The sequence below is a fragment of the Miscanthus floridulus genome, chromosome 9, assembly GCF_019320115.1.
Source record: "Miscanthus floridulus cultivar M001 chromosome 9, ASM1932011v1, whole genome shotgun sequence".
NCBI classification, from domain to species: domain Eukaryota; kingdom Viridiplantae; phylum Streptophyta; class Magnoliopsida; order Poales; family Poaceae; genus Miscanthus; species Miscanthus floridulus.
The window spans coordinates 19,965,315-20,037,403 of record NC_089588.1 but is presented as its reverse complement, the minus strand read 5'-3'; the positions used below and the strand labels follow the sequence as shown (position 1 = coordinate 20,037,403).

Here is a 72,089-nt window from a genome sequence, read left to right as displayed (position 1 = left end):
TGAGGAGACGAAGGCGTGGGACCCATTGTTTAGTCCCTCAAGGTAGCAACCTCTCTATCGTTGACGTGCAGCGAATGCAATGGGAAGAATGGACCTGGAAGAGGGCACAATGTCATCTCTAGGCTCTGAAGACCAGCCCCAAGCTTCGACAGACGGTGTCAGAGACGGTTCTAGCACCGTTGGCCACGCACCTGGAGAAGACGACATCAGAGTCTTCACTGTGACACCGAGCTGTGACACCTGGAGACGAAACGACCACTAGTGAGCTTCGGTGTCTTCGCTTTGACACCGAGCTCCAAGCAGCACCTACTGTTCCTAAACTCCGATGGTGGCACTCTAGAGTACACCAGAAGTAAAAGTGGCACCTGTTTTCTTTAGCCCTTTTTTAGGATGTTTGTGCACTCCGGTGCTCTCCAGTGCTTTAAAACATTCTTGTCTTTTCTTTTGGGCTTATTCTATCTTGTGTCATGGACTTCTAGCATCACTTGTAGATCTTCAACAAGTCTTCTAATGTCTTGCTTGAGGTTTTGATCATTCGGATCACCACTTTGGATAAGTCCAAGTCCACTTTGCATCCATTTGAACTGTACCTTGTATACTAGCAAAACGTCGTTAGTCCAAATGGGCATATCGTTCATCAAACACCAAAATCAAACATAATGGACCATTGGGTCCATTTTTCTTATACCAGGAAAGGACAACACAGTCCATGCGAGCCCAATCAGCACTAATACAGACTTGATGGTTGGCCGCTGTGCTATTTTCGACGTGATATGTGCATGACATTTTCACAAATTGAAGCACTTTTCGCAAAACTTATGGCCACATGGTATCTGCACAATAAAAAACTATTTATTAGTTAAAAATATGATATGAAACAAATGTTTAATGGATAATGATAAATATAGGTACATGCATACTATGGTTATCCAAAGTAAAATACACAAAAATGAATATGAGGCATGCATGTGTTGTACACAGTCTTGTGTTACAAGACAATATGCACAACACACACATATACATGCCATAGAAAGAACATACAAATAAACAAAATGTAGAACATAGCTTCCTATATGGATAAAAATATGCCTACAAAGAACAACACAGTTAATTCATCCAGAAATTATACTCCTTGTACGATACAAATGAATCCCGAGCCAACTGCTTAAATAGAAAAAAGACATCCAGATGTTTAGGACACATGCTAAGAAATCAAAATGATAAGAATAAGCTACCTTCTCAGGATCACATTAGGATGATAAGTGCATCCTTCTAATTTTTCTAGATCTAGTTTATCCTGCCAAATGCAGCTGTCAAAAAAGAAGAATCGGATCTTGTGTTACACATCTTGTGTTACAAGGAAATGTGTACAACACACATATAACAGTCTAATACAAAGAACACTACAAATAAATGAACAAAAGGTACATACACGTAAATGAACAAAAGGTAAAGTACAGAGGCCTATTTGGATAAAATTTTTGAAACAACTTCAGAACACATGTTGTTTCATCAAAAGAGTGTAGCAAAAGGTACTGTCCAACTAAAAATATTACAAAAGAAAAGAAACATGCCACACAACTTGGACATGGTAACCCTTCAAGCAACCAAGTCACAAAGCCTCACTTATTCTTCTCAAATATCTCATCAAAGCCTTGCTTCTTGTTTCTTCCATTATTTCATCCAAGATGTTCCTTCCGCTACATTAGTATATCATTATTTTACACACATTTCAAAAAGGTGAAACATATCTAATATCCCAAAGGATATAACAATAGAAGAGTAGTAATTGGTTGAGGTCAAAATGATTGGGCCAAAATGATCTTGTGGAACTATCACGAAGATATGGCCATTTGAAGCATTTGCCTTTCCAACTCGCATAAATCTTTTAATTATATATACCTCGTCGAGCCTATCATCATTCCACATAATGTATGGGATTTATGAGTTAGCTAAATTAGTTTTCTTTGAGATCTTCGCCATACGAATAGCTTCAACTACTATCTACACTATAAAGTAGGACCGAATTGAAATTATACTAGGTCCACCCACAATTTTGGTCCTCCATAGTCATGGATTTCCCTCCGTACACCCCAAAATATGCACCCAAAAATACAACAGCATTGAAATCAATGGTTGTTAGGCCTTCCCCGGAGGCTTCAACGTGATCTGAAGGTCAGGACTCTTATTTATCATCCCTCCTCCTGCGTTGAAGCCCTCCGTCCACTTCCAACACCCCACGCCCGCACCCCATTGGCCATAGCTCAAATTCTTGGTTGTCTTTTTCCCCCAAAAAATGAAACATAATCCTCTCCTCTCGCCTCCCCATCCCATGACTCACGACTCTTTTGGTCCCATGGCTAGGGTTCCCTGTCACCGCCTCACTAGATCTTTCCTGCCAGTGCCGCTTGCCGCCCATCTACAGGTCGCGCGGCGACCCTCACCAAGCTGCTCAGAGTCATGCTCGCTGCCTTGGCCTAGGCCACATGAACCTCATGGGGGCCGCATGGGCACCACCTATGCGAGCGCCTATCGAGGCAGCACGCACCATGGCCTCTGCTTGTGGCTTCCTAGGCAGCATAGGCTGCCCCCGCTGCTTTCAACCCTTGAGCAGGCGAGCGACAGTGTGAGGGCGCCATCAAGGGTGTGTGGTGCGGGGAGGTGATGGCCCTGGAGGTCGAGGGTGTGGGCCTTGAGGATGAGCGAGGGAGGGCATCGCGGGGATCGAGGGCAATGCTGCACTCAGCCTCGGTGATGGCCACGCGGGCGAGCCAGCATGGCTGGCTACGGTGTACGCATGGGCAAGGAGCTAGGCGCCCTGCGTGAAGTGCCGACACGACTAGCCTAAGGAGGAGCCACCGACTTCGTCGGAGCGGTGCAGCCGTAGGGTGGCATGTTGGGGAAGGGAGTGGAGCGTGACGAGCATGCCAGTGGTGAGGAGGAAGAGGTGGCACTACGCCAACAACCATGGCAGAGGCACGGCGGAATTTGACCAAATGACTTAGTGATGACTACAGGACCATATACATTAGCCGCTGGGAAGGGATGGTGTGGTAGATATACTCTGGAGGACGCCAGATGCTAGCGAGAAGATGTAGTCACATGTCCTCCGGATGAAGAAGGAGCTTGAATGACAAAGGGTTAGGCAGAGGAGGGTGAGGAAAATGTCGACTTCGCGTAATAGCTTCGGATTTGCTTTCGTGTTTTCCTTTTTTCTGTTTTGGGTTCAGTTGGTGTCACGCCTATACAGACATTGTCTTGTGTTACAAGACAATATGCACAACACACACATATACATGCCATAGAAAGAACATGCATTTAAAGGAACAAAATGTAGAACATAGCTTCCTATATGGATAAAAATATGCCTACAAAGAACAACACAATTAATGTTCATCCAAAAATAACATAAAGTCCATTATTAACCAATAGACTACAACAATTATACTCCTTGTACGATAAAGATGAATCCCAGGCCACCTACACAAATAGAAAAAAAGACATCCAAATGTTTAGTACACATGCTATGAAATCAAAATGATAAGAATAAGCTACCTTCTCAGGCGCACTTTAGGATGATAAGTGCATCCTTCTAATTTTTCTAGATCTGGTTTATCCCACCAAATACAGCTGTCAAAAAAAGAAGAATCGGATCTTTTGAGCTTTGCGCATGTTTGGGTAAAATCTCTCTCAAACAGTGATGCCATAACCTCTATACAAGCTTCTTTGAGCTTATGGTCACTATGGCATTGAGCTATGTCCACAATTTCATCAACATTATTGATACAAAGCCACATTCATCTTCTCAAATCTCTTACCAAAGCCTTGCTACTTGTTTGTTGGCATGTTTCCGCTGAGATCTCTCCCACCACTGCATTAGTATATTATTATTTTACACACATTCAAATGTTTGTAAAATGCACAAAGAAAATATTAGACAGTATGTGTTGTACACATCTTGTGTTACAAGAAAATGTGTACAACACACTTATAAATAAAAGTCTAATAGAAAGAACACTACAAATAAATGAACAAATGGTACATACACATAAATGAACAAAAGGTAAAGTGCAGAGGCCTATTTGGATAAAAATGTTGAAACAATTTCAGAACACATGTTGTTACATCAAAAGAGTGTAGCAAAAGGTACTGCTTAGGGGGCGTTGGGGCTGCGTGCGCGCGTTGGTGAGGAGTTGGGCACCTTGCGTGAAGTGTCGGCGCGACTGGCCTACGGAGGAACCACCGAAGGCATCAGAGCGGCGCAACCGCATGGCGGCACGGTGGGGAAGGGAGTGGAGCACGACGAGCATGCTAGTGGCAAGGAGGAACAGGAGGCACTACGCCGATAGCGACCATGGCCGAGGCACAACGGAATTTGAGCAAATGACTGATCGACAATTATGGAACCATATATATTAGCCGCTGGGAAGGGATGGTGAGGCAGGATATACTTTGGAGGATGTCGGATGCTGGCGAGAAGATGCAGTTACATGTCCTCCAGATGAAGGAGCTTGAGCGACGGAGGGCCAGGCAGAGGAAGGTGAGGAAAATGTGGACTTTGTGTAATAGCTTCGGGTTTGCTTCATTGTTTTTCCCTTGTTTTGGGTTCAGTTGATATCAGTCCTACGGACAGTTGAGTCGGTGATTTGTCTGAATCATGTGTAAGGATGTCACAAGGATTTCACAAATGTTGGGGTTTAGTGTAAGATTATGGATAAATGTTGGTTTATTTTTCATTGCTTTCAGTGAGCTATTGAAATTACATCTGCAATTAGAATCGTCCTAGGAGGAATGAGGTGTCTTTTCCATCGACAAGAAATAGACATCCAAATAGGAGTTGGAGACGTCTACATTTTACTCAGCAAATGGGCTAGGTCCTGTTTTCTTTAGCCCTTTTTTATGTTGTTTGTGCACTCATGTGCTCTCAAGTGCTTTAAAATAGCCAACACTTGAGTTTATTTCTTCGCGTCATTTCTTCCAGGTTTCTTTGCTATCTTTGAACCTGTGTCTCATTACATTCTCTTGATGGGTCCCATAAAGAAATCTCTGGGTAGGATGTCTAATAGACACATATGTGTGTTGTACACCTTGTGATACAATATAATATGTACAACACACACATACATGTCTAATAAAAAGAACATACACATAAAGGAACAAAAGTAAACTTAACTGCCTATTTCTGTTTAGACCTTCAACTGGCTCAGTAGACTCATATCATTGTATACAGAATGTTGATAAGCCTAACCGGGCATATACATTTGAAGGGCCAAGCGAGCTAGAAAAGAAAATGCTTCGAGTGGCCAGATTTTTGTGACAACTCCACCAGATTATTTTGGACCAATCCTTCCCCAACATGACCCCAGGAGGAAAACTAGTGTGCGAGTTGGAGAAACATTTGACAATAGAGTCGAATGTAGACAATGGGGTGCTCATTTGCCTCATATAGCTAGAATTGCTGGCCAGAGAAGATTTGGTGCTCAGTCTGTCACCTTATTCGGAGTCTATGGAGATGGTGAAGACCACGAATATTGGTTTCTTTTGTATCAGAAGATTTTATAATTTGAATAAAAATCACTCCTCTACTGTTTTCTTCAGTCTAGTCACAGATATGTTTCATAATATTAAAATGTGCATAAAATAACAATTTATACTAATGCAGTGGAAGGAGGGATTTAAGTGGAAACAAATGAACAAATAAGGAGCAAGGGTTTGACCAAACATTTGTTAAGATGAATGAGGCTTTCCGACAAAGCTGCTTGAGGGTTTACCCTATTCGGGTTGTGCAATGCGTATGTTTATTTTCTTTAAGCATGCATATGTGTATGCTTGAAACTACAATAATGTTCATCAAGTAGGTGATACTGTGGTCTACCGATGTTGTATTTGTTTGAATATTATTGATTTTGCTAGTGTAGACATTTGATTGTTCGACCATTTCTTGGTGTTATGAACTGGTTTATATTTTGTGTAAAAAAATAAACTGTTTAATATTGTGATAATTTTCTATTCTTTGCTATCTTTGAACTAGTGTCTCGTTACATTCCTTTGACAAGTCCCATAAAGACACCCCTAGGTGTCATGTTGTATTAGACACATATATGTGTTGTACACACCTTGTGATACAAGACAATATGTACAACACACACATACATGTCTAATAGAAAGAGCATACACATAAAAGGAACAAAAGTAAACTTAACTTCCTATTTCTGCTTAGAAATTCAACTGGTAGAGTCCCATCATTATATACAGAATGTTGATAAGCCCGATAGGGCATATACAACTGAAAGGGCCAAGCGAGCTGGAAAAGCAAATGCTTCGAGCGGCTAGATTTTTGTGACAACTGCAATGAATTATTTTGCACCAATCCTTCCCAAACATGACCCCAGAAGGAAAGCTGGTGTGCGAGTTGGAGAAACATGGGATGATAGACTTAAATGTAGGCAATGGGGTGCTCATTTGCCTCATATAGCTAGAATTGTTGGCCAGAGTAGATTTGGTGCTCAGTAAGTTGCCCTATCCTGAGGTTATGAAGATGACGAAGACCACGATGACTGGTTTCTTTATACCGAAAGGTTTGATAATTTGACTACAAATCACTCCTCTATTGTTTTCTTCTGTCTAGTCACAGATATGTTTCACTATATTAAAATGTTCATAAAGTAACAATTTATACTAATGTAGTGGCGGGAGGGATCTAAGTGCAAACAAACGAACAAATATGGAGCAATGGTTTGACCAAACATTTGTTAAGATGAATGAGGATCGTCGACAAAGCTGCTTGAGGGGTTACCCTGTTCGGGTTGTGCGATATGTATGTTTATTTTCTTTGGGCATGCATATGTGTATGCTTGAAACTACAATAATGTTCATCAAGTTGGTGATAATGTGGTCTACCGATGCTGTATTTGTTTGAATATTATTGATTTTGCCAGTGTAGACATTTGATTGTAGGGCCATTTCTTGGTGTTATGAACTGATTAATATTTTGTATAAAAAATAAAGTGTTTAATATTGGGATAATTTGTTATTCTTTGCTATATCTTGAACTTGTGTCTCATTACATTTTTTGACAAGTCCCATAAAGAAACCTCTGGGTGTCATGTCGTTTTAGACACATATATGTGTTGTACACACCTTGTGATACAAGACAATATGTACAACACACACACATACATGTCTAATAGAAAGAGCATACACATAAAGGAACAAAGGTAAACTTAACTGCCTATTTCTGCTTAGACCTTCAACTAGCTCATTAGACTCACATCATTATAGAAAGAATGTTGATAAGCCCGACAGGGCATATACAACTGAAAGGGCCAAGCGAGCTAGAAAAGCAAATGCTTTGAGCGGCCAGATTTTTGTGACAACTACACCAGATTATTTTGGACCAATCCTTCCTGAACATAACCCTAGGAGGAAATCTGGTGTGCGAGTTGGAGAAACATGGGACCTTAGATTTGAATGTAGACGATGGGGTGCACATTTGCCACATATAGCTAGAATTATTGGCTAGAGTAGATTTGGTGTTCAGTTAGTCGCCCTATCCGGAGGCTATGAAGATGATGAAGACCACTGGGATTGGTTTCTTTATACCGGAAGGTTTGATAATTTGACTACAAATCACTCCTCTATTGTTTTCCTCTACCTAGTCACAGACATGTTTCACTATATTAAAATGTGCATAAAATAACAATTTGTACTAATGTAGTGGCGGGAGGGATCTAAGTGGCAACAAACGAACAAATAAGGAGCAAGGTTTTGACCAAACATTTGGGATGATGAATGAGGCTCTAATATAAAGCTGCTTGAGGGGTTACCCTGTTCAGGTTGTGCGATACATATGTTTATTTTCTTTGCGCATGCATATGTGTATGTTTGAAACTACAATAATGTTCATCAAGTAGGTGATACTATGGTCTACCGATGCTGTATTTGTTTGAATATTATTGATTTTGCTATTGTAGACATTTTATTGTTCGACCATTTCTTGGTGTTATGATCTGATTAATATTTTGTGTAAAAAATAAACTGTTTAATATTGTGATAATTTGCTATTCTTTGCTATCTTTGAACTTGTGTCTCATTACATTCTCTTAACAAGTCCCATAAAGAAACCTCTAGGTGTCATGTTGTTTTAGACACATATATGTGTTGTACACACCTTGTGGTACAAGACAATATGTACAACACACACACATACATGTCTAATAGAAAGAGCATACACAAAAAAGGAACAAAAGTAAACTTAACTGCCTATTTCTGCTTAGACCTTCAACTAGCTCAGTAGACTCACATCATTATATATAGAATGTTGATAAGCCCGACAGGGCATATACAACTGAAAGGGCCAAGCGAGCTTGAAAAGCAAATGCTTCGAGCAGCCAGATTTTTGTGACAACTGCACCAGATTATTTTTGGACCAATCCTTCCTGAACATGACCCCAGGAGGAAATCTAGAGTGCGCGTTGGAGAAACATGGGACATTAGACTTGAATGTAGACGATGGGGTGCTCATTTGCCTCATATAGCTGGAATTGTTGGCCAGAGTAGATTTGGTGCTCAGTCAGTCGCCCTATCCGGAGGCTATGAAGATGATGAAGACCACGGGGATTGGTTTCTTTATACCGAAAGGTTTGATTATTTGACTACAAATCACTCCTCTACATATATGTGTTGTACACACCTTGTGATACAAGACAATATGTACAGCACACACATACATGTCTAATAGAAAGAGCATACACATAAAGGAATAAGAGTAAACTTAACTGCCTATTTCTACTTAGACTTTCAACCGGCTCAAAAGACTCACATCATTATATACAGAATGTTGATAACCCGAAGGCAAATCTGTTTGGGTCAGATTCGATCGATAATCTTAGTCAAAGTCTAGCTTGAAACTGATAGAGGATTTGCTCAACATGGACAGAAACAAATCTACTATTTTATGCTTTTACATTTTTTAAAGGACGACAAAAGCTTTACCACAAATATTATTAGAGAACAAAAACAAAAAAAAATCTACTCTAGTTTTTTAAGAAAAAAATCAGCCCTAAAAAACCTTTCAACTAAGTGGTGCATAAGTGCATTTACCACTAACCACTTCGGTACAGGAACAAACCTAACTTACCATTCATCACACTGCTAGCTTGGCCAAGCTAAAAAACAACTATAAACCTCTGACATACCAAAACTACTCACATGGTCTTGCCCAAGGTACCACTAGTAGAGAAATGGGTTGTAGTCCCGGTTGGGAACTGGCTTTAGTCCCAGTTTCCCAACCGGGACTACGAATCCGGGACTAAAGGTCCTGGCCTTTAGTCCCGGGTCACATAACCGGGACTAAAGGTCCATTCTCAAGAGAAAAATAAACAAAATTGTAGGGAGACCTCTCTTACGATGTGTGAGATTCGAACCTAGGACCTCTTTTCTCACGCATAAACTCCTTACCAATTCAGTTGTACACCACATGTGACAGGGTCCTGGACACTCTCCTTTTGAATTAACCTATGGGGTACCTTTAGTCCCATCCGGGTTGGTGACACCAACCGGGACTAAAAGGTCACCCTTTAGTCCTGGTTGGTGTTACCAGTCGGGACTAAAGGTTGAAGGACCTTTAGTCCGGGTTGGTAACACCAACCGGGACTAAAGGTCGACCTTTAGTCCGGGTTGGTAACACCAACCGGGACTAAAGGTGGCCTGCTGCGAAAGCGTGCCAGGACAGGGGCCTTTAGTGCCTTTAGTCCCTGTTGGTAGCTCCAACCGAGACTAATTCTTCCTTTACTCCTGGACGCAAAAAATACCGAGTCTAAAGCTCAAAATTAAAGCGGATGAAAGGTCATTTCTCTACTAGTGTACTCATAACTCACCAATGGACAAAACACACCAACAGGCAATGGCTACCATAACTCACCTAGGGAGGAAAACATCGGGGATAACAAACAATGGGAGATCAACAAACGCCACAAACTTTAACTCACAGAACCTCAGGGACATGGACTACTTAGCTATGGAAGAAACATCCCATCAAGCTACTATATTTATTCTTGAATACATCTGGCTGCCACTTTTCTATTGCCCATTTCAACTAGCACTTTGAGAGCGTCCATTTTTACTTGTGAGTGGATGGTCAAAATGTGCAAAAAATTCAAATTGATCGGTGCCTGCCTGTCCCGTTGGTGGTGGTATCCCCAAACTTTTTGGCTACTAAGGGTTTGTTTGGTGGGGCTTGTGCCAAGTGCTTCTTCTTTCGAAAAGTCAAAAGTCAAACAGAGAGATGAAACCTAAAGTTATTTTTTTAGAAGCAACTGCTATTCCGTAATACAGTTTAGGAAGCACCTTAGACCCTGCTTTTGGCTTTTTGTAAAAAAAATCCCCTCATCTATCCCATGCCAAAGCTCAGGTCTAAGGTCCGGTCCAGTCTCACGTAAGTTGCGGTGCCACTGTGTATGGGTGGGATAGGGGTTCGAAAGTTTTCTCGATCTGCGTGAGAAAGTCATCTTCTTAAGTGAAATACTCGGGGGACCATCCGCCCCGTGTGGATTGAGTTTTTTTATAGTTGTTTCAAGGAAGATAGAGAGAGGAGGTAAGTTTTATACTTATTTTAACCAAACAACTTACATTTTTTCATGCCACATAGCTCACAACAACTTTTCTATACCTCACAGTTCAAAGAAGCTTTTTCACAGCTCATAGCTCAACCAAACATACCCAAAATCTTTTCGAACCAGGATAGCTACTTTCCCTTGTTTGTGGTTGGCTTTGTTTGCCAGTCTACTGCTTTTGCACCGAGGGGTACTAGTTGGGGCTCTTGGTTCGCTACTACAAAATCAATTAGGTGACAAGCTATTTTATTTATAGAGGCAGTCAAGTGTGCTTATCTCCCAAAATGCATAGTGATTGTTGGAGGCGGACAGACCATTTTTGGAAACACCTAGTAAAGGATTATTGAGTGTCAAGTATATGGGGAGATTAAACCCACGGATTAGCGTAATGATAGCTTGATTAACCCCCTAATAGATTTTCTTAATTAGCCTAGGGCTACACACGTCATGTACGCTTGCATGTACACACTGGGCCATTAGGGAATAGCTTTGTGGGCCTCAGAGGGCCCACTCTAGGAAAAGACCATGATGCCTAGGGAACAAGCCGAGAGGCTAATTCCCCGATTTGAATCGCCCACGCCGAGGATGACTGCCGAGCAAACGCCGCCACACGCGACTCAGCCTTAGATTCAGAGAGACTCCAGCCCTGACCAACGTCAAGAATATACCCCGAAATCTATCAAGCGTCCATAGGCTAACTGGAGGGCATAGCAGCTGGGCATTAGACCCTTCTGGGGGCCTAGTTTCTCCGTTCCTGCGAGGCCATGTCAGCCATTCCTAGCGTAGGGTCACACCCGGGGCATCACGCATCACAACGAGGACTTCTATGTGCTAGCGGTGTGGACGACTCTAGGCTCGCATGGCAGCCTCCCTCTGCATGCGTGTTGGATCATGGAGTATGAAGGAAGCCATGAGAAGGCGACCTCGGGATGGCACTACGGTAACAGACAGCACCTGACGGTTAGCACCTTGCAGTAGCAACATATGTCAGGGATAGTTAGGGTGTTGTTGGCCCCCTCACTACAAGACGAAGGATGGGACACAGCGCTGCTAGGGTAATCGAAGCTTATGACTCAAAACTCTAGGGAAACCTCCGCTACCATGTAACTTGTACCCATATCCCCCTCCTGTATGTAAGGAAGGGCATAAGCTCCTGTAAAAGGAATGGAAAAAACAATCCCCAATAGATCAAACCATAGTCTAGTGAATCAAGACATTCAGTCTTCGGTCGGCTCCTCGCCCAAGCAACGAAAACCCTAGAACAGTAGCATAGCGCTCCCCTACACCTCTCTCTCTCTCTGTTGAAAGAACTCGATTGAGCATTCTAATACAAAGAACACGTCTATTGGAGGTAGGGCTCAGATGCTCGAACCAAGATTAATCCCTTGTGTTTTGAGTACTTAAGCCATCAGAGACTCATGCATAAACACACGTCACACAACTCGATTACTGCCGTAGAATTGAACCCACGTCAAGCACCATCTTTGTAAATCAATTAACAAAGATGGGCGTCTTAATGGGTCCACCTCTGAAAATGGAGGCCATTTTTAGAGGCGGGCCTCTTAAAAGGCCCGCCTTTGTTAATCGAAATCTAGCCCAACAACCCATTCATGCTCCTCGGATATGTAAAGAAGGGAGGTAACCCTAGCCCGAAAGTCCATATCTCCGTTAGGCCATGTCTCTCTCTCTCTCTCTCCCTCCTGCGGGCGCGCCTCCCTCACTCCTCTTCACCACAGCCGCTCTCCACCCCTCTTTTCTCTACTTCCGACGATGAGGTGTGTGCCCGGCGCGACAGTGCAATTCGAGAGCTATCGAGGCGTGAGGTGGTGGTGTGCGGCTAGCGCACGAGGCGTCGGTGCACGATGGCAGGGTTCTACCTCCCTCTCTACCACTCCTCCCCGCATCGCCTACTTCACCTCCATGCTTGCCACATTCAGATCCAAGGTTTAGGACATGAGATACAGTGGCCACGGCCAGATCCGTCAAGGATGATGTGGGATCTAGTGGCCACGACCAAATCGTCGACTCCGTGGCGGGCGTAGGTGAATCCCTAATCTCTTTCTCCCTCTTCATTCGATCTCTATGTCAGGATCCTCATCTCTCTCTTCCTCAATAGTGTGCGGCTAGTTTACACGCAAAATAGCAAATCATAGCTACTATGAACCTAGATGCGAAAAAGTAGAATGAAGAAAGTAAAGAATATCGAACTGGAGTACATATCGGTCCTGTTTGATACAACTTATAAGCTGCTTGTGGACAAAATAAGCTAAAACCAATAGCCAAAACAAACATGTTTTTTTAGCATATTGTAGTCACACTTATTACTACCGCTTACATTTGTACTAAAAAGCAAATGCTAGATGAGACCAGCTTATTTTGACCATATTTTTACTCTGTGCAACATATCTAGGAAGCATTCTATAGATAAGTTATACCAAACAGGACCATCATTTGCATTTCTTGCATGTAACATAGCTGGTTCTTTGCCAAGAATTGTTTTTGCTAGTTTGCTTGAAAACTAATCGTGTGTGCTTCTTCGGAAGTGAAGCAATCTAGTCATTAAGGACCCCTCTGGTAGGACTCCCAACCCACTTCCACCCGCTCCAGCTCTAGCTCCCCGCTGCTCCTGCTCCCTCGCGCTCCTAGCTTGCGGCATCATTTGGTAGAGTTCTCACAGCAACTTCAGCTCCCAATCCAGTAGAGAAAGAGGATGACAAGGTAGATCTTAGCGATGGAAGGCTCGGAGGCGACGACGACACTAGGCATGGGCTCGGAGGTGACAGCGACCATGGCCTCGGAGGTCACAATGAGGGGAAGAGGACATCTTGGCAGTGGTGGAGGACGAGAACAGGCTCGATCTCGACGATAGCGGCTGGATCTTAGCGAAGGCTAGCTTGGAGGGGAGGGCGAGCGCAGGCTCGTAGGTGATGGCGGGCGCGGGCAGAGGGACGAGGGAAGCGAAGTGAATCGGCAGTGCAAAAACGGTGGAGCGGTGGGAGCAATTTATGGATGAAGCACCACGCGCTAGGGGCGTTTGGCAGCGCTCCATCGATTCTCACGTGGAGCAGAGCCGTGGGAGCACTGCCAAAGGGGCTCTAACAACTTCTGTGTGGATTTTCGACGTCAACACCATGGAAAGATCCACGGTCTTACTAGCTACCAGGAACTTTTTGCTCATGAGATCGTCGTCAACGGAGATGGATGAAGTAGCCATTGCAGCCCACGCCATCAAGCAATGTGACGAGAGCACAGCCACCAGCAATGAAACCTGAAGAGCACAACCCTATTTTTATAATAAGAACCTCGTTGCGTCTCGTCACATGACAAGCTGATCATGGTGAAACGGAGTTCTTCTGATCATACATGGGTCACAACGGAAGCAACGCAACAACGAAGCTGAAGGTATTTGAGGCAGATATTGAGACGGATCGTCAATGGTTGGAGATGAACGACTTGGATGGCCAAGCCTTATTTGTCAGTAAACGGTGCTCTCTCAAAGAACAAAAAAAAAGAGTGAACGGTGCTCCAACCTCCTAGACTGCCGGGCAATGATCGAAGGTTTCAGTGGGATCATATGCATACTTACCGGGCGCTGATTTTCCCAGGAATTTGATGAGAACTGCTGTGGTTATATATTCTCTGATATGGTTATATACTTTCCAGGCTCGTCGGGGTTTGACTCCAGTGAATTTAATTAATGTCCAATCTATGTATAAAGAGGATTAGACCTACTTAGCTGATTAGCCTACTAAACCGCGCGCCCGGGCTTTGAAAAAGCTCTGGGTCCGCTACTGTGTACATATGAATGAAAACAAAGGCCATTCACAACATGTCCACGGGTGGAGTTCCTCTTCTGCCTAACAGTAAATTTCACAAGTATTTATTGTTTTTTACTAATTACTAGCTTTTTTTTAACCAGCCAGTTTTATTTGACGTCTCAGTAATAGCATGTAAATATAAGGAATCCAAGTTTATCATAAGTCAAACTATGTTAACTTTGATCAAAATTTTAGAAAAGAAGAATAATAGTTATAACATCAAATTAATATCTGGATACATTATGAAATATATTTTTATAACTTACATCTTTAATGTGATTAATAGCATATAAATATAAGGTATTAACTATAGTTTGGGATTGGACCTAGCCCATGTTTACAGCCACGTCTTTGCAATTAGCTTGCAAAATATATACCGTATCATGCAACGGGAGAAAAAAATCATCACCCCCTCCTAACCCAATAAACATCCGCAAAATTTTAGATGATAAAATTGATTTGTGATCTAAATCAATTATTGCCAAAATGGGCTTTTGTGAAATCATCAAATGTAAAATCCACATGTCATACAAATTTAGCCCATGCTCCGCTTCAGTTACTATGGCGCAACAATAGTAGAGCATCTATAAATAATATTACTTAAAACTCATCTTCAAAACAGCTCCTCTCTCCCTCCCATGTTTTTTGAGTTCTAAAAACTGATCTCTCATTTTTCTGAAAAAAAAAAGACACTCAAAAGAGTGCTTATATCAGGAAATCCCTTCCACGGAACCCAAAATATTTATCCAATTATCCTAGAAATTAAAACCCCACACTGTCACTGTCCAAGCTGCGCAGGTCACACTGAAGTCATACAGTTGGAAGTCTATTCCCTTTCCGTTGTGGCAGCCATTTTTCAGTTCAACAAAGAAGACACATCTCATCGATTCCCTGGAGGTTAACAACTGGTTGATCCATCAACAGCAAGATCACCCTTTAGCCTCTTCAAACTGATGCCTGTACAAACACGAAAAGGAATAATAAATACTGATAGGTTTGATAGGATATAAAGAGAAACATTCAATTTCTTTGAGAAAGGAATTTGCATTGGACACATCGAACGTGTGGACTCTGAACAGGGACTAGCCATATATGATTACACAATCAATTTTGTTTTTGCATTTAAATTGAAGAAAAGACAATCATCACGCAGAATACCAGTAGATAAAGTTTTCGGGCCAATAATGATTGCAGGATAAATGCCTTTTTGCAAAGTGAAATTTGGATCATTGATAGGAACAACTTTGCTATAATTCCTAAAGGAAGCGACTACAGCAGAACCACTCTCCAGCTAAGGATAGCTCGAGAGCCCACCACTGTAAAAAAGAAAGAAAATATCCTCCCCGCTCCCGCACCAGCACCTTATTTCTTTGTCTTGCTGGCATCGACATCCCTCCCCGCTCGCTGTCCTGTCCTAGTGCCCCCGGCCCCATGGCTGCCGCCATCCATTGATTTTGGCCACCACGAGCAACTACAGCATGTGAAGCCTCATCATCAATGCCCTCGCTGCCACCACCTCCGGCCTGACTTTGGCAGCGCCGTCAGCCCATCACCGCAAGAGCCACCACCCACCGTTCGACACACACTCCACCACCACGGTCAATCCGTGTGCCTCCCTAGGAATCCCTCTAGACCCAAAAGCCAAAGATCCCTCCCCAACCCAGAACCGGAGTTGGTAGTCATCGGAGCGCCGCGGGTGTGGATTTTAGAAGTTTGATCCGTGTACATCCCTATTTCAATTCTTACTTCCTTGATTCCATTCTTACTTCCCTCATCACCTCTCATTTATTCCATTGGAGGAATTTTTTTTTGGTTCCGACTTGTCCTTTTCTTAATTGGAGGGCCCTCGAATTAGGCTTAACTGGAAGGCCACTTGATTTAGATACCATTCCTATATGGCACTTTCACCTAGGCCAACATGCAACTTTCCTTTAATTAACTAGAACATGAAGAAATTTTATGTTTCATAAGCAACCCTGTGTGGCGAGCCAACGTTAAATCTAGCCATTCTAATGGAGATGAATCTCGAAAGAAAACAGCTATTCACGTGCCTGAACCTTGATTGCTTCTGTTGGGTTTCAACTCTAGCCTACCCCAACTTGTTTGGGACTTAAAGGCTTTGTTGTTGTTGTTGTTGTTGTTGTTGTTGTTGTATAAGCAGCCCTGTGTGGATATCACACCATTTGTACATTTCCCCTGATTCACATCTACCAAAACAAAAGTGTCTCAAACTTACTGTTTAATGGGAACCTGTTTACAGAAACCATGCATCTACTGAAGATATGTTGATCTCTAGAATTAGTGAATGGCGAAGATTTTTTTAGTGGCAAATATCGCCGCCATCAGATGAACAAAACAATAGTACCTCAAAGCAGTACTAAAATAGTTAATCAGAACAAACACCATGGAGAGTGTAAAGCATCTAGTGAGTAAAAGCAGCATGGCACAAAACAAATCGAACCCAGAAGTCCACAATTCTAGAAGGAACTGATAAGCAGCAGAAGAAGTGGGCAATATATGCAATCAGCGTTCCAGCAAGCAGGGAGAAGAGTGCATGCTAAACTGGACACTAAAATAAGGACACCACTTATTGCAATAGCCGGGCAGTTAATGGGAACCAGAAGAGCAAATATAAAAGATTGAGCGCAGCAGACAGTAACTAAAAACTACATAGCTAGGCAACATGAGAGTGAGATTGAACATTTACCACTTCACTGTATAGTCTATGATGCATTTTTAAGCTTAGAGAAATGTTTACAGTAGAAATTTTTGGTTTTAGCATCAAAGAAACACAAACATTTGCAGGGAGTTCAACGTTCTCATTTTCAACTCACACAATCATTTCACTGCTTTCTGTAAGATAAGTAGGAGATATAGTAATTAGTCACACATAAGCATTCTGAATTTCAATATCTAACTTACATTTGGATCAGCCATCCATCTCCACGATATTGATTATATCAGAAGTTATGCCATAGGCATTCAAGATATCCACAAATTTGTGAACATTTTCAGCAATCTTTTGGCATCTGACTTCGACTAATTTAAGGTGCTCACGCAGAGCAATTTTTTCAATTGAACTACAACTTTCTCTCATTTCCACATTATAGTTAAGCCCCTGTAGCAGATCAAAGTAGTATTTTAGACCAAGCAGTCATGCAACACTGCTTCAGAAAGATATCAACCAACATTAGATGCACGTGTCATAAAAAATTGAAGAGTGAGCTTATACATTAAGTTGAAGAGTGATCTTCTCTAGGATCGGCGCATGCTGGAGGAAACAAATCAGTGCATCGAGTTCACAGGCCACAGCCCACCCATTGAACACCAAAGTCTTTAAGTTGCTAAATATGGGGCACAATTTCATATCTCGCTTGAAAATGACCTGGGTAGTGTAAGAAAAAAAGTTAGATAGGTGAATTCAACTTAGGAGATCGAGATAGTACATAAAATTGAAATATTATGCCCAAACACATATAAACTAGCGATATGATAAAGTACAACATCACTTGAATGTGATAGCTTATGAAGGACAATTGGTGGTAATAAACAAAAGAATCTTGTCTCAGTTTTAGGTTTATGAAAATGTGATGGAAGACAAACATGCTGCATACAAGTGCCAATAACCCTTAATAGCTAGGAGAAAAGGTACAAGTATATTCAAACATACCGCTGCACGATTCTGAATGTAGACTGAAAATTGAACTGCCAGCTCCAAATTTTTAGCATTGCACAAGCCTCTAAGAAGCACACACTTGGCACTCCTGTCATTATTACCATAGCAATCAACACATGTATCATGAGCACAATGTTCAAAGTTGCTGTGCCAACAGCAATCCCTACAGTACTGATCAAGTCTGATATATGCTTTCACTAGCAACACTGCACTTGGAAAGTAAGGAAGCCTGCCAGAACGCACGTCCAGTGAAGTGATGATAGATTTGGGGCCAAAATCTGAGTGCATATATCACCAGAAAACTCACAATTCTTGACACTTAGACGACTTAGTGATTGGGAAGATATCTTGTGAACCCAAATTTTGGAATCCCTTATTTTAAGATTCTTTAAGGCAGGGCAGCTCGAGAAATCCATAGAGTTATTAGTCAACACTACAGATTTAAGCTCCAAGGTCATCAAGTGCTGGGAGATGAGGGGCTCACTGAGTCGCAGCAGGGGTACGGGCCGCAGCTGAGGTCTGCTGAGCCTTGAGTTCACAAGGACTCTGAGCACCCGCACATTGTGCGTTAAGGCGTACATGATCCACCTCTGGGCGTATTTAACCCGTTCATTCTTTTGGTCTTTATCTAAGAGAGGGTTTATAGCATCGTACATGTAGGTCTCAAACGTGAGCTCTTCCAGAGGTGCCCGGCTGCGGAAGAGCAGCACGCTGTTGGCAAACCTATTGAACTTGGTCGCGCTTCCCCAGCTCTGGGGCTTGGTGAAGCGCAGGACGCGGAAGGACTTCCAGACCTGGCGCCAGCGGCGGGAGAGCACGCACGTGCGCACGGCATCATGCGCAGGAAGGAAGGAGAGAACGTGGAGGAGGAGGTCGTCCGGGAGGGCGCCGATGCAGTCCTCGCCCCTCGCTGCAGCCGCTCCCACGCGCCTCGGAGGCATTGCGTCGAACAGGTGCCGGGCGCCGGTGCTGCGCCAGGAGACGGCGTCGAGACGCCAGAGGAGAACCATGGGAATGGAGGAGACGTGACAAGCTCACCTCAGTTCGCTCGTTGGAAGGCCCAGTCGGCAGCCGGCGGGGGGAGTGGACGGCGGAGAAGGGGACGGCAGAAGAGCGAATAAGTAAGGGCGACGGCATCTCCTCGGCCAGCGAGCAGCTCCGCTGGACAAGGGGAAGGGGATCCGTCGCGGTGGAGCTAGCGGTGGAAGGGGCCGCAGCGGGGTTTGACGGGAGAAATGGGACGGCGGCGACTTGTAGGTCGAAGGGGGGGCGGCCAATGGCAGGCAGGAGCGCAGGGGATGGGGAATTTGGGAATTGGGAGTTGGACCAGAAAGTGTTCGTCGGAGTAACGCTGGATTGCCTATGCCACGTCAGCTAACAATAAATCGGCAGTGCGCCCGTGGCCGCACGGCCGCGCTGCACTCTGTTTCAAGCCCTCAGGCCAGCACGCTGCTCGAGCCTGCATTTTGCGTGCCCACACGGGGCCGCGGCCGTCAGACCACGCGCAGGGAGCCAGGGGCCGCTCGCGTCTCTCCGCTTCTCACACGCATTACAACACGAGCGAACATACGTTCAAAAAATAAGTTAAAACATTTACAATATACATCTGAAGCGTTTATAAAACACTAGAAAAAAACTTGAAAACACGTGTGTAGCCATTGCAAACATAAAGATAAAATATTTACAACATATGTTTGAAACATCTGAAACATTTGCATATATATGCAATATCTCGATCTAATTTTGCAATATAAAACATTTGGAACATACACTTCAAACATACGTGTATAGCCTATTGCAACATCTACAACATCTTGATCTACTTTTGCAACATCCTTATAAAACACTTGCAACATACCTCTAAAACATCTGAAACATTTGAAATGTACGCTTGCAACATGCATCGTATCTCGGTGCGACCTCCTCCACCATCTGTATCGGGACGCCGCAGCCGTAGTAGGAAGTAAGGCCAGAGGGCTTCCGCACTAGGGCTCGACACTTCTCCGTGCACGGCGGCCTTAATGGCTAGCTTGTGGCCGAGGAAGTGGGGCGTGGCAGTGCTCGCGCCGTCGGGCGAAGCGGGCCGCAGAGCAGAAGCAGCGGTAGAAAGCAGCGTGGACAACGCTGTGGAGCAGGAAAAGGAGCAGCGCTGGATGACCGTCGACGACGAAGCGGGCCGCAGAGCAGGAGCAGTGGGGCAACTGACGGAGCAAGAGCCGATGGGGTGACCATCGATGCGCGGAGCAGAGTGGAGCAGGTCTCTCATCTCCTCATTTTTTTTATCCAACTGGCGCAACGAAAGAGATGAACGTGGATACCATAATAAAAAAACGGACGGACACAGAGTATAGGCCTATTGGGTTGGTATGCAGACCCACGAAGGAATGTCCAGATGGACGGATGCCCTGCAAGTAGCATTTCTGATAAAGTTAACTTGAAATATCTCCAAAAGATTATTTAATTTATTCTTAATACAAAAAAACTGTTGTATAAAATTGCTCCAGCAGATTACACATCTCCAGATATACGACATTCGTCCCTTCTCTCCTATGTATTTAAAAGGTTTTTGTTAATCTGTTAGAGAAAAAGAATACAAGGCTATCTAAATGGATTGCAAAAGCTATGTACCTTAAAAAATTCAAAACTGACTTATAATTTGAGACAGAGGGTGGTAGGACATTAACTGTATATACTTTTAGGAGATGGGGATATTATATACTAAATACGTTAGCTATTAGTTTGACTATTAGGTTAGCTGTATTAAATATATAAGTATTTGAGAAAATTCTTTTAATGACACTGAAACTCTCTCATTCCTTATATGTCCCTGAAAATTTCAGCCTTCACTATTTGAAAACGTCTCCAAATTTTACACTAGTACAGAAAAGATTCTGCGAGATGATACCATTTTATTATCCGAGGCAGGCAGGCTAGGCGGCCGTCTCCGTTAATTAGTGACAGGGCCACCAGCCGAGCGCCCGCCTCAGTTAAGGAATAACGGAGACGGGTAGCATTAGGCGTCCGCCTCATTAATGCTAGATTAACGGTGTTCAACATAAGGCCACCGTCTCCATTAATTCATTAGTCGAGGTGGGCAACTTAAAACGTCCGCCTCCATTAATCAATAATTTTCAGAGGTGGTCGTTCTAAGCATTCGATGGGCGTATTAAGATGTCCGCCTTGGTTAATGATTACAATAAAAAATATGTTACTTTTTTATATAAACTCGAATGAGAACAAACTTTATATCAGAATTGTAGCTCTCGACGAGATCTACAACTTTGTGTCGAAAAGTTTTTGGAATTGAAATTATTTGGGGTCCCAAAATATTATTGTAAGTGCACATATTTTGAAATTTAAAATTACCATACGATCTCGGATGTTGACATGGTCTATACAGAAGTTATAGTTCAAAATAGAGTCTACAACTTTGCAGTTGAAAAGTTTTTAGTTTGAAAATGTTTAGTCCAAAATATTTGTTCGAAGGTTATAGAATTTGAAATTTAAAATTTAGGATTTCTAAACGATCTTCAATATTCACATAGTTAATACCAAAGTTCTAGTGGCTGACCTAATCTACATGTTTGATATTGACAAGTTTTTGATTTAAAGTCATCTAGAATCTCAAATATGTGTTTGAAATGCACTTGTTTTGAGACTCAATTTTTTGATTTTTTTAAACTATCTCTGACAGAGATACATCATATACCAAAGTTGTAGTACTTGACAAGATTTAAACTTTGTAGTTAAAAGTTTTTTCATTAGAGTTCATTTAATAGTCAAATATCTAATATAAGATTATAAAATATGTATAAGAAGATAGCATATTATATATAATTAGAAATGAGTGTGTGGTGTAGTGGTAGAGAGGTGTTGTTGTTGAATAGTAGGTTGTAGGTTTGACTCTCCAAAGTTGCAAGTATTTTGGTTTTTGGGTTTTCTAGAAAACATTAACCGAGGCGGGCAGGCACCCGCCTTGGTTAATGGGTCGCCTCCGTTAATTGTCTCGGTTAATCCATATTAACTGAGACTTTTTGACAGCGGCGGTTACTTTGCCCACCTCCGAAAAATCCAGAACGCCTGCCTCCAAAAAGAACATTGTAGTCCTATAAAAAAGAGAATATTGTAGTAGTGTTATTCCCTATGACACTACCGTTAGGTCCCAAGGCTAACACCGTTAACTCACACAAGAAATGATCCAAATATTATGGATCACTACGGGAATCAGGAGGCTTGCCGAGTGCTAGGGGCACTCGGCAAAGCCTTAAAAAACTCTCGGCAAAGGGTTTGCCGAGTGTCGACACTCGGCAAACGACACTCGGCGAATTTTAGTCGACAAACAGACTTTGCCGAGTGTTTTTTGTCGGGCACTCGGCAAAGACTTCGCCGAGTGCCGAAAAAACACTCGGCAAAATAAAAATGCGAAAAAACCCAAAAATAATAGCAAAAAAACCCGAATTTTTTTTCAGGGGAGGCCACCACCGGCCAGCGCGCGCCCGCCTCCATCGAAGTCGCTGCATTTTTTGCACAAAATCCACGGCTAACGCGGCCGGCAGGATTCGAACTCACGACCTCTCCCTAGCGTCTCTGCTGCTCTACCACTGCACTACACTATCACTTGTGTCTAGATTCCGTTATCTATCCTCATATATTATATTAAACCGAGAGTAAATTACTTGTTTAAGGCCCTAAACGAACTCAAATCAAAAAGTGGTCAACTACAAAGTTTCATAACTTTTCGAGATCTACAATTTTCATTTAGAAAGTTTTTCCATCCGAGGTCATTTGAAAAATTCGAATTTCAAATTTAAGAGATTCAAACGTAGTTTTGCATGATAAGATGATTTCAAATCAAAAAGTTATCAACTACATAGTTTCATAACTTTTGGAGATCTACAATTTTCATTTAGGAAGTTTTTCCATCCGAGGTCTTTTGAAAAATTCAAATTTTAAAATTTTCAAATTCAAACGTTGTTTTTGCATGAAAAAATGATTTCAAATCAAAATGTTGTCAACTACAAAATTTCATAACTTCTCAAGATCTACAAAGTTTATTTTGGTCATTTGTTCATCCGACATAGTGGTAGTAACATTGTTCACAAATCTTATATATCTCTCTTCTACTTTGACAAAACTAATATGAGAGATATGAGATATAGATTTTATGAACAACGTTATTGTCGTTTTGTCAAATGAAGAAATGACCAAAATAAACTTTATAGATCTTGAGAAGTTATACAACTTTGTAGTTGAAAAGTTTTTCATTTGAATTCATTTAGGGCCTCAAAAATTAATTCAAAAAACTGATTTGCCGAGGGCAAAAAAAATGCACACGGCAAAATGCCTCTTTGCCGAGTGCCAAAACAAAGGCACTCGGCAAAATCCATCTTTGCCGAGTGTCAGAAAAAGACACTCAGCAAACTGAGAGTAAATTGCTTGTTTGAGGCCCTAAATAAATTCAAATCAAAAAGTGGTCAACTACAAAGTTTCATAACTTTTCGAGATCTACAATTTTCATTTAGTAAGTTTTTCCATCCGAGGTCATTTGAAAAATTTGAATTTCAAATTTTAGAGATTCAAACATAGTTTTGCATGATAAGATGATTTCAAATCAAAAAGTTGTCAACTACGTAGTTTCATAACTTTTGGAGATCTACAATTTTCATTTAGGAAGTTTTTCCATTCGAGGTCTTTTGAAAAATTCAAATTTTCAAATTTTCAAATTCAAATGTCGTTTTTGCATGACAAGATGATTTCAAATCAAAATGTTGCCAACTACAAAATTTCATAACTTCTCAAGATCTACAAAGTTTATTTTGTTCATTTGTTCATCCGACATAGTGGTACTAATATTGTTCATAAATCTTATATATCTCTCTTCTACTTTCATGAAACTAATATGAGAGATATGAGAGATGTAGATTTTATGAACAACGTTATTGTCGCTTTGTCAAATGAAGAAATAACCAAAATAAACTTTGTAGATCTTGAGAAGTTATATAACTTTGTAGTTGAAAAGTTTTTCATTTGAATTCATTTAGAGCCTCAAAAATTGATTCGAAAAACTGATTTGCCGAGGGCCAAAAAAATGCACACGGCAAAATGCCTCTTTGCCGAGTGCCAAAACAAAGGCACTCGGCAAACTCCATCTTTGCCGAGTGTCAGAAAAAAGACACTCGGCAAAGACGCATTTTGCCGTGTGCCGAAAAAAAACACTCGGCAAAATACATCTTTGCCGAGTGTTAGAAAAAAGGCACTCGACAAAGATGAATTTTGTCAGGTTTTTTTTTGCCGAGTGTATTTTATTTGGCACTCGGCAAAGACCGTTTTTGCCGAGTGCCCGATAAAATACACTCGGCAAAACCTCCAGCACTCGGCAAATTTTGCTTCTCCCGTAGTGGATGTACTAAAATGCACTTATGCCCTAAATGAAACTATTTTGTGTATGCAAATATGCCATATTTAGACCCTATCGCGGTGCTTAATTGGGGCATCTTGATGAAAATACTAAACATTTATTAAACTTCATCTATATTATATAAATTAATTTATGCTTATTGATATGCGTTATTTAAGTATCAATTTATTAAATTTCATTCACATTATATAGAATAATCTATGCTTGGTGGTATGTGTTATTTAATAAGTATCCTTTTATTAATTCATCTGCATTATATAAATCAATTTATACTACGCATTATTTAAGTATCTATTTATTAAATTTCACCCACATTATATAAATCAAAACAAAATCATACATAAGATGCTTGCTGATTTGAGAATCCTATTTGTGATTTAGTTTTGATTTATTTAATGTGGATCAAATTTAATAAAAGAATGCTTAAATAACGTGTACCGACAAGCATAAATTGAGTTATGTGGATGAAATTTGAGAAAAGGACGCTTAAATAACACATACTAGTAAACATAAATCCATTTATATAATGTGAATGAAATTTAATAAAAGGACGTCTCCTTGAAAAACCAGCACCAGCAAGCATAATTATTTGGTATTTTCACCAAATTACCCAAATTAAGCACAGAAACAGGCCCAGTAAGACATATGTATTTGCTGGGAATAGTGTTATACATGACACAAGTGCATTTTCTTACATCGGGAGTATTTTGTCATTTCACGTGTCAGTTAATAGTATTAGCATGCAGAACTAACAGTAGTGTCACATAGGGACTGAAATTTGGAGGCAGTATGAAATAGAGAATCGAAGTATGAAGTTTCTAAGACCATAGGAGTAATAATTGAGTTTCATAATATCATACAAGAATTTTTTTCTAAGTATTTAAACTTTGTTGGGATCTATAGAACTAACAATAGGCAATAGGTAGACTAAAAGATGATACCAAGTAAAAAACTTGTTAGCCAGTTAGGCCCTGTTTAGTTTCCAAAAATTTTCACCCAAAGTGTCACATCGAATCTTGCGGCACATGTATGGAGTACTAAATGTGGATGAAAAAAAACTAATTGCACAGTTCTCGGCAAAATCGCGAGACAAATCTTTTAAGCCTAATTAGTCCATGAAAAGCCTTAAGTGCTACAGTAACCCACATGCGCTAATGACCAATTAATTAGTATTATTAGATTCGTCTCGCAGTTTCCTGATGGGTTTTGTAATTTGTTTTTTTATTAATATCCAAAAACCCCTCCCGACATCCTTCCGACACATCGACGTGACACCTAAAAATTTTCATTTCGCGAACTAAACACACCCTTAGTTGGCAAATAGGAGCTAACAAGAATTAGCTGTTAGGCCATGTTTAGTTCGGCCGAAGTTGGCCCCGCCGAATTTCCTACAGCACTGTAGCGCACTGTAGCATTTCGTTTGTATTTGGTAATAATTGTCCGATCGTTGACTAATTAGGCTCAAAACGTCCGTCTCGCAAAGTAGAACCAAACTGTGCAATTAGTTTTTTATTTCGTCAACATTTAGTACTCCATGCATGTACCGTAAGTTTAATGTGACGGGGAATCTTCTTTTTGCATAGTGCCAAAGTTTGGATTTTGGTGAAACTAAACATGGCATTAGTTTTATAGTTCCAAATAGAATCTTATATTAATCTATCTGCTATAAACAGTATCTATGTTGCCGTTTCATCAAACGCATATGTGTCCGTCAATCCCATCGGGCATCAAGACATACCAAAAGGATCAACGTGATTGTTCATACTAATATCTAGATAATAGATAGGATTTAGACAACATAGCACACATAACGTGATGGCATATACACTACCGGAGACAGTGACTTTGCCATGTGCCACAGACACTCGGCAAAGACAAAAAACACTCGGCAAAGGCTTTGCCGAGTGTAACACTCGACAAACAGCACACGGCATCTACAGTATCGGCGAATAGTTATTTGCCGATTGTTTTTTATCGTACACTCGGCAAAAAAAAAGTGGTTTGCCGAGTATTTTTTCAAAATACACTCGGCAAAGGATTATTGTTTGTCGAGTGTTTTTAGGAATTACACTCGACAAACCTATTTTCTAAAGAAAAAAATAATAATTTTTTTCTCAGCATACCATTATTGTTTGCCGAGTATTTTTAGGATTTACACTCAGCAAACCTATTTTTCAAAGAAAAAAATAATTAGGAATTACACTCGCCAGCTATCTTCTGTGTGCCGCTTGCAGTACCACTGCGGCTGGAATAACCGCCACCACCAGAGTAGCTGCCACCACGGCTGGAATAGCCACCACCGTCGCCACCATAGCCATAATCACTGCTCCAGCGATAGTCTCTTCCACCAAACCCTCCGCCACCCCTTCGGCCTCTTCCGCCGTAGCTGGACCCTCCATAGCACGGCCTGTTTGCATACTCCACCAGCCACTCAGGCACATCCCGCTTCGCCTTAGTCATCAGCTCCAGCAGGCCCTTTGCCAGGGGTTGGTTCGACTCGGTAAAGAAAGCGGTGGCGATCCCAGCCTTTCCGGCTCTCCCAGTTCTTCCGATCCTGTGGACGTAATCTTCGATGCTCTTGGGGAGGTCGTAATTGATCACATGAGCCACGTTCGGGGCATCCAGACCCCTTGAAGCTACATCGGTGGCGACCATGATAGGAGTGGCGCCACTCTTGAAGGATTTCAGTGCGCTCTCCCTCGATCTCCTACAAAATGGGAAAGCACAAACAAAAGAAATTATATACTGAACATGTAAAATATGTATATTAGAATAAATTAGATCAGCATGATACTTCTAAAGGGAAGCACAAATAGGTTAATTTTGTGCCAAACATAACAGATAAAATGCAGAAAACTTTCCCTGGTAGCAACTTATTAAATGGCTGTGCTGAAAGTACCAACAGCATCATATCATGGTAACAGATAACATTTGAGTCATGGAATGTTGGGGTCAAAGAAGATCGTGCCAAGTAAATGCAGCCATTTTCAATCATAATTAATACAGTTATGATAAACACACTGCATTAGCAGAAAAAGATGAATGCCAATATAATACAGGTGGATGAAGTTAGGCAGATTAAATTGTTGGGGCAAAAGAGGATCCATCATCTTCATGGAACATAAATACTGTTTCGAGCCATCAATGAGGAATACAGTTTGAAGCTTTCAGTAACAGTACATAGACCTAGAACTGGAAACAAATGGTCCAGTGCAAGCTTTGTTCTGTAGCAGTGAGGCCAAAGACATAAAACCACCACTGCAGATATTTTCTGACTAAAATTGGTGTCATGTTTCTAGGTCTGTAATGTAAGAACCAGCTAGACAATTACTATAGCGAGAAATGTATTCACCTGTTGTGTTCTGTCACCATGGATTGCTGTTGCTGGGAAACCTTTTGACCGTAGAAAATACCGCAGTGAATCAGCTTCCCGCTTTGTCTCCACAAAGACCAATGTTAGGGGTTGCTGCAGCTAGAAAAACATGCAAATTAACATTAGAAGTTTCTGAGAAAGAAATGGCAAACCATCAAATTTCAATCCAAGATAAGAAAAGCTACCATATACCTTGCTATCGGCCACACCAACAGATTGCTTCTGCAAAAGATCTATCAGGAAGCCTCTTTTCTCCCCGTCATTAACAAACTCAATTTTCTGCTCAATCAGGTCAGTGCTTGACCCAACCCTCCCGACAGTAACAAATATGTAATTGTACAAGAAATCAGAAGCCAACCTCTGGGAATAAACACATTAAGACTACCACTACTATTAGCATTTACAACTCATCAGTGTAGTCGTACTAGTAGAAGAAATGAAATGGTAGGTTTTAAGAGATTTGTAACATTGAAAAGCACAGATTCATGGAAAAGGAAATTAAACCCCCCGGCCACGACTCATTAACAATGCACAGACAAGACGAAGCGTGAAAAAAACAGTCCTGGCGAAATCAAGCAGACAAGAACTAATACAGGCAGCTAGCTAATCACTGAATCTGTTCGTAATTCGTATATGCACGGCGCCGAATTGAAGATGAAGTAAAGACAAGCAAGAAGTGCAGAGAGAAAGGGAAGTTGGGACGATGGTGACAAGAAGTGATGAGCGAGGGATGTTACAATACCTGACCGAGGGAGGCGGCGTAGCTGGCGAGGCCACCGATCATGGCCGCCACCGCCGGAATGTTCCGGCCGGGGATCATCAGGCCCCCGGGCATAGCTGGGGAGGAGCTAATATCCTCCCTGGCCTTCCACAAAACCCTAGAGCCTCACCATGCCACCCTTGCCTCCCGCCGCCACGCCACGAAGCCCGCCGCCGTCAGCACCACCACCACGCCACCACCGGCCGCCGCCACCACCAAGCCCGCTGCCAGCACCACCACCGCTGCTCGCCTTCTACGTCCGCGCTCCCAGGCCACCTGTCGCATGCTCTCGCCCAGGCCATCAGTGAGGGAGGGGGCGGCGGATTCGAGGGAGGGGCGCCGCCGGTGAGGGAGGGGAGGGAGGGGGCGGCGGATCCGGGGGAGGGGCGCCACCGGTGAGGGAGGCGAGGGAGGGGCCGGGGAAGAGAGGGAGAGGAGGGGCGGCGGATCCGGGGGAGGGGTGCCACCGGTGGGGGAGGGGAGGGAGGGGCTGAGGAAGAGAGGGAGGGGAGGGGTCGGCTGCCGGCGGGAGGAGGGGAGGCGCCGGCCGCACGCGGGAGAGGATGGGAGGGAGCAAGCTGGGAGGGAGGGGAGGGGGTGTGTGCATCGTGAGGGAGGGGAGCGGTGGGTGGGTCATTTTAGGGGTGGGTCATTTTTTTCTTTACCGAGTGTTGTTTTTGGACACTCGGCAAACCTCTCTTTTTGCCGATTGTTTTTTTGTGACACTCGGTAAATCCCCTATTTGCCGAGTGTTTTTGTTTGACACTCGACAAACCCCCTATTTTTTTATTTTTTACTTATTTTTCTCTTTTCATGGGAGGGAAAAAATAGCAAGCTCAGAAAGTTTGAGCTCAATCTAATGTATAGAAAAAGTTTCAAGGTCAAACGATGATTGAACTGTCACTTCGCCTTCAAACCTGTTCCGTTCTCTCTCGATACTACGATTCTTCCTTAGAGATGTTTCGGTTTCTAAGCAATGTACGTTACAACTTTTCCGAAATCTTCTCAATTTTTTACCATAGCCTCTACGTATCATATCACGATACAATGGCAAGTCCTATGTTTTTCAGACTTCATTTGAATTTTTTATAATTAAAAAACCAATAAGCTACATGTCGATGGTCGAGTGTTGGCACTTAGATGTTTCAAATTTCTTTTCATTTCTTCGGTAAGGCCAAAAAATAGACTTGACACCATGAATATGATTTTTCTACCGATTTTATTCTATTATTTCATGCACTTATAGATCAAATTTGACATAAATCAATTAAATTCCTAGAATGCATTTAATGAATTAAAACTAGCAAACAGATCCAAAAAATGCTAAATTTTAACATGGATTATGCTATGTTGTTTGTTGAGTACAAAAAAAAGTTTCAAGGTCAAATGAGAAAAAATAAATAAATTGTTTGCCGAGTGTTGCCCAACGAACACTCGGCAAAAGGGCAATGGAGGGACACATGGCGCGAGGTTTGATGAATTTTATTCTATTATTTCATGCACTTATAGATCAAATTTGACGTAAATCAATTAAATTCCTAGAATGCATTTAATGAATTGAAACTAGCAAACAGATCCAAAAAAATGCTAAATTTTAACATGGATTATACTATGTTGTTTGTTGAGTACAAAAAAAGTTTCAAGGTCAAATGAGAAAAAATAAATAAATTGTTTGCCGAGTGTTGCCCAACGGACACTCGGCAACAGGGCAATGGAGGGACACGTGGCGCGAGGTTTGCCGAGTGCCATAATTTGCAGGGCGTTTTTCCCATATTTGCCGAGTGCCGGAGTTTACCGAGTGCCGGAGTTTGCCGAGTGTTTTTCAGTAGAATTGCAGAGTGTCAGAATATTTGCTGAGTGTTTTTTAGTAAGTCACTCGGCAAACAGAGAGTTTGCCGAGTGTCAGAATCTTTGCCGAGTGTTTTCAGTTTGACACTCGGCAAAGAGATGATTTGCCGAGTGTCCGATAAATAACACTCGACAAAGAATATGACACTCGACAAAGTCACTACTTCCGGTAGTACATTACAAGCTATAAGCACAATTTCTAATGGTCTGGGCTTATAAAGCCACGGAAGGAGGCTTTACGTGGGCTAGGTTGCACACTGCTACCACCATATAACACAAGTGTTTTTCAATATATATATATACACATTGAAATGGCATGCAGTCTATTAGTTACAAGAGTCTTAGAAGCACCGCATGTTCTAGATTCGACTTTCCATGATGTTGTGCTTTCAGTGGTATGCGATGTTCCTGTCTTTGAGCGTTCGTAGGGTGGGTATAAACAAGTCCATAAGATGTGCAAAATATAACCCATAAGACCAAATATTCTATTTTCAAAAAAAATAAGACCTAATATTTCTACCAAATTGTCACATGGAAAAGGTTCCTTTTTTCCTCTTGAACTATCGACTGACTCCTATGCGGCGTGTGCACTGCGTCGGAACCAGCACCCTAACCGAATCGAACAAACATGGCGTGGGGCCCACGTGGCAGGCACGTCGTTGAATGAATTCTGTCGTCGACTCCGATTTGACTCACCTGATGATACCACCGACTCGTCCGGCGCCCCAGCTGCGGCCTATATATATCTGCGGTTGCCACCGGCGATCGTCTCACCATCGCCTCTCTCCGCATCATCTCCTCGGCTCACTCGAGGCGCTTCTCGATCGTGTCCGTCTCCGTACGTCGTCTTCCATCCACCATGGTCATCCCGGTTGCCCGCGTGCACCTCAAGGTGGCACACGCAGCTCTCCCGGCGCTTCTCCCGACCCCGCCCAAGTGGAAGATGCTGCCGACGCCGTGCGTCGCCGCCATCCTACCGAAGCCGATCGCCAAGCCCAGCCGCGCCGACTCCGACGAGAGGTGGGACGCGCACAAGACGGAGTCAGCTACCTCAACCTCATCAAGCCCTCTTTCCACTTCCGCCGACAGCGTCAGGAGCTACGCCGGACGCGGATCCACCCGCAAGAGCGCTAGCTCGCCGCCGCCCAAGCACGGCCGGGCCGATTCCGTGGAGAGGTGGGACACGCACAAGAAGACGGCGAGCCCTGCTGCTTCTTCGTCGTCGTCTTCAGGAACGTCTTCCCAGGCCAGCAGCAGTAAGTGGCCGATCAGCCGCGCGACGTCCGCCGAGCTCTGGGACGTGCACAAGAAGCGCTGCCCGCCGCTGGCCGAGCTGCTCGACGATGGCGAGAGCAGCAGTACTGGCAGCAACGACATCGACGACACGGACGAGGAGATACTATGGAAGCCGCGGGCGATGTACGCCGGACCGGGCTTCGCCGCCGCCGCGCCGGAACCCACCATGCTTCCCATGCCGACATCGTTCTTGGTTCGCGTTGCATAGCGCTGCACTGTACGCACTCCATCGATTGGTTTCTTCAGCTACCGACGCAAGTGTGATCATGCGACTAATGATGCTGTTTTAGATAATGGAGTAGTACTTACGCAGATAGCTTATGGTGTTAGAATTTGAATGTTTTCTGTGTTTTCGTAGGTCTTAGATTTCATATGAATTTGGTGCCTTTGGTCTTTTTTTTTTGAAAATGAATATTTGGTCTTATGGGTTACATTTTGCACATCTTATGGACTTGTTTATACCCACCCTACGAACGCTCAAAGACGGGACCATTGCATACCACTGAAAGCATAATGTCACGGGGAGTCGAATCTAGAACCTGCGGTGCTTCTAAGACTCTTGTAACTAATAGAATATATATATATATATATATATATATATATATATATATATATAATATATATATATATATATATATATATATATATATATATATATATATAGAACTACTATCCTGTAGCTGGCTACAGAATAACTTATTCTGTAGCCACTTTGAGTTACGATAATTACTATGTTATTTTACGAGATTATAGTAACTCCTTACTAAGTGGTTTAATATAACGTTATGGTAAATATCCCCATGTGTTATAGTAACCCAACTATCGTAAATATGTATTTATATTATGGTAAATTAGTATATAAAATTATAGTAAATGGAGGTGGCTACAGAATAACTTATTTTGTAGCCGGCTACTGAACAGCCTCTCCATATATATATATATATATATATATATATATATATATATATATATATATATATATATATATATAACACTTGTGTTATATGGTGGTAGCAGTGTGCAACCTAGCCCACGTAAAGCCTCGTTCCGTGGTTTTATAAGCCCAGACCATTAGAAATTGTGCTTAATTAAGTATTATATATAGGAGTTTATCTTCCACTTAATTTATGTTTTTTAGACTTTATTATATGCTAACATACTTATAAAGTTTACAATAGAAAATTGAGTCCGGCTTTGAGATGCACTATGGTTTCTCAAAGTACATCAAATTAATAATGTGACACCAACTTTCACGATGAAGAGTCATAGCCTGTTCGGGAGGCCGTATCGTATCGTGGATTATTTACTGCTGGTTGGTTTGGTGTGAGAGAAAAACACTGTTCCTGGCTGGAAATTTACGATCGTTTACGAGCAAGCGAACAGCTCGTCATTTCAGTGTGATATCAGTTTCCATCATTAGCCCTGGGAGGTCATATAATCTGTAACGGGAAGGAGCGCACCCTATCAAAAAATTGTTGAGAAAAATGTTATCAAAGCATGTATTAAGGCGCTTACGGCCAATGGATACTATATTAATGACTTCTCACCTGTTCGACTACAAGTTTTACATGAGGACAACCAAGATGTTACAGCAATTAGTGAATGAATTGCTGAGGACAACGAAAATGATATGTGTATGTGTGTGTATAGTTCCATTCATGGTTATCATATTCTATTTGGAGCCACAGCTTTACAGGTTCCTATCATGAATCGACACACACTGCGTATAGCTTCCATGGCATTTTAAGTCAAGCAGTGGAGCAACTTGATTACCGCAGGCACTATGCAGGCTCAAGATCCACCTTACACGGATTTCAAGGGCATTTGCATTTTCCTTTGGGTCCTAGTGTATTTTCGCAACGCCTCCAGTTTATTCAATCTTTGGAAGACCATCTGCTCAGACCTGTGAAGCAAAAGAGAGGGTGCCAAATCATGTTTGATATATTTAAATGATGTGCTCAGTTACAAAATTTGGGCGTTCACTACAAGGACTATATCATGGTATATAATAGCCAGTAGTGGTGCGTATGCTCCACTTATTTTGTAGTAATGAGACTTTTGTTTGTAATGACTTCATCTCTACCCATATATAAACTATGTACGTATGATTTTGAGTTAAATACATCAGCGGTTTATGTACTTGTTAAGGGGTGCTATTTAGGTCCATGAACTTCGAAAATGTATTTTTTGGTGACCAAACTTGTTAAGTGGTGCATTGTACATCCCTAAACTTGTAAAATGGTACACCGCATCTTTATTTCTAGACTATATATGTCAACTACTGTAATGCACCACTTAACGAGTTTACGGGCCTCAAAATGCATTTTCTAAGTTTTATAGACTAGTGGCATTGCTTAACAAGTTCAGGTGCCCCTCATGCATTTAACTCTATGATTTTCTAATTATGATGTATTATCATGTGAGAAATGGCAACGAAACATACGTGATATATTAGTAATATCAAATGTAAAATATTAGACAACAAGCTATATTTAAATATGATAATAAAATATATAAAAAGTAGAAAGACGAAGACCAATGTCGGTTGAAGCCATTGAACCACCAATGACACCCTACAATATCACTGTCAGATAGAAGTTAGACCCAGCAATGATCCTAGTTCTATTTTTGTTTGGTATCTCTGAACTGATAGTGATATCTTTGATTCACTGTCAGGTCTTAAACGACCCGGTAGTGATAGACGAGCCAATCACTACCAATTGTTCTTTGTTGGGCTTAATTACAGCGGTGAAGGTGGGTTTAGACCTGCCAGTGATTACTGAATCTAGAGAAGTTCGTGTGTTTGCCTAGAAAAGCGATTTAGTACAAGAAAATTGGCTAAGTATACTCCCTTGGTCCCTGGATAAATCAATTTCTAGAATTATCTTATCTCGCAAGTCAAACTTTTTTTTATGTCTAACCGATTTTATATGCAAAGATTTATAACACAAAATTAGTAGTATTAGATATATATTACCTTCATTCTAAATTATAAGTTATTCTAACTTTGTTGGAGAGTCAAAGCATATCAAATTTGACTAAAATTATAAAAGAAATATAAAGATTTATGGCATCAAATAAGTATACTATAAAAATATAATTAATGAAAAAACTAATGATATCTATTTGATATCATAAATATTATTATTTTATTATATAAATTTGGTCAAACTTAAGAGGTTTTGACTCTCATGAAAGTTAGAATGGACTTATAATTTGGGACAGAGAGTAGTAAACTTTCGTAACATAATAATTTATATCTTTTTTATAAATTTTGTCAAATATAAAAAAGTGTGACTTGACTTAAGACAACTCTGGGAATTTGTTTTATTCATAGATGGACAGTGGGAGTATATAACAAAATAAAAATCTACCGCATCAAATTTTGAAACAGGTGCGACAGCAAAGGAAAAGCAGGCGCGAGCGCGACGGCCGTCGCTGTCGTCGTCGTCGCCGCCTTCTCCGATTGGGACAGAGCACTGGGACAGAGCGTGGATGCTGAAAGCTCTGAATCCGATTGGGAGAAAATGGCGTGGCGCCCACGCGTCTAGTCCCGAATGAATTCCGGTGTCCGACACCGATTCACCCCTGACCAAAACTTGAGGATTGGATTGACGCGCCAGGCGTCCCGGTGCCTATATATTTCTGGTTTCTGCTGCTGCCACCGGAAATCATCTCATCGGTCGTCGCCTCTCTGTTCCATCTCCTCGCTTCACTTGGGCGGCGGCGGCGCTTCTTCCTTCTGGAGTGCGCGTCTCCGTCTTCGATCCATGGCGATCCCTGTTGCCCGCGTGCACCTCAAGGTGGCACACGCAGCTCTCCCGGCGCTGCTCCCGACCCCGCCCAAGTGGAAGATGCTGCCGCTGCTCCCGACGCCGTCCGTCGCCGCCATCCTACCGAAGCCGCTCGCCGAGCCCAGCAGCGCCGATTCCGACGAGAGGTGGGACGCGCACAAGGCCAATCCTGCCTTCCCCGCGTCCTCAGCCTCATCATCATCAGGTCTTCGTTCCGCTGACAGCGTCAGGAGCTGCGCCGCCGGACACGGATCCCTGCGCAAGAACGCGACCTCGTCGCCGCCCAAGCCCGGCCGGGCCGACTCCGCTGTCAGATGGGACGCGCACAAGAAGGCGGCGTTCCCAGCTTCGTCGTCGTCGTCTTCATCAGCCACGTCTTCCGTCGCAAGCAGCAGCAAGTGGCCGATCTGTAGTGCGTCGTCCGCCGAGCGCTGGGACGTGCACAAGAAGCGTCCCCCGCGGCAGGCCGACCAGCGGCTCGACGACAGCGAGAGCAGCAGTATTGGCAGCAACGACATCGACATGGAGGAGGAGATACTATGGAAGCCGCGGGCCATGTACGCTGGACCAGGCTTCGCCATCGCCGCGCCGGAGTCCAGCATGCTTCCCATGCCAACAGCGTTCTTGGTTCCGGTTGCATAGCTGCACCGCACACACTCATGGGATTATGATGTAAACAGAGATGTAAACAGCTAACGATGTTAGAATTTGCAAGTTTTCTAGTATTATGATGTATCTTCCATTCTGGTAGTGGTAGGTCGTCTACTCGTCTTAGATTTCAGTTGTATTTGATGCCTTAGCTTTGCCAGCCGAAACTGTAACAGATGCATCAATGTGCAAGTATGGTCTTGACTCTTCACTGATTCTGTTTCAATTTCAAAACAGTACAACTTTGCCTACTGATTATTGAACATATTGACAAAACAAAAGTACAGCTGCAAAACAATGTCATCCAAGCATCACAAACTCTCTGTTTATCGATGGAGTTGAAAACATGCATGAACCATTTGCACGTATAATGAGCAATCTAATCTAATTTGCTGAAACACGCGGCAGCGACATGCTACTTGGTGTCTCCTCCATTCCAGATCCCTGGCCGATGATCTGCCCCAGCTCGACCGTGCTAGCAGTAGCAGAGCTCCCGTCCCAGCTGCTCACCGCCGTGCTATACACAGAGTTTCGTGAACGCCAATCCATGGGCGGCCACACGAATGGTGGCCTCTCAAAGGGCACGTCCGGTGCCGGCGCCGACTTGGTGAGCACCTGCACCACCTCCAGCATGCTCGGGCGATCGGATGGGTTGGGGTTCGTACACGCCAACCCAAGCAGCAGCAGACGTTGGGCCTCGTCCACAACGTCGTCGTCCAGGCTCAGCTGATGGTGGTCCTCTTCCGCGGTGAGCACGCCGTGCGCAGCCTCGAGCAGCTTCCCTTCCCGGTGAAGGCGCCACACCCTGTACGTGATGTGGTCGTCGTCAGGCACGACGTCCCCGTTCTTCTTGCCGGTGACGATCTCCAGAATGAGCACCCCAAATGCGTAGATGTCAGTCTGGCGCGTGGCCTTGTACCTCATGGCGTAGTCTGGCCCTATGTAGCCGAACGTGCCGGCGACGCCGGTGACGGAATTCCTGTTGACAGCCACCGTGCAGGCAATGCCAAAGTCACCGAGCCGAGCACGGAAGGCGGAAGGCCGAGTCGAGCATGATGTTGCTGGCCTTGATGTCGCGGTGCAGCACCATGGGCTCGTGCTCATGATGAACGTAGTGCAGGCCCGTAGCTATGTCCCTGACGATGCTGTACCGGGTGTGCCATTGCCAAAGACTTGTGTTGTCTTCTTGCTGCTGCCTGGTGCTGCCCCTTCGGAAGAGATGCTGATCCAAGCTACCATTGGTCATGTACTCATAGATCAGTAGTGGCTCACCTTTGTTGTAGGACCAGCCTGAAAATTTGCACACAACATACACTACGGGAGAGACAAAATTCCCCGAGTGTCGCTGGCTTCCCCGAGTGCCAAAAATCGGACACTCGGGAAAGAGGATCTTCCCCGAGTGTTGCACTCGGGGAAGAGAGGCTTTCCCGAGTGCCGCAGAGAACCTGGCACTCGGTAAAGAGAAGCACTCGGCAAAGGCCCTCTTCCCCGAGTGCAACACTCGAGGAAGATCGGCACTCGGCAAAGAAACATGCTACTTGACGGTTCACCCCGCCCACGCCGTTAAAACTTAAAAAAACAAAAATTCTTCCCCGAGTGCCAGAGAAGACACTCGGGGAAGATGCCCTTTCCCGAGTGTCAGAACAGGACACTCGGGGAAGAGGCTGCCTTCCCCGAGTGCCCTGTCCTAGCACTCGGGAAAGAGCCTCTTCGCCGAGTGCCAGGGAAGGCACTCGGGGAAGAATTTTTGTTTTTTTTTTGTTTTTTTACCTCATTTTTTTTGTGAGGCCTTCCCACATTGTTTAAAACTGCATGTTCATATTTGGGACAATTTTGACTTATTTTGTTATATTTCGTTAGTTTTTTTCGTTTCGTTGAATTTTTTTGCATACTTCGAATTTGAACTGCAGGTGCATGAAATGATGGAATTTGGTGATTCAAAAAATTATATTAATGATATTTGGTGTATGTTGATGCCTTATCCAGGAACTCGCATGAAATGTCGAGCATCTTGTTGATGTAACATGACGAACAACTTGCGGGAAAAGTGTATTTAAATTATATAAAATCCGAACGAAGTCCGAAAATCATGAAACTTGTCTGGGTGTCGTGTTATCGCATGTAGAGGCTATGATAAAAAATCGAGAAGGTTTCGACGAAGTTGCAACATCGGATGCCCCCGCGCCGCGTGCCCCAGCAGGCCCCGCCGGCGCGCTCCTGCAGCCCGAGATGGCGTCGCGCCCCCCGCAGCCCCGCGCGCCCCCCGCAGCCCCCGCAGCGTCGCGCGCCGCCGCAGCCCCCGCGCCGCGCGCCCCAGCAGGCCCCGCGGGCGCGCTCCCGCAGCCCGAGACGGCGTCGCGCCCCCGCAGCCCCCGCGCCGCGCGACCCCTCAGGCCCCGCCGGCGCGCCCCCATAGCCCGAGACGACGGCGCGGCCCCGCCGGCGCGCCCCTGTCCCTGCGCGTCGGGGCCCGTCCGGCCGGCGCGCCCCCTCCCCAGCCCCGAGGCAAGCCGCCTGGCCCCTATCCGTCCGTCTGTCCGTGTGGAGCCCAGCCCTTGGCGCTGGTCAGGGAGCAGAGAGGGAGGAGGTAGGTGGAGGAAGGAGGAGGAAGGAGGAAGAAGAAGGGGAAGGGGAGGAGAAGGAGAAAGAAGGGGAGGAGGTGCCACCGTCGCCACTTCCTGTCCCGTTGTCAGCGTCTTCTTCTCCGCGTGCACGTCCCGCCAACGCCCAAGGTATACGAACCGTCCCGTTCTGGTTGTTGGCCATCGCGTCGTTTATGTGTTGACGGCCTTCGTGCCGGAATTGTGGATGTGTGGGCCAACGTGCCCCAAATGTGGACGTCGGCCATCGTGTCGACGGTTTTTCTTGCAGGTTATCGAAACCTCCCCATCCAGGGGAGGTTCTGCCAAAATTTTGTACTTATAGTGTTGTTTTTCTTCTTTTGCAGAGCAGGACCTATCGCTGGGGAATCGGAGCACCTAGGCGACCTCGATCGTCTTCGTCGGCGCTGCGGTCCTACCTGCACAGCGTCGACTCGCCACTGCACCGAATCGCCACTGCGTCGCTAGCCTTTCTCCACTGCCACCCTAGGTATAATTAAGCTCTTTTCCTTACCGTTGTCGTACGTAGATCGGTGTAGCCCAGTTAGGCGTCTCCCGTCCGAAACAGATACGATTGGAGGTATGCGGATCTCTGCATATCTATGACCGTATCTATTTCGGATTGTCCAGGTGTAATTGGACAGCCCACGGATGGGTAGATGGGTTAGTTTCCATGTTCTGCTCGGATCCAAGACGGAGTTTCAGCACCACCTACCTGTTGTTCTCTAGATACACACTCCCTTCCAGGACGTGTATCGGGAAAGCAGCGGGTAGGTGCTGCCGAAATTCTGTCTCGGATCGGAGTAGAGCATGGAAACTAACCTCATCTACGCATCCGCGGGTGGGATTAGGACCTATCCTCACCTATTAGACAGTAGGCACGCCGTGCAGATGCGACTGATGGTTACTTTACTCCGTTATGTGTATATGCTAGAGGATGGATACCCGTGAGTGGATGTACATGGGACGCCCAAGTCAGTCTCAAATCACCCGTGAATGGATGGATAAGACCGAGAAATTCTTGGACCATGCATTTAAGGCAGCTAAGGGAGCGAGAGACACGTTCTGTCCCTGCAGCGAATGTGAAAACAAGAAAAGAAGAACAAGGGAAGTCATGATGAAGCATCTTTGCAAGTATGGATTTATGCCAAACTATACCCGGTGGGTGCACCATGGTGAACCCTACCGTCCTAGAGAGGAGGTCGTGAGACAAGGCTTGGAGGCATTTGATGGTGATGGCGGGGTAGCAGGATGGTTAGGTGACTATGCGGATGCAATGTTCGCTGAAGGATGTACGGAGGACGAGCAGGAGGATGGGGAGGAGGAGCCAGAGCCAAGCGCTAAGGTGTTCTTGGACATGTTGAAATCGGCACAGAAGTTCCTACATGAGAAGACATCGATTTCTCAACTAGATGCCATTGGGCGCCTATTGGGGTTGAAGTCACAACACAACTTGACTCGAAAATGCTTCGATGATATGGTGGCAATTATTGGGGATCTGCTTCCGGCGGGTCATCAGCTGCCTCCAAACTTGTACGAGTCAACAAAACTCCTTCGGGCACTGAAGATGCCGTATGACCAGATACATTGTTGTCCAAAGGGGTGCGTCCTATTTAGGAAAGAACATAAGGATGCAAAGTACTGTCCAAAGTGTAAATCCTCTAGATATGTGGAGGTAGACAAAGGTGATGGCAAGAAGGAGCAGAATGAGAGGATCCCCATGAAAGTCCTACGACACCTTCCGATCATACCGAGGCTCCAACATCTATTCATGAAAGAGGAGTCCGCGAAACAGATGAGATGGCACAAGAATGGTGTTCGATACAATAAAGACAAGATGATACATCCAGCAGATGGTGAAGCATGGAAAAGCTTTAATGCCAAGCATCGTGGCAAAGATGAAGAGGCCCGTAATGTACGTGTTGCGCTGGCAACGGATGGGTTCAATCCTTATGGAATGATGTCGGCCCCATACACTTGTTGGCCCATGTTCGCTATCCCCCTCAATCTCCCCCCCGGGGACCTACTTCAATGGCAAAACATATTTTTGACGTTGATAATTCCTGGACACCCGGGAGACAAAATGGGTGTGTACATGGAGCCTGTTTATGATGAATTGATCAAGGCTTGGAATAAAGGCATATTGACTTACGATCGAGCTACAAGGAGGAACTTCAAAATGTATGTTTGGTACCAATACTCTATGCATGACTTTCTGGCGTATGGGATATTCACCGGCTGGTGTGTCCACGGGAAGTATCCATGCCTGGTATGCAAGGCAGCTCTACAGTTCATTTGGTTGAAGAAGGGTGGCAAGTTCTCATCGTTCGACAAGCATCGACAGGTCCTCCCTCTTGACCATGCATTCAGAAGAGACACCAAGAACTTCACGAAAGGTGCCACGGTGATGACTAGTGCACCTCAGAAGATGACAAGTGCCCAGGTTCATGCTCAGATAGATGCTCTCGTGGTCCCAGCGCAGGAAGATAATCCAAAGAAGGGTAAAAGAAAGAAAGGTAATCCAAAGAAAGATAAGCCAAAGAAAGATCGCTTTGTGGGCTATGGTGTGGAACATATGTGGACTCATAAGCCGGGATTGGAGAGGCTTCCCTATTTTGATGACCTTCTCCTTCCACATAACATAGATGTAATGCACACTGAGAAGAATGTCGCCGAAGCACTTTGGGCAACACTCATGGACATTCCTGACAAGACAAAGGACAACCCTAAGGCCAGAGTAGACATGGCAACACTATGCGATAGACCTAAGCTACAGATGCTGCCTCCAAGAGACAACAAACCATGAAAAAGGCCTAAGGCTGATTACGTCTTGGAAAAGAAGCACAGGACGGAAGTGATAGAATGGATGCAGACGTTAAGTTTCCCTGATGGGTTTGCAGCGAATCTGAGGAGGGGAGCGAACCCAGAAACAGGCAAAGTCTTAGGGATGAAGAATCATGACTTTCACATATGGATTGAGCGGCTTCTTCCGTCGATGGTTCGAGGCTACGTCCCTGAGCATGTCTAGAAGGTGCTGGCAGAGTTGAGCTTTTTCTTCCGCCAGCTTTGTGCCAAGGAGATATCTCTGAGAGTGGTTGAGGAGTTAGAAAAAATGGCACCCGAGTTGCTCTGTAAGTTGGAGAAGATTTTTCCACCTGGCTTTTTCTTGTCGATGCAACATTTGATTTTGCACCTCCCGAATGAGGTACGAATGGGGGGCCCGTGCAGAACCGTTGGTGCTATCCAATAGAGAGATGTCTAAAGACTGTTCGCCAGAAATGTGGAAACAAAGGCAGGATTGAGGCTTCCATAGCAGAGGCATTCATTCATGAGGAGGTGTCAAACTTCACAACATCATACTATAGTGAGAACCTTCCAAGTGTGCATAATCCACCCCCTCGTTACAACGAGGATGAAAATGAATCGACCCTCAGCCTATTCAAAGGGCAACATGGGAGATCAAGTGGAGCGTCCAAAAAGATATTGACCAATGAAGAGTGGCGCAAGATCATGCTCTACGTGTTGACGAACCTTGAGGAAGTCGACAAGTATCAGGGGTAAGTTCTCAACGAACTTGTTACATACTCCGTAAATTTTCTGCATCCAACAACCTTGTTGCTTGTCAGTGCAGAGAATTTTTTAATCAATACTGGCATCATCCAAGTCCACCTTCTGACCATGAACGAGATACCCTTCTTCAACATGGTTCGCCTGATTTCAAGGTTGATTTCATTACATGGTTCCAAAGAAAGGTACCTTCTGACCAACTTAGCTCGTTCCAAGTTTGGCGTTCCTAGTTGCCTAATTTCATTTCTCTCCTGCTTGATCTTGTAGTGCCAAAGTGATTTGTCTATAAGTGCCGAATTACAACAAGTGGCCAAAGGCTTTTACTGTAAGGTCTCGTCATTTAACGCTTATGATGTGAATGGATATCGCTTTCACACAACAGGCTATGAGAAGAATCGGGCCAATGCAAGGACCACGAATACCGGAGTATTTACGCCCGGAGTAGTTACGCCCGACGCTGATCAGGAGGACTATTATGGCACAGTTGAAGAAATATACGAGCTCGAATACCATGGTGAAAATGCACCTAAGCTTGTCGTATTCAAATGCCAGTGGTTTAAACCTGCAGTACAGAGAAAGTCCCCTAAACTTGGAATAGTCGAAACTAGACAGGATTCCTTCTATGAAGGAGATGATGTCTATATTGTGGCTCAACAAGCCAGTCAAGTTTATTATTGTCCATATGCGTGCAAAACCGACCCACATCTTCAGGGTTGGTATATTGTGCATAAGGTATCACCACATGGTAAATTACCTCGCCCAAACGATGATGATTACAACTTGAACCCACCCACGCATGACGGGGAGTTCTATCAACAAGACGAGGGACTACCAGGGATGCTTGAGATAGACTTAACCGGGGAGATTGAAATGGAAGTAGACGAGGAATGGGTTGTTGACGAGCAAGCTGCAGATGAGGTGCATGATCCGAGAGACTTGAAAATGCTTGACGGACTACAACTAGACAGCGATGAGGATGAGGCTGTTGATGATTTGGAGGCTCTTGATAGTGATGACGATACCTATCGTCCAGATAATCCCGATCATGAAGAATATTAGAAATACATGTAATACTATGTTATTTTGTAATTACATTTTCTTTATTTTGCATCCCTTGCTAAGTATTTCTTGTTTATCATGACTAATAATGGTTTATTCTTTTTAATTGCAGGTGATGGGACCCACTAGGAGGAGCTGTCCCTCGACTTACTCGAGACCGAGGGACACGTCAGCGGCTGAGGAGACAGAGACGGAGCCGTCAGAGAGGCAGAGGCGTCCGAGGGGCAGGCCCAGGCGGGGGGCCTGCCGCTGACTGACCATGACCTCGGCTCCTCGCGCTCTGCTAGGGCTGACGACATACCTCTGCCCACGGTGGGTGAGGACGCCATTCCACAGATGTACGACGACGCTGTTCCGCACGCGTCCGAGGAGGGGGTTCTGCACACGTCCGAGGAGGGGGCAGGGGGTTCGACTTCCTCTGCAGCCTCGAAACCCTATAAGCGAGGTCCCAGCCAGCTCCTGAAGCGACTGATTCTTGTTGACCGCCGCCCACTGATTGCACCCGAGGGGGATAGGTAAGTAACTTCATATGTTCTTCATTTGATATGTTGAAAAATCATAATTAGAGCTAATAATAACTATTGTTAACCACTTGTGCAGGAACTGGATGCTTGTGGAGGAGGGGGTCCCGGCTCGCAATGTCAATGGGATCCTAGGACTTCTGTGCAGGGAACACTTCCCTGGCCTAGTGTGGACGTCGGAGGATGAGGACCCAGAGATACCCTTGTTCGACCACTACGCCCTCTTCCCCGCCGCTGGGCACCTAAACTTGGCGGATCAGGTGCTTACGGAGTTATGGGTAAGCCTTTCTCGCTCTACGACCCTCAATTCATTGCATTCATTAGACATTCTTGAAATAAAATAATGGATACCTCGTGTCTTTATGCAGGACTTCTTCAGATGCCAGCCGGGACAGGAGTTAAGGGCGCATGAGGTGGCTGCCGCTTCCTGTAGAAGGTGTGTCTCGGACTTGTATCACGAGTCCCGCCTCCAGGCGCACATTGACTACAACGTCACCTACCGTAATAGAAGAATGAACAGAACTCAGGCAAAAAGAGAGATAGAGATTCTGACAAGGGAGCAGTACCTACAGGTAAATAGAAAACATCTCCTATTGATCTCTTTTTAGATTAACTATGCCTAATTTGATCTTCTGATGGCTTGTAGGTGATTCCGAGCTGGTGCGCCACCTTTCCCGATTGCTGGGCTGCTATAGTGGACAGATGGTTGGACGCGGACTGGCAGAAGGCGCACCAAGAGAAAAGCGAGCACCGTATGCTAATGCCAGGTGTACCTCACCATCAGGGCAGCGCCACCCTCAGCAAATACAAAAAGACATATGTAAGTCTCCACCACTTGTCTAATCTAGCCGTGCTCAATTCTGCATGATTTCTAACCACATGTTGTTGTCTTTCTCGCAGGAGGTGGCGCACGGTGGCCAGCCAATTGGCCAACTCACGGCGTATGCTCTGGCCCACATGGGCCCGACAAAGTCCAACATCGAGTACAACCCGGATGCGGGCCCAGAGGCGTACACCAACTCCAGCGTCCACACCCGCCTCAGTTCGTACATGGAGGCATCAAGGTTAGTCCACGGGTCGGACTACGATCCGAGGACCGAGGAGCGCCTTGATCCTGAGCTAGTGATGAGGATTGGGCAAGGCAAGAAGCATGGGCGGTTTTACATGGGTGATGGCATCCTCGAGACAGGCTGTACTCCTCCTCTCAACCGCCTACAAGCAGCGAGCACGAGCTCTAGCGTGCCCATAAGCCAACGGCCGACAACGGTGGCTTCAATCCAGGTAAGTATTCCAGTTTCATTCGTCGTTCTTTCACTTTTACGTTCCTTAGCTCTGCATTATTGAAACATTGGGGTCAAATGTTGCAGGCTGAGCTGCAGCAACTTCGGGCTCAGCAGAAGAGTTTGCTAGTTGAGAGGGAGGCTGAGCGGGCTGAGCGGGAGTCCGAGCGTCAGAGGGTACAAGCTTTGGAGGCCCAGCAAGATGGTTTGCTCAAGTTCGTGCAACAACTTGGGCAGAAACAAGGTTGGGAGATTCCAGCAGAGCTGCTTGCACCACCACCACCACCACCATATCGTCGAGAGTCTACTCCGGTGAGTATGAGTACGGATGTTTTACTTTCTTTGCTCATGCTTAGTGTCAAACCTAGTGATGGCCTTCGTGCCGGATTTGTTGATGTGTTGGCATTCGTGCCGGATTTGTTGATGTGTCGGCCTTCGTGCTGGAAATGTGGTTGTCGGCCTTCGTGGCGACGTTTTTCTTGCAGGTTTTGGAAACCTCCCCATGCAGGAGAGGTGCTGCCGAAATTTTCAACTTTTCTTTACACTCCTTATATTTTTATCTTGTCACTCACGTGCAATCTCTTCTCTTTTTTACAGCATCAATCGGGTGGGGCGTCGAACCATGTCGAAGGGTCGCCGGCATCGCACGTCGGGCCATCCCCACCTGGACCGTCGCCGGGATCGCACGCTGGGGCGTCCCACCCCTCACAGTCGCCGTGAGCCGCCTTCGGAGTCGTTTTTTTGTATTGAACTTGTGAACTTGGAATAGTGTGTACTTTTGAACATGTGGTTTGTAATATATTGTGGATTTCGGACAAATTTGGTCGTTTGTGATATATAAATGTGGTTTGTGACATATTGGTGTTGATTTGTGGTTTGGTTTGTGATATATATATATATATATATATATATATATATATATATATATATATATATATATGCTTTGTTGTTTACGTGGAAAAGCAAAAAACAAAAAAAAGAATTTTAGAGGTGGCTTCCCCGAGTGCCTGTGTTGTGGCACTCGGGGAAGAGGGATTTTTATAAAAAAAATAAATTTCTTCCCCGAGTGACTGAACTTCGGCACTCGGCAAAGAGTATTTTAAAAAAAAATTCAAAAATCTTTCCCGAGTGTTGCACTCGGGGAAGAAAATCAAAAAAAAAACAACGTCGGCCGCCGGCCAACGGCGTCAAGTCTTCCCCGAGTGCCAGCACGGCACTCGGCAAAGCCTTCCCCGAGTGCACGATTTTTGACACTCGGGGAAGGCGACTTTCCCGTGAGAGGATTAGCCGGAGGCTCTTCCCCGAGTGTTGCACTCGGGGAAGGCTTCCCCGAGTGCAACTGGGCCTTCCCCGAGTGCAACCGGCACTCGGGGAATCCAGCAGTTCCTGTAGTGATAATCTGAGATCGCATTGATATTCATTGTACAACACACAAATCTCGTTGAATATACAAGGTGTAAGCTTATCTGGACTAGACCAATGATTTCATTCCTACATACAAGATATGCATCATCTATAGCTACAAGACCAGCTAATTTAGTGTGACATCCCGTGTTTTGCATTGCCTGAAGTAAAAATCACTAAAATTTCTTTTTTCTTTAAATTTTAAATTCTCATCACTATTATTTACATCATCAAATTAGCATCGCTCATGAAATATATTTTCGAAATTTAATTTTTGGTGTAGCACGTGTTAATATTTTGTTTATAAACTTGGACACTTAGCAAAGTTTGACTTGGGATAAATTCAAATTCCTTATATTTCACGGATCAAGTACAAACTAAAGCAAATTAACATAAAGATACATCAAATTAAGTATAGATAGGGTCAAAATTGAATTAAAAAATTAATCTTGTGCAAAAGTATTCTATTGTGTTTGTTATGAACTTGCCGCGGTACAAACTTGTATTAAATTATCAAACCCTTTTAAAATTGGTTACAATAAAAAAGAAAAAAAAAGACCTATTTTAAATCCTAAAGCAACTAGGCAAAAAACTAACCAAACCACAATATAGACCACACTTTTTCCATTTTCTCCGTGTCTTCACCAACCACCCTCCTTCTCCCTCAGTCAACTCTAGACTAAACTCTCTCTCGGCACAATAAGTAGCTTAGCCTTTATCTATCAACTACCCATTTATTCTTCACGTGTCCTCTTCTTTGTGTCATTACATCGCGCCGCTCACGTCGCCCATCTCGTCTCGTCCCATGAATGAAAACAAGCATGCACCATGCATATGCCAAGCCCTCACATATGCCTAGACACTGCTCATGCCCCTAGGTACCTTTCTCCACATCTTCTCATTCCTAGGTGTGATTTGGTACTCACCGACAAGTGACTTGGTACTCATAGACAAGTGTGACTACATTCTTGTGGCATAGACGGTTGAGGATGCTAACCTAAACTAGGAAGTCGTCATAGAGTCGGTCCTCCACAACATGCATGAACTTCTTGATGGCCAACTCCATCCCTCGCCCCATTCTCACATAAGCAGCAAGGAGCATGCATCGATGCATAGCCCTAAATCCGCACTTCACAAGCTTCATGGCATGTCATGGAAGTTTTTGGTGGTTTTCTGATGTCAGCGTAGTCAGCCAGGGTTGCCACCCCAAGGAGGTCCTGCATGGTTTTGGTGAGCTTGTCCTACTTCTTTCACCTCTTGTACTAGCTTGGAGTTGAAGTAGACACATACAATGGCCGTAGTGATGACAACAACAGCTATGGATCCAAGGACCAAGGACAATATGATGGCGCAGTCGTCGTTCCCTTCGCCTGGAAGTTTGAGCTCAAGGGGTATGAGTAGGAATAGTAGATCCTTTCGGCCATCAAGCTCCATGCATCAAGTTTTAGGAGTTTCCCCATGGTGGAATAGAAGCACAAGGACACAAACTATGGCATGATTGTTGTTGTGTTGAGTTTTAGGACCCCTTTAGTTGTGGCCGTCCTCAGTGTTCCTTGGGTAGCATTGACGAAGACTAACATGATGTGCTTCATGTGGACACAAACAATCCACATGTTGTATCTGCTCCGCATGGTGGAGGAAGAAGAATTGTGCAGTGACTCTATGTCAATCTGTACCAAGCTAGCATTACGGGAGTGAGAGCCCTATATTTGGTTTTGGTAATTGAGACAACTAGTGGACAAACCTTTTGCTAAGTGTGTGATTAATCTAGGTTAGGTCCACATCAAGACAGAGAGCAAGGCTTGGAGATGGATGAAGGGTGACAAGTCCAATTGGAGCAAGCTCTCACATGGAAAAGAATAAAGAGAAAAACAAAGTCTAAGATGTGAAGGCAAGTTATAAATAGGGATTTTGTTTTGCTAGTCAAGACGTAGAGTGCATGATCGGGTTTAGGAAGATGGTCGTACTATTAAGCCATCTGTAAAGTCAAATCGGTTATCTAAGTGCCATAGGTGTGAAAATACATTGCATATACATTAGACCTAGTAACATGGTGAGAAGCAAGTGAAAACCACCTTTGAAAATTGTTTGTGAAAATGCTAACTCACTTCCACATATGTTGAACACATATTGGAGTTGGCACATTTGAAAAAGGGGCAGAAAAGAAGATATTTGGTGCCTCTAGTGGACCATTGGATTGATCTGATGGGTCCCTTTGAGGACCATCATACTATAGCCATGCAGTGGAGTTTAACTGTCTAGGGTTTGGGATCAAATTGATCTGATGGTAAACTCTAGGCATCATTACATTAAAAGTTGGCCGTTACAGAGACGGCGCACGGCTAAAGTTCATTGGATTAATCTGATGTTGGGCATCGGCACAATCCAATGGACAAAATAGATTTATGGAACTCTTTGTGTAAGCATCAGATTGCGACAATATAAACTGATGGTCAGGCTAGGGCACGACATTAGACTATAAGGTACCATAGCGATTGGGAGAGCCAACAACTAGTTTTATGACAGAGGACATGCGACACCATTGGATTGGTTCGATGGGTGTCAACAATGGACATTGGATTTTAAGCTACCATTCTGTTTTGCTATAGCATATAGTCCGATGGTGGGTTCTGGTGGGCATCTGACCAATATGATGCCTATGCAGTGTGCCCAGCCAGCCAGCCTAGTGGCTAGTTCTTGGGGGTTTATAAATAGATGTGTTGGCCGGCTCTTGGTGAGCTCTCTTGGCATTCTAAGAAAACCAACACACTTGTGGGCATCCAAGAACACCTCCCACTCATATTTTGACTTCTGCTTCATCCAAATTGAGATTGGGAGAGATCTAGTGCATTTGCTTTGGAGTTTTGCATCTAGTGGCACTAGTTCATCGACTGGGATACAAATTTATTGTTACTCTTGGTGGTTTGCGCCACATATACGGCTAGGAGCACTATGGTTGTTGAGGAAGAGTTGGTGATTTTTCTTCGCCTTTATTTGACCGGTGACATTGTGGGAGGTTTTGAACTCTCCTCGCAGGGTGCAAAGGGATACTCTAGTGGAATACTCGTGGCTAATTGGAGTGGACCATTTGATTGATAATTGTGGCACCCAAGTTGTGGGTCTAGCTTATCACCCTAGTTAGCACATGAATCATCATATGGGGACTCACCACAACAAGGACATAGGTTGCTGGCAAGCAACTAAACCTTGGTGATAAATCTTGTGTCAAATCACTTGCCCTCGTTGGATTTCTCACGACACACTTGCACTTTGCATTCCTATACTTTCTTGTGTGTGGTAGTTGTTTTCCTTGCTAGCTAGAGTAGCTTAGTCATAGTTGTAGTATTAACATGTTTTAGTTGCTCGCTTTTGTAGCTCTCTAGTGTTGCTAGTGCTATTAGTAGCTTGTGGTGTTGTGCTTTAGTATAGAAGTCAAATCTACTAGAATGTGTTTAGGGGCTTGCTTGGGTGTTGTTAGAGCTAGAGCAAGTAATGGTTTTTAGGATCTCTTGTTATACTAATCACTTTGCTCTAGCCATCTAGATTGTATCAGGGGTCAAATATCTTTGTGGTTATCTAAGTAGAGACATAGTTCTTGGCCGCAGTGCTACTGGATGACGATGATGTGTTGCCAGACAACATGGGAATGGGATACCCTATATAATCATCGAGTGACTGGTGGACGGCAAACACTAGGCAGCTCTTGGCTAGTAGGTTCTCTAGCTAGTGGAGTGAAGTTGAAGTTGATGTGTTGAACGATGCCTCATGGAAGCTCACCCCATCATTGCTATACGTGTATTTCCATAAAAAATCATTAGGAGGATGAAGAACCAGCTATTGTCTAACAACTTGAATGCCAGATTATGGTCGAGGATCCACATGACTGAAGATTGGGCATTCTGTTCCCATCACAAAACCTAGTTCTCTGCCCAGTTGACACTCTCCCAAAGTCCCGAGTCTCATCAGCACTCCTCCTTTTCCTCCCTCTCAGTCTTTTCTCTTCCCTATGCGGTTCTCACTCCTACATGGATCCGCACTAAGTTCCTCCGCGTTGGCCATGAGGCTGATTCCAACCCTTCTCATGGAGCACCGCCACCTTTGTGGATCCAGCAAATGAGTGTGTTGATTTGGCGCCCAAGCACCTATGGGACATCGTCGAGTTGGTCACACACAAGGAAGACATGGAGGCAGAGGTGTTACATTGTGTGATGGACCTCCACCTTGACCTCGTTCTTGACTAGCTCCCTAGTGGATCTAGCAAAGGGGTGTGCGGATCTGGTTGAAATGACTATCCACATCCCTTTAGTCAGCATCCTTGATCCTATCAGTGGGATCTAAGGAAACCGTCAAAAGGAAACAATTCCCTATAGTATGTTGAAAGCAAGGTGGTGAATATATTTCTCCAAATCTAATGGTCCGTTGAGTTTGATAGAGGTAAAGGATAGCAGATTCAATGGCCAGCGCCCACCCAACAGATTGAGTCATACTCTATGTGGTAACTCAATGACCACCTCAAGCTTTTCCCTGCTCGTGATGCACACAAAAGCATCGTGAAGACATGTGACCTATGGACTCCGTCAGAGGCCTCATCGACTTACATACCATGCAAAGTAGGAGGGAAGAATAGCCAGTTAGCCTCCAACCTATTCTCTAAATCGCTTGCAACATCGGGGGCAACCACCCGTGGCCATGCTCACGTGCCTATCATGTTGATAGGACCAATGACAAAAGGGACTTGGAGCACTCTAACTGTCGTAAAACCTCTATGTGAATCCTTGAATTATGTAAAATCTAGAGGGCTACCAATGAATACTTGTACCTAGGGTACCCCATCAATCGAGAAGATAGCCTCTGCTAGATAGCACTTAGGCAAAAAGAGCAGTCTCAGAGGCTATAATCCATCGAGAAAAGCATTGGCGATTCCAAAGCCAAGGCCTTAGGGCTCACCACCTAGTTTGGGCTCCCTAACTGGAACAACGCTTGGATGAAGGGTGGAAACAAGCGCCACCGAGCAAGTGCATTGTATCCCTACTTAGGAATCTGGGCCCCGCCACCCACTTAGGAAGTTCCCAAGTAGGTGCAAGGTTACCTGACCTAATAGTCAGCCAAGGAAAGGAAACAAAAGCATCTTGATCTCTGGCCCCAAAGTTAGAGGGCCTACTTGGCCCGCAAGAACGCCCATGCCATGTGCGGCCCATGCAAGGCTCTACCCTAAGGGCACAGACGAATTGGGTATGATTTCCTTCTTCTCCCACAAGCCAAAAATGATGAAGGGCATAATCCTCATGATGCAGGCACCCACACCGCCATACCATGGACGTTTCGAGTCACAACTGGCACGGCACGACACATACAACCCTATGGTGAACTTGTGCAAAATAGGAAGATAGACATGCCTCATCGATTACTGTGAGAACCTTTATCCTACCAACTCCGGTGTTGGCATGGCCACCCACAATTGGATGCCCCCATGACATTCTCCATGACTGTGGAAGGATGCCAACAGTAGAGAACATGAACGCCTTGCCGCACTTTCAACGGGCTCTCTCAAAGACACCCCCTATATTTTTTCCCTCTATGTAACCCTGCCCGCTGTATAAGGGGTTGTAGGGACTCCCTTCCTTTGTCTTTGAAGCTTTTGCTCTATGGTGATTTCTTCAACAACCTCCTATTCGACTCCCGGTAATGTTAGAACCTCCCAACAATCACCCCATTTGTATCCCCTACTACAAAATTGGGCGCTTGGGCTAATGAACACATTCACCATCACCCGATTGGACATAGAGTCTTTGCCCAAACCAGTATAAATCCTCAGTCGATCGAGTGCTAGGCCATTCTGAACAAAACATGTGAATACAAATTTACTAGTCAGCCATACGAAACACTGACACCTAGAATAGCTTTTTGCAAAATCAATGGAAAAAGTCTACATAACCCCCAAACTATCCGGTGTCCAAGCTTTTGAAATATATGTATAGTTTCATGGACAAGACCATCAGGGGGTTATTTGAACATTATTAGATACTTTAAGGGCTACAATATCATGGTTTATAGTTGAGAGGGTTATGTAATCAGCCCTTCATATGTTAGGGGGTTTTGTAGACTTTTAACATGCCACATTAATGAAATTAGCTTCAAAACCATCTCATGGGATTATTTGGACGGTTTTCAATAGTTTATAGGGTAAAGTAACTAGTTTTTTAAACGAGGGGGTAAAGTAGATAACCACTAATAGTTGAGTGGGATAATTAGACTTTTTCCCAAAATTATTTCTTTTTGTTGCCTTATACGGTGGCTAAACTATGTATAAGTACCAATCTCTGATTAATGGAGGAGCATTGCATAATTAATCCAATGGTAAACAATGGTACAAAAAAGTGTAAACGGCACTGTTCTAAAAAAAAGTGTAAACGGCACCATTAGACGTGACCAAAATGCCTGTAGATGCTTATCCAGACGTCTAAACGACCATAGACCATGGCAAGCGGAATCATGCATGTTCAATGGATTTGTCTGACGACAGAGTGGAGACTAAAGTCAAGCTGTAGTGGAAGACGGTATGCAGTATGCAGTGTGACTAGTTACTCACCGACGAGTGGGACTATGTTCTTGTGGCGTAGACGGTTGATGATGCTGACCTCCGCCAGGAAGTCGTCGTAGCGTCGGTCCTCAACATCCCGCGTGAACTTCTTGACGGCGACCTCCATCCCTCGCCCCGTTCTCAAGGAAGCAGCTGGAAGCGTGCATCGGTACACGGCCCCAAATCCGCCCTTGCCGAGCTTCATGGTGGCGTGGAAGTTCTTGGTGGCCTTTCTGATGTCGGCGTAGTCGACCTGGGTTCAGTGGCGGAGCCAGGATTCCAAACTTGGGTATTCCTACTTCCACGTCAATAAAAAAAATCAGTTGTTTTTAACTGCAATGAGTGAAAATACTACAAAATATGTGCCAATTTGAGAGGCTGTTTTTTTACTGTTTTGGGCTTCAATGAGTGAAAATACTACAAAATATGGCATTATACATATACATATACAAGTATATACACATATATACATAGAAGTGTGCTAAAATAGTTGGGTATTCCTGGGAATACGGGGAATACCCTCTGTATCCGCCCATGCCTGGGTTGGCACCCCAGGGAGGCGCTGCATGGTTTTGGCGAGCTTGTCCTGCTCCTTCCTCCACCTCCTGTATTTGGAGTTCAAGTAGACGTATACGACGGCAGCAATGATGGCAACGACAGCCGTGGATCCAAGGACCGAGGACAATATGATGGTGCTGCCGTTGTTCATCCCCTTGGTCTTCGCCTGCGAGTTTGAGCTCAAGGGATACGAGTTGGAATAGGGGAGCCTGTCGGCCGTCAAGCTCCATGCGTCAAGCTGCAGGAGCTGCCCCATGGAGGAATAGAAGCCCAAGGATGCAAGCTGTGGCATGATGCTGCTGAGTTTGAGGACTCCGTTGGCTGTGGCCGTGCTCGGTGTTCCTTGGGTAGCATCGATGGAGACTGACATGACGTGCTCGACGTGGTCGTAATCGATCCACACGCTGTACCTGCTCCCCACGGAGGAAGAAGAAGAAGAATTGATCGGTGACTCCATGTCAATCTGTACCAAGCTAGCGTTACGGGGATCATCAGGTATTGTCCCGTAAACGGTGGTGATCTGAGCAGAGACATGGCTGCCGGCCACAGTGCTGCTGGATGAAGACGATGTGTGGCTGGACGACATGCGAATGGGATACCCTAAATAATCATGGAGTGAAGGGTGGACGGCGAACACCAGGCTGCTCTTGGCCTGTAGGTTCTCCGGATGGTAGATGCTCATAGTGAAGTTGAAGGTCATGTTGAACGACGCCTCATGGAAGCTCTCCCCGTCATCGCTATATGTGTATTTCCATAAATTAATCGTCGGAGGGATGAAGAACCAGCCGTTGTCGGACAAGTTGAATGACAGATTATGGTTGTTACCTCCGACCCCCAGGCCACCACCGCTGCTGCCTCCTGGCACCTTGCGTATGGTAGTATTTGGATTGGGAGGAACAGGGAGCCATGTGTTTGATTGAATGGAGAGCTCAGGGTGTAGGGTTCCAAATATTTCTGGTCATCGGAGCCAGTGCCAGAGGAACAGATCAGTACAAGGGAGCATATGAGGAGGAGTAAGATCGTACTGGAAGAACACGGGACGCAGCTTGGTCGTAGCGGAAGCGTATCGGTCTGGAAGGCCATTGCAATGCAACAAGACTACATGCGTTGCTCATTGCACTGATTAGCTTGCTTTATAATACTCCCTCCCTCCGGTCATTTAGCGGGTGATTAGTTGCTCAAGGGCCAGCGAGCCAGGATGGAGTGGCTGTCCCGGTTCTTTTCAGCCATGATAAGACTATGCACTTTGCTGTGTTTTATTGTCTTTGTTGTTGGTACAGTACGAAACGAGATCGTGTTTGGTTGCACGCATGCATCAAACTTTTGAGTGTCTGACACATGGGCCCCTGCACCATGTGTGTATGAAGCCATCCTGGCTCACGGGGGAAGGTGAAATTGAGAAGACGGAGGTATTACGCGATTTATACAGGTGCGTGTAATCAGGAACCAGATGGTTACAGAGGCACAAGACACAAGATTTATACAGGTTCGGCTGCCGTGTTGGCGTAATACCTACGTCCTGTATCTCATTATTATGTATTGATTGAGGTCCTCCCTGAGGGGGACCCCTGCCTCTCCTTGTATACTCTGGAGGGGAGGGTTACAAGTAAAGTATCCTATTTGATACTATTACAATATCTAGTACAACTTGTAATCTTGTCGTGCACGCCTCGATCTTACGGGCCGGGCCACCTCGGATGGTGCGGCCCATGTACCATCTTGTGGTACCCGAGGGTATATCCCCCACAGCTAGTCCCCGAGCACCATGTATTCTGATGCGACACGCCATTTTAACCTTCTCCGAACAGTGAGGCTTGAGTTCTTGACATCTCCGACCACCGTTGTCGCCGGAGAAGTAGGTTGTCTGAAGAATGTATGGTGCTCTTAAAAAGAAAGAAAAAGATTTCCATCCTAGGAAGTGTGCCCACTTGGGTTTCGGTGAAGAAACATAAGGGTGTCTTGAAGCGTAGCATCTTTGATCATCAGAGGCGTAGGGGTCGAAAACAAACATATTCACCGCAAGGTGAAGTGTGCCCACTTAGTCCCCGAGCCTGGTAGTAGGTGATGTAGGCACGTGGTGCCAGGGTCTAAAAAGAATTCCCAGTTAAGTTGAGAATCCAATCATCGTACAGGCGATACGAGATGCACTGGCAGGTGCATCGTACCGATGTAGTCCCCGAGCTTGCTGGAAGGTGAGGTATGAGCCTTATAGCAAGGTCTAAAGGAGAAAAAAATATCCCAACTGTATGCGAGTTGCCAGTCGCATGTAGTCGAGACGCAAAGTCCGTGGTCGTAGAGTGGTCGAGGCAGTCCCCGAGCATAGGTCGAGGAGCGAGCAAAGAAGTCCCCGAGCTATGATCGAAGAGTGATCGAGGCAGTCCCCATGCGTAGGTCGAGAAGCGAGCGACGAAGTCCTGGAGCTGTGGTCAGAGAGTGATCGAGGCAGTCCCCGAGCGTAGGTCGAGAAGCGAGCGACGAAGTCCCCGAGCATAGCTCGAAATTCCGGCAATATAAATATGTAGAATGGTAGTACATGATGTATAAAATAATAAATTATGGAGAAAAATCAGCGGTGAAGAAATAGTGTATGATGCTCAGCAGTCACTTGTAAATGAGCATGATGTGATAAAGTAGTTGGTGCTTTGTAAACATCAGTGTTAATGTGAAGTTTGTGTTTATACTTAATATAAATCATCCGACCAGTTAGTATGTAGCTGAGCCTCCAGTCCTAGCTAGCTTCACTGTAGCATGGAGCGTGGAGCTCGTGTGCGTGTTGGAAGGCGTTGCTAAGGAGCCGCTGCCGACGACCCATAACGCAGAGGGCGGACACTCATACACGTGTAGAGAGAGTCGGTAGACAGGGCCGTTTCTGGAGACATCGAGCGTCAACGTGACTAGTCGGGGATCTGCATTAAGTATAGCTGTATGTTATCTTTAAGATGGTATACATGGACAAACGTTATTTGAAGAATAATCATGACGAGGATGTTTGTGGAGAAACGTCGTAATGAAAAATTATATTAAATATAAATATTAGAAGTGTACTTATCTTTGGATAGAAATCTAGTCGGCGGTGATGAAGTTGTCCGGTCCTCGAGCTTTCCGAACTGTCGTCATGACGGTGGTCGCGGTTGTCGTAGCGCCATTCTCCACGGCGATCATCATTGCGATGTGGTCTGGTGGTCAACGTGGTCGGAGTTAGGTGGAGCCACTCGCGACGTGGTTGGCGTGGTCTATGGTCGACGTGAGCTCGGTGGAGCCGCTCGGGACGTGGTGGACGTGAGCTCGGTGGAGCCGCTCGGGACGTGGTCGACCTGGTCCGTGGTCGACGTGGTCGGAGCTCGGTGTAGCCATTTGGGACGTGGTCGACGTGGTCCGTGGTCGACGTGAGCTCGGACGGCTTGCTCAATCGGCCCGCTTGGCTCGACGTGGCTCGCTAGATGGCTCGATGCGGCTCGCTCAGCGGTTTGATGGCTCTCGACATGGCTCGCCAGATAGCTTGTACGGCTCACGTAGTTGCTCGGTTCCGGCTCGTTGTCTTGGCGTGGTCGAAAAAAGGCTCGAATGAGCAGGCAAGGGAGTTTATCCCGTACGGACGAGTCTCATACAAACACGTACTAGTAGTACCTTGCTAATCATCTTGCATGTAAGATGTACGTCATCCTTGCTTATTGGCTTGTTGAATCTTCTTCTATTCGGATTGAAATCTTCATGCATGCATGATCGAACCGTACAGGAATAGGAGTCCGTCGCTTGCACGAACACCGTGAGGCCGAAGACGGGTGCGCCGATCTGGCTGTCCACCGTGAAGTGGCCACGAGATCCGAAGCCGTGTTGCTGATCGTCGATGCAGTAACCACCGGTTCACCGTGGACACGTGCATGTGGCGTCAAGTTCCGTCTCCTCGTGCAGCCGCGTGTGACATGAAAAAAAAAACGCTCGCCGCCGAGCGACGAAGATAAATCAGATCGCGGATGAGAGACGGGTTGGCACATGCAGAAACAATTAATCTGTATTAGATATTCGAAGAACAGATTGATCTAATCAACAACGTTGCTAAGAACAACTCACCCGATTTTTAGCAGATGTTAAGAGAAATTTCCCATCTGGCTTGCCAAAGGATCAGCACGCACGACCCCTAAACGGGACCCCTACCTGGCGCGCCACTGTCGACGAAATATGGTCGGCAGTCCATCTAGGGGTATGCCCATGATGGTAGATTGTCGGTAGACGGTGCGTGTAATCAGAAACCAGATGGTTACAGAGGCACAAGACACAAAATTTATACAGGTTCGGCCGCTGTGTTGGCGTAATACCTACGTCCTATGTCTCATTATTCTGTATTGATTGAGGTCCTCCCTAAGAGGGACCCCTGCCTCTCCTTGTATACTCTGGAGGAGAAGGGTTACAAGTAAAGTATCCTATTTGGTACTATTACAATATCTAGTACAACTTATAATCTTGCCGTGCACGCCTCGATCTTACGGGCCGGGCCACCTCGGATGGTGCGGCCCATGTACCATCTTGTGGTACCCGGGGGTATATCCCCCACAGCGTGCGGGATGAAGGGGGGCAGATGAATGGAACGAAGCAGGCAAAACGTGTGAGCAGAGAAACCAAACATGACCACAGTGCACCACTTGGTGCCGGATGGGGCTCCAGACGGCAGGAGCAGGGCAACCAATCACCCCCTTAGCCACTCCAATGTCTAGCTTGAACAATACTTTCATGGGCCATACGCCCATACCCCATTACAATTGAGTAGCCGCCCACTGCTACATGCGCGTGCCATAAAGAATCCAGATTATGACCCGTTCAACAGAGAAAATTCAAGGTAACGGCGACGACGTGAGGATCGGACCGTACCGAACTTGAGATTCGAGACACACGCGAGCGAGCTATTTCAAGTGCCATGCAGTTAATTAATACTACTAGTAAAGTTCACGGGCATTATAACTTGCCTCGCTCACACGCCACAAGTGAACTAATCTGTCATATTCTTGACTAAAATAAGAATTCTCAGTCTCCTTCCCTTTGCCGTGAGTAGCTGGCAAACGTCCACTGCTCACCATAGTTGGGAACAACACCCAAAGGCCATATAGTTGACTGGGTTAGGCATTCGGTATTACTGAACTGATCGGTTCGGTTCTTAGGTTCCCACAGAAATTCGGTTCCTCATAAAATATGTACCAATCGGTTTGTTCTAAAAATCGGTACAGAGAAAATTCGATTTCATTATTTTTGGTTTGGTTTCGGTATTTTAATTTTTAAAAAACACTGAACAGATTATAGAGGCATGTAAAGGGAGGTTCAAAAGCCAATTTTGACAGAATTTTGACCTGATTTCATAGATATGCTCGGGAAATTTGATTTACCGAGGTAAAGAGAACCAAATTTACCGATATAAATTCATTTCCTAGTAATTAGGAACTGGATAGGGAACTAAAAACTTTGGTTTTAGTATGTTTGGTTTGGTTTTTGATTCTCAGTATTTGTTGTCAGAGGCCTGATACTTATAGAGTTGAACCTTACAGGAGGCATGTGGCCCCTAAGGCACCGCCAGGCTAGCTCTATGCTTGGCCCTGTTCTTTGGCCCATAGTGCCAGCCCAACTGCGGCATGTTTCAGGGGCATAAGGGTCCATTACTACGGAAACCTATACTAAAACACCTCCTCATCTCTCCGACACCTCCCGTCCATAACCAAGTCAGAGAAAACCGACCCGTTTCAACGATGGGGCGCTACCTAGTTTTCTTCAGTTTGGGCTATAGTAACACTATAGTGCTATTGAACCAGCTCTGTAGAGCAATATTCCACCCACCCCACGCATGGGGTCACAATATTCTCCTCACATCAACATGGTTGTGAGAGACACCCACGACACATGTTGTCCTATACAACATATGGGAGGAAAGCCTCCCACAAAGGAACGTGCCACCACTCCCCATGATTCGTGCCACATGGAAGTTCTCTCTTTCACCTTGTAACCCTTCTCCCTCAGTGATATAATGGCAATGAGGGCCTCTTCTTCGCACAAAGGATAGAGAAGGCAGTCTCCCAACTAAACTCTGTCTTGATTTTAGAATGCCCCCACTCGTTTTAATTTCCCGATTGTAGCCCCTACTACAAACATTGAGCTCACGTGGAAAATGATTGAACACCATCAAACTAAATGTAGGGCACATTGCCTGAACCCGTATAAATCCTCAGTCTCTGAGTGCTAACCATCCAAGGCTATACACACGACTATAAATTTACTAGTGATATATATGAGGATACCCCTATTACGAAACGTTGACACCACATCAATATTAAGGACAACTTCTCCAGCAACTTCGCGAGCTATTTTTGTGCCAAACGTGTATTTTTTTCAAACATCTTCACATGTGAAGTTTCCTAAAACATGCTCTTATAAGGAATTGGTGTGGGATGAAGCTGAAAATAGTAGCTTGTCCCAACTTTAGCTCCTCCGATGGGCCTTGCATGGGATTTATGAGAGCATGTTTTAAGGAGCTTCATATGTGTAAGGAAAATGGACCCTAGGCCCATTTACTTTGGATTTTGGTGTTTAATGACCAACACAACCAAATTGGACTAATGAATTTATAAGTAATTGTTTTGTAGTTTAATAGGGTGTAAGACGTGACTTGAACGAAGGTGACATGATGATCCAATACGCCAAGCTTATAAAGAAAAACAAAAGAAGCTTGAAAAATTAAAAGAAAAACTAGATAGCTCACAACAAGCTTATGCTACTTTGCTTGAACAATATGAAACTTTTGCCAATCTCAATATGGAGCTATCTACTAAAATTGAGCAACTTGAGACTAGTGCAAACACAAATAATTGCACAATCAATGATGAACAACTTATAAAGAAAAAATGAAAAATTAAAGAAAAAGTTAGCTAGCTCACAAGATGCTTATAGAAGTTTGCTTGCTAAAATGGAAACTATGTGCAAATATTATGATGAGCTAACCAATAAAGTTGCTAATCTTGAAGCCGTCGGTACTACCCCCACCGAGGCAACTCAAAAGGAAGGTTCTATTTTTGTCATGCCTAAAAAGGATGCCTCTACTTCTTGTAATGATTTATGTTTAGACTCACCCTTGTGCAACTAAGTTTGTGTTGAGAAAGTTGTTGTAGAAACATGCACACAAGAGATCGCAAAGGAGAATGAGCAACTCAAGCAAGAAGTAGCTCGCCTCACCAAGGAATTAATTCAAGTGAAAGGCAAGACGAAGCAAGCCCAACTTCATCAAGATAACACCGTCAAGGGAGTGAAGAAGCTTGATGAAGGACAAACCGTGGTTTGCTATATGTGCCACAAGGAAGGCCATAAATCCTATGAGTGCAAGTGAAGAATGGGGGAGAAACAAAAAAGAAAGAGAAAAAGCAAACAAGCAAGTTCTCTAACACCTACACCAATAAGGTGGACAAGAAGGCCTCCACACCATACTTGTTAAAGAAGAAGAAAAATGATAAGGTGATGGCCATCAAGGAGAACAAGCAAGCCAACAATGGGGCCAAACGCATTTGGGTGCCAAAGGAGATCATTTCCAACATGAAGAGCACCAAGAAGGTTTGGATCCTGAAAGGAAAGTGAGAAGTCCGATGGACTTCAGGGAATTTGGAGACTTTGCAAAGTATGGGTGCATTTCATGGGGTGCATCATTATGTACAAGGAAATTGCCAAGTGGATTAGTGAATACTATGGACCCAAATTCCCCTCCCCATGTTAGGTAACTAGATTTAATTTCTTGCAATCTCAATTAGCATCTAGTTCCTTTTCATGCCTAGGTTTGCATTTGCATGCTTAAATATTGTCTTGCATACACTAGGCATATCTTATGGTAGGCTTGCTCGGTTTCATTCTTAAACCATGGAGCAAACCTGCATGATTTAAATTGTTTAGGAGCACGACATTTACAATTGTTCATCTAATTTGTGCCAAAGTCTAAATTGTAGATAATTTCTCCTGAATATCACCTTCGAAAATGATTCTCACATTCATGTGATGTCATCTTTCAAGTGGTATTTTTTATTCTAAAATCAATGTGCATGTCTCCTACAAGTATTCCATACTTGTGTGCACAAATTTAGGGAGATGTTACTCTACAAATTGGATGCTTTGAGACTAACACCTTTTCAAGCTTATAATGTGCGTAGTAGTCTCATTGCAAGGAAAATGGAGTCTCCGGAGTTGAGCATTATACTTCAAATATCCACCATCTATTGCAAGTGGTATAAATCAAATTGGTTTCCACATGTGGTATTTCTAAACTGATATTATCATGTTAATTTTACTTTGGTATTTATATGCTTTCTCCATGCATTATATAGATTAAACTCCATTGGGCATTAATTTGCCAATTATGCATAAACTATATTCAATAATCATATGTATGTATATATTTAGGGGGAGCTTAGTCTATGTAATGTGAGAGTCAAATTTTGTGACGTATTCCACTCCACATACAAAGGATTACAAAGTTTGACCCTCCCTTGTGCTACTAATGTCTTCTTTTTCGGTGTTTGATTCCAAAGGGGGAGAATTTATAGGACCAAAAGCAAGCCCGATCATAATAATTTACAAGTGGTAATGGTCCGAGAAAGGGAAGATAGTGGATTATGGAGTTAGGGGGAGGCTTAAATCCATAATGCCACATGGGGACATTTGCAAAGGCAAGATAAGTTTCAAAGATGTTTACATATGGTATCTTTTAGCAACATATAACCTTGCCCTTTGCATTGCATCCTAGCAAATAAAATAGTTTTAAATTCTAAATTTTTTATTATTTGCTTGTTTTGATCGTGTTGTCATCAATCACCAAAAAGGGAGAGATTGTAAGAAAAATTGACCCTAGGCCCATTTACTTTGAATTTTGGTGTTTGATGACCAACACAACCAAATTGAACTAATAAATTTGCAAGTAATTGTTTTGTAGTTCAATAGGGTGTAGGACGTGACTTGGATGAAGGTGACATGATGATCCCATGATCAACACCATAAGAAAGACCCTAAAAGCACAAGAGAAGACCCAAGATATCAAGCAAAGTCCAAGCACGAAGATGGGAACCAAGCCGGACACAAGATCACGAAGAAACGAGCTCGGCGGAGGTGACCGGACGCGGCCCTAATAAGGACCGGACACGTCCAATCAGTTGCTTGGCATCACTAGGCATCGGCAGTAGTGACCGGACTGTAGGGTCGAGATGGCGGACTAGAGGGGGGGTGAATAGTCTTTTCTAAAATTAATCACGTCGGCTAACCGAAACAAGTGCGGAATTAAAATGATCAGTCTAGCCAAAACTACACCCCTCTATCTATGTTCTCTAGTACCTTCCAAAGATACTAATCAAGCAACAAAGGTGCCGGGCTAGCTAGAGCTCACCTAACCAATTCTAGGAGCAAAGTCACACAAACCTATGCCACTAGTACTTTAAGCAACAAGGGAGCTCCTACACAAGCTAGTAAGCAAAAGCACAAAGCCACCTAAGCTCACTAGCAATGCTCAATAACAAGGCAACCAATGCCAAATTAGAGAGCGCAATTACTTAGCTACACAAACTAAGTAATGTGACTAACAAGGTTACACAAACCAAATTAGCCACGCAAGGGAGCTACTTCTATGCTACACAAGCAAGAAGGTAACTAGTAAGCTACACAAGCTAACTAGTTATAAGAGCAACTACACAAGCACAATGTATATGAAAGTAATTACAAGCTTGTGTAATGAGGATGCAAACCAACGGGAAGAACAAGGTTGACACGATGATTTTTCTCCCGAGGTTCACGTGCTTGCCAACACGCTACGTCCCCGTTGTGTCGACCGCTCACTTGGTGGTTCGGCGGCTAATTGGCATCACCTACCAAGCCCGCACGTCGGGCACCGCAAGAACCTACCCCAAAAATGAGGGTAGCTCAATGACACGCTCAACTAGAGTTGCTCTTCGCAGCTCCCGCGGGGCAAGCACAATGCCCCTCATAAAGCTCTTCTCCGGAGCACCGCACAAGCTTCTTGCGGGCTTCGACAGAGACCACCACCAAGCTGTCTAGGAGGTGGCAACCTCCAAGAGTAACAAGCACCACCGGCTTGCAACTCGATCACCTAGTGCCACTCAATGCAACCTCACGATGCAATCGCACTAGAATCGCTCTCTCACACAATCGAATGATCACTATCAAGTATATGTGAGATGGAGGGCTCCCAAGCACTACTACACAAGCCACCAAGGCTCTAGTGTGCTCAGCTGCCGGCCCAAGGCCGACCATGGCTTCTATTTATAACCCCATGTACAAATAGAGCTGTTACCCTTTCACTAGGCAAAAGTCGGGATGGCCGGACGCTCCGGTCTGATCGACCGGACGCAGGACCTCAGCGTCCGGTCGTGCAATGCACGCCATGTGTCCCCTGCTTCAAATACTGTTCACTCGATCTCAACAGTCATCTGTCGACCGGACGCAGCAGCTTGAACTGACCGAACGCAGCAACCCTAGCGTCTGGTTGTTTCCAGTAAGGTACCAGACATGACCGAACACGTCCGGTCGGTCGCGATCGGACACAGCACCAATGTCCGGTCACCTCCAGCAACACTGCTCTGCCTGCGTCATCACACGTCACCTTGACCGGACGCACACAGTCAGCATCCGATCACTTCCAGCGCCAGCGTCCGGTCGAAGACCGACGCCTGCCCGTTGACTGCCACTACTGACCGAACGCTGGAACCCAGCATCCGGTCACTACGTGACCAGTGTCTGGTCCACTCTGTGAGACCCTATCTTTTCAAAACAGGGCACCGGTGGCACCGTCGGACTGTCTGCACTCTACGGGCGGACACTCCGCCGGTGGAGTTCCAAACCCTTCTCACCTCTGTTCCTTCACCGAGTTGATCCACATCAACTCCAACTTCATCTCCTTTGTAAATGTGCCAAGACCACCAAGTGTACACCACTATGTGTATGTGTGTTAGCATTTTCACAATCATTTTTCAAAGGATTAGCCACTCAACTTGCCATGCCACTCAATCCTAGCGACGATGCAAAGTTAGATCACTTGAGTAGCACTAGATGACCGATATGCAAACAAGTTTGCCCTTCTTGATAGTACGGCCATCTATCCTAAACCTGGTCATCAACTTCTCTACACACCTATGACCGGTGAAATGAAATGCCCTAGGTTATACCTTTGCCTTGCATATTCCATTCCATCTCCTCCAATGTTGATGCAACACATGCACCAACATGATCAACAATGATATGATCCACTTCATATCATCACGTGATCATATTGGTTCATCAATCTTGACATCACTTGCTTTTCACCGTTGCCTTCGTCCATCGGCGCCAAGTCTTGCTCAAGCTTCACCGCCACGCGATCCATCGCTCCAAAGCCTCCGACTTGCCCTTCACGCTTGCAACCGTTCCATCAAGCCAAGTCTTGTCTTGATCTTCTCCACCTTGATCACATGACTCAATGTCATGTCTCATGTGCATTGAGCTCCTTCATCATCACATGTGTGAGCTTTTGCAACATCTCCAAGCCATTTTCACCTTCATGGCATATGTTGCTCACACATATGTACCTGTGGACTAATCACCTGTGTATCTCACATAAACACAATTAGTCCACCTAGGTTGTCACTCAATTACCAAATCTACACAAGGACCTTTCACGGACGCTAAGCGAAGCAGTGACCAGACGCACCAGTGCAACTGTTCATCGTCACAGCAGTATTTTAAGCATGACCGGACGCAGCAGACTGGATGACCGGACGCACAAAGTGCAGCGTCCGATCATTTCCATAGAGGTTCTAGAGTGGCGCCAGGACGACCGGACGTGTCCGGTCGATGATGACCGGACTTAGCCCATAGTTCAATCATCGCGCGCGCTCAACGGTCGGGACGACCGGACGCGTCCGGTCAGGACGTGATCAGCGTCCGATCAATAGCAAAAAGTTGTATTTCGCCCCCAACGGCTACTATCTCCGTGGTGCTTATAAATAGACCCTCCCAACTGGCCATTTAGATAAAGTGGAGCTGAGGAAACATACCAAGGGTATTGATACACCATTTTAGTGATCTTCACTTGCATAGTGCTTAGTGATTCATTAGGTGATTAGCGTATGTGCTTTGCGAAGTGCTTAGGTTGATTAGACCACGCTTATGCGCTTGCTCTAGGTTTAGGCCTAGTATTTAGTGAGGTTTGCATACCTTTTACCACTCGGTGCTTGCGCGCACCATTGTTGTACATCGAAGGGGCTTGTAGTCTTGCGATATCACACCAACCGCATTTGTGGTGTGGCCGCTACCGTGTACCGAAGGGAACAAGGCCCGCAGCGGTTCGGCTGGAAGCTTGATAGTGAAGACGGTGGAAAGCATCCAGGAGAGGCTTGCCGGAAGGCACGTCGGAGACCACTTGCGCGTGGGGAAGGCCTGAGGCTATCTACAGAGTTACCCGATCAGGAGCTTGGCCCTTGTGATGGATTCCTTGCGAGGGGCTCCAACAAGGACTAGGGAGAAGCTTGCGCGTTTCTCGATACCTCGGTAAAAATACCAAAGCCGTCGACAGGAGTTTGCATATCTCTACCTTACTCTTTAGGTTCTGCATTTTCATTGTTTGTATAACTCCTTTTGTGGTAGAGATAGCAACACACTAGTAAAACCGTTGTTGCACATTTAGATAGTTTATCTTTTTGCATAGGTTTTGCTAAGGTTAGAAAAAGAGGCCATAGTTTAGAGTTAGAGTTTTAAGTTGCCTAATTCACCCCCCTCTTAGGCATCATGGTCCCCTTTCATTATGTAGGGCTATTTTGTAAATGGTTGACCAAAATAGCTTTAGCTTCACTAGTATATATTTAATTTTCAATCAGTCATGGAGCTAAAGCAAAAAACTACTCCACTAGTGAAGTTGAGCTGTGCTAAACGAGGCCTAACACCAACTTAGATTAATTAAATCCATCAATGTATATATTTTTACATAATGTTTTGGTTTTAGAAATGTAGTTTGGTTGTGTACCTCTTAAAGGTGTGTAATTTGGGACAAATCTAAAACATCCTATAGTTTTCATATAGGAAGCATTATTTTTTTTATTATGGTATGCATTTGTTAGTTCAATGCTGAGTATCTATCTGTCTATGTATTCTATTCTTTCACACCGTAAAAGAGCGAAAGAATTGAAAATAGCTTCTCACCCTGATATTTTCTACTCACCTTAATTCTTGCCCCAATGTGACAAGTGGACCTAGTCAAAAACTTTTTATATTTACAACGTGTTTGTCTCTTGCGGACGCCTCGTGTTCGTCTTTTTCAGCGTCCTTGACCCCTCCGCCCATCGGTACCTGCCCCTCCTTATTCTTTGATGTCGACCATGGTAGGTCAAGCACCTAAAGCTCAGCCACCGTCGTCAACTCTCAAATTTCATAAAAAAGAGGAAAACATAAATACCGTCTCTACTCCAAATTATAAGACGGTTTGACTTTTTTAAATTTATAGTTTTTGTTATACACTTAGATATATTTTATATCTAGACACCATGGTGAAGGTGGCGCCCCACGGCACGAGATCCACCAGCTCCCGGAAGTCCACGTCTGACATCGCGCGTGCATATGCAAAATATCGCCTTTTTCGTCGATGCCCGAAAATTTTTTATATCGTTCAAAAATTTTCGGTTAAATTCATCTTTCGCTCCAAAATTACACCAAACCACACTAAAATGACCCTCTGTATCCTCTAGTCTTATCAAAACCCTAAGTTTCTTTGTATCCTCTAGTCTTATCAAAGTCCTAAGTTTCTTCAAATTTATTTAATTTTATCACTCACAAATTCGATGGAACTAGCATATGCAACTCGCCCACCGTCAACCCGCTATATTACCGTAGTGATATATTGTGTTATATCATCGATGTTATATAAAGTTGTAATGGATGATGGATTAGTGAGTTTTCTAGTGAAATGATGTCAAATTTTTTTAAAAATCAATATGAATTTATCTAAATTTGACCCGATATTTCCAAAATTTCATACACTAGTAGAGAAACGAGCTGTACTCCCGGTTCTCAAACCCCTTCAGTTTCGGTTTCTCAACCGGGAGCACGAATCCGGGACTAAAGGGCTCCTCCTTTAGTCTCGGTTTCTCGCCCGGGACTAAAGATCCACCTTTAGTCCCGGTTGGTAATACCAACCGAGGCTAAAGAGGCCTCCCGGCCTAGCCACGTGGGCCGGCCCTTTAGTCCCGGTTGGTATTACCAACTGGGACTAAAGGTTTTCTTTTTTTCTTTTCTTTTCTTTTGTTTCTATTTTCTTTTTCTTTTTTTTCTATTTTTAATTGATGATTCGTTCGCATTCGTTTGCTTTCTACGCTGCTACCGCGACTTTCAAATTTTTTTTCTTTTTTTTTGCTTCTATTTTCAATTGATGATTCGTTTTGGCTTTCGAATACGCATTCTACGCTGCTAGAATATATGTATTCTACACGTTTATAATGTACGAAGGACTTTTAGTCAAGGATGCAGCGGTACGATCTTATAGAACAGATCCTGTTCAAGTAAAATCGTGGTGCATGGCTCCAGAGCTGAGCTTTTAAGTTAGCTTTCACTCTTCTGAGCAAGCGAGGTGGTGCTAATATGTGGGACTGGCTAGCAATTCCAGTATATTGCGAACTGGGCCACTCTATTCTAGTGTATGCTCTCTCCTATGTGTGGGCTTCAGGTCGAGCCGGCCCATCGAGGCTCCTGTAAACACCCGGGACTAAAAGACCTTTAGTCCCGACTGATAATACCAGCTCCCGGCTCGTAATACCAGCCGGGACTAATTGATTTGGTCGTGTTCAGTTGCATCGGACCCATGCATGTTGCATGTGTCTGCAGATAGAGCAGCCATGAATGCGTGCACCCTGTCAGTGTCAGCTCAAAAGACTTCATGTTACAGTTTCAAGCTTTAGTCCCGGTTGGGGACTAAAGGTGCCTTTCTAATCATTCAAATCCACAGATAATGTATATTTGTATGTAGGTATCTCTGAAGTTTCCTCCCTCGACGGCCAAGCACACAAGTACGTCTTCATCGCCATCATGCATGCGTCGTCACTCTTCGTTTCTTATTGCTACTTCCTAGTACAAGTAAAGCATGGCAACAAATGCAAGCAGGGGACAGCACCCTGTCAGTGTCAGCTCAAAAGACTGCATGTTACAATTTCAAGCTTTAGTCTCGGTTGGAGACAGCAACCGAGACTAAAGATCCATTTCTAGTCCCGGACGGAGCCTCCAGCCGGGAGTAGACTTTTACTCCCGGTTGGAGGGATCAACCGTGAGTAAAAGTTAACCTTTAATCCTGGTTGGTAGCTCCAACCGGGACTAAAGGTCCCCTGCAGCAAAAGTCTGCCGCAGTAGCCGTTGGGCAGGGACCTTTAGTCCCGGTTGGACCTACAAGCCGGGACTAAAGGTCTCTCTAGTCCCGGACGCGAAATATACTGGGACTAAAGCCAAATTTCGAGCTGAATCAAAGTTGTTTCTCTACTAGTGATATTTATCGTTGGGGACCGATTTTTTTTTTCCTACCGGTAAAAAAAAACCTTGGCAAGCATGTCAGTCAGATGTCAGAAACGACGTGCGTGCATGGACGTGAGCAGACGACACACACCATAGATGAGGTTGTGGTCGCAGGGCACGATGGCCTCGTCGTCGCGATCGCCATGGCCGCTGACGGGCGGGGTGAGCGTGCCATGGCCGCGGAAGAAGAAGAAGAGCACGTCCCCGGGCGCCGCGCGCGCCACCATTTCGGCCAGCGTGCGCTTGACGGTGGCGCCGGTCGGGAGCACGCCAGCGCCGCTCTCGTGGTCGTCGGTGAGCACGGTGACGTCGCCCAGCGCGAAGCCGAAGCGGTCGAGGAGGACGGCGCGCATGGCGTGGGAGTCGTTGATGCAGCCCTGCAGCTCGTTCTCCGTGCCGGTGTAGTTGCACCCCAACAGGGTGGCCAGCATCTTCTTCTTCCCCACCTCCATTGCTGTGCTGTCTTCTTCTAACTCTAGCTCTACACCTCTACCTCTTGTGCGTGCTTCGGGGAGACGAGATGAGATATCGATCTCTGCCTGACTCTGACTGCCTCCGTTATAAATAGGCTTCGTGATCACTTGTGTTCATTGAATACGCGCGTCGTTGTCATCGTTCATTAATTTGTTGCTTGCCTTTGCCTTGTGGATGCAAGCTAAGGACACATTTGCTTTGGAGTTTGGACCTTGGACTTTGCTGCTCGGTTTGCATGCATTTGCAGTCAGATGGATGAACCATCGCGCACAAATTCATCCCAACCACTAGTAGAGAACAGACCTTTGATCCAAGGGCCAAATCAGGCTCTAGTCCCGGCATTTTTTGCGTCCGGGATTAGAGAGACCTTTAGTCCCGGTTGGTGGATCCAACCGGGACTAAAGGTCCCTGCCCAACGGCTCCTGCGCCAGGTCGTTGTGGCAGGGGACCTTTAGTCCCGGTTAGATACACCAACCGGGACTAAAGGTCGACCTTTACTCCCGGTTGGTGGATCCAACCGGGAGTAAAGCTCTTGTCCCGGCTGGTGGCGTAGCCCGTGGCTGAAAACATACCTTTAGTCCCGGTCGGATCCACCAACCGGGACTAAAGGTCCACCCTATATATACCGGCCGGCTTCTTCCTCCCCGAGCCCGCCCGAGAGCTCAGTGTTCTCGCTCTTCCATCCATTCTTCTTCGATTCTCCGTCGATTTCTTCGATTCCTCCGTCGATTCTTCGGTTCTAAAGGTTACCAACTTCAAACTCTCATGTTTCACCATTGTCTTATCTCATTTTGTTCACTATATATAATTATATATATATGGTTTTTTATTGTGGTTTTTTTCATTTGTAAGTAATTTGAGCTCAAAATCACTTAAAGTTTGCATATTTACATTAAGGAAGGTTAAAGTAGCTATTAAAAACTAGTATTCACCGTTCATTTGTAGCATGCATAGCACACTTCATTGTTTAGAGATATAGAGAATTTTAGAGTTTTTTTTAATTTTATTTGATTATAAAATGAGAAATTTATAGTGTATTAAAAAATGAGTATAGAGAGTAGATGGCAACTGCTTCCGGGTCATCGGCCTCTCATGGGTTCCCAAAGCGACTTAGGCCGGGCCTCCCACTCATTGCATGCGGCAAGTGTTGTGATGAGACGAAGATTATGATGGAGTACCGAGTGAAGAAGGAGGGTCCGAACAAGGGTCGCATTTTCTACAAGTGTCCGGATCGTAATGTGAGTTATTTTATCGTATTTAATGACTATGGTTAGTTTATACCTATTTTCATGATGGTTGTGATTAAAGTTCTAATTTATGTTTTAATTTCAGTGGGATGGCACTGGATGTTCAGGCTTCTACTGGGAGGAAGAATATGTTGAACTCGTGCAAAAATATCTTGCACAACAGGCAGATATGGTGGCTAATGATGCAGTGATCCAGCCAAAGAAGCCCAAAGATGTTGAACAAACGGGAGATCTGTTTGTTTTAGTTGAGATTGGTCGTGAAATCCTTGTTCTGCTGAAGTGCATTTTAGCTTTAGTGTTTATAGTGGTAGTTGGGATTGTCTACATTGTAGCGAGGCTTTCTTAAATTTATAGCTTTTGTGGTGGTATGCATGTTGTATAGTTAACTAATTATGTTCTAGGTTTTAATACGGTATTTATGTCATGTAATGCAGATGAGTCGGCATTGGATGTACAATGCTGATCGTCACTCACAAGAGTTCATGGATGGCGTGCATTCTTTGTTACGTGCGGCCGAGGCAAACAAACGCGATGGTTTCATGTGCTGCCCATGTGCCGTATGTAAGAATACGATGGAATATGCTAACTCAAAGACTCTTCATTCACACTTGTTCAAGTCGGGTTTCATGGCAAACTATATTTGTTGGACGAAGCACAGAGAAATCGGAGTTTTAATGGAAGAAGGTGAAGAAGAACAATGGGGCGATGATGACATTTTTGCTGAATATGGTGCCTTCAATGATACTGCAATGGGGGAAGCTGAAGAAGAGGTGGGGGCAAAGGAGAAACCTGCTGAAGAAGAGGCGGGGGCAGAGGAGGAGCCCGCTGACGATCTTGGTCAGGCCATTCGTGACGCACAAAGAGAATGCGAAAGTGAAAAGGAGAAGATCAAGTTTGACCGCATGCTAGAGGATCACAAGAAATTGCTATACCCAACTTATGATACGGGGCAGAAAAAGTTAGGTACCACATTGGAATTGCTGCAATGGAAGGCAAAGAATGGTGTATC

The 72,089-nt window shown here is 44.6% G+C and overlaps 2 protein-coding genes, 1 long non-coding RNA gene and 1 pseudogene across 3 annotated transcripts; 1 reads left to right on the top strand and 3 right to left on the bottom strand.

Moving 5' to 3' along the window:
- Positions 1-14,913: 14,913 nt before the first annotated feature.
- On the bottom strand, positions 14,914-19,283 carry LOC136481504 (putative F-box protein At3g44060). The gene is given in 5 exon segments (XM_066478842.1): positions 14,914-15,388; positions 17,354-17,549; positions 17,664-17,816; positions 18,102-18,358; positions 18,361-19,283. Coding segments are annotated over 4 exon segments (1,356 nt in total). The 5' UTR covers positions 19,118-19,283; the 3' UTR covers positions 14,914-15,388; positions 17,354-17,360.
- A 7,432-nt stretch (positions 19,284-26,715) lies between these two features.
- Positions 26,716-31,979, bottom strand: LOC136479391 (DEAD-box ATP-dependent RNA helicase 52A-like). The gene is made up of 5 exons (XM_066477269.1): positions 31,616-31,979; positions 31,406-31,479; positions 28,091-28,258; positions 27,879-27,991; positions 26,716-27,229 (listed from the first exon to the last, which is right to left on the bottom strand). Exons 1-5 carry the CDS (start codon positions 31,977-31,979, stop codon positions 26,716-26,718), a joined length of 1,233 nt encoding a protein of 410 aa, XP_066333366.1.
- A 4,649-nt stretch (positions 31,980-36,628) lies between these two features.
- On the bottom strand, positions 36,629-69,811 carry LOC136479390 (L-type lectin-domain containing receptor kinase IX.1-like; annotated as a pseudogene).
- LOC136481503 (uncharacterized) lies at positions 45,434-46,125 on the top strand. The gene is made up of 2 exons (XR_010764733.1): positions 45,434-45,583; positions 45,869-46,125. It is a non-coding gene; the product is annotated as an uncharacterized lncRNA (long non-coding RNA).
- Positions 69,812-72,089: the final 2,278 nt, after the last annotated feature.

Bases quoted from the DNA above. Each gene is read 5' to 3' on its own strand.
- LOC136479391 (XM_066477269.1), bottom strand. From the start codon at position 31,979: ATGGGAAGCATGGTGGGTTCCGGCGCGGCGGCGGCGAAGCCCGGTCCG. The intron at 27,992-28,090 runs GTATATGGTAGC...TTCTAGCTGCAG, and splicing joins TTGGTGTGGCCGATAGCAAG to CAACCCCTAACATTGGTCTT. The intron at 27,230-27,878 runs GGTGAATACATT...ATTTTGTAGGAG, and splicing joins CATGGTGACAGAACACAACA to ATCGAGGGAGAGCGCACTGA.